Source organism: Mesoplodon mirus (genome assembly GCF_964341445.2).
Source record: "Mesoplodon mirus genome assembly, chromosome: 11".
Classification (NCBI taxonomy): domain Eukaryota; kingdom Metazoa; phylum Chordata; class Mammalia; order Artiodactyla; family Ziphiidae; genus Mesoplodon; species Mesoplodon mirus.
The window spans coordinates 34942243-35011261 of NC_138987.1; the positions used below are offsets into that span (position 1 = coordinate 34942243).

General features: G+C 55.9%; 2 protein-coding genes across 9 annotated transcripts; one reads left to right on the top strand and one right to left on the bottom strand.

Annotated features, from left to right (window-relative positions):
- The first annotated feature begins 11221 nt into the window (after positions 1–11221).
- Positions 11222–23841, top strand: KCTD17 (potassium channel tetramerization domain containing 17). Of its 7 annotated transcripts, XM_082634845.1 has the most exons (9): positions 11222–11431; positions 12617–12725; positions 15032–15123; positions 16072–16167; positions 17918–18043; positions 19421–19511; positions 19698–19775; positions 20129–20219; positions 21150–21364. In XM_082634845.1, exons 1-9 carry the CDS (start codon positions 11237–11239, stop codon positions 21217–21219), a joined length of 948 nt encoding a protein of 315 aa, XP_082490971.1. In that variant the 5' UTR covers positions 11222–11236; the 3' UTR covers positions 21220–21364. The 7 variants fall into 7 exon arrangements, with proteins under 7 accessions (XP_082490971.1, XP_082490969.1, XP_082490966.1 ...); XM_082634843.1 differs by lacking the exons at positions 19698–19775; positions 20129–20219; positions 21150–21364 and adding an exon at positions 22600–22740; XM_082634840.1 differs by lacking the exons at positions 19698–19775; positions 20129–20219 and having other exon boundaries at positions 21150–22021.
- Positions 23842–23880: 39 nt separating this feature from the next.
- On the bottom strand, positions 23881–60420 carry TMPRSS6 (transmembrane serine protease 6). Of its 2 annotated transcripts, XM_082634838.1 has the most exons (18): positions 60240–60420; positions 54640–54836; positions 49873–50006; positions 48573–48640; positions 47826–48010; positions 47522–47563; positions 44316–44520; positions 41350–41486; positions 39893–40059; positions 39480–39589; positions 31437–31582; positions 30941–31039; positions 29867–29980; positions 28437–28553; positions 27989–28157; positions 26352–26623; positions 24576–24712; positions 23881–24043 (listed from the first exon to the last, which is right to left on the bottom strand). In XM_082634838.1, the coding sequence occupies exons 2-18, from the start codon at positions 54833–54835 to the stop codon at positions 23885–23887; spliced, it is 2457 nt and encodes an 818-aa protein (XP_082490964.1). In that variant the 5' UTR covers position 54836; positions 60240–60420; the 3' UTR covers positions 23881–23884. The 2 variants fall into 2 exon arrangements, with proteins under 2 accessions (XP_082490964.1, XP_082490963.1); XM_082634837.1 differs by having other exon boundaries at positions 23954–24712.
- Between the last annotated feature and the right edge of the window lie 8599 nt (positions 60421–69019).

Genomic DNA, 69019 nt, shown 5'->3' on the forward strand with positions numbered 1-69019 from the left:
GTGTCAGCCAGTACTGGGGGGAATCCTAGAAGGAAAAAAAACCAGAGGGGGCAGTGACTTACCCAAGGTCACGTGATGGGTTCACAACAGAGCCGGAACCAGACCCCGATTTCTCAGAATTTACTCTTTCTCACCTACAGTCCCCAACACATTTCCTCTGAGGCTGAGTTGTGTCTCCCAAGACCACAGGATCTGTGGGGGACCAACAGGACAGAATCCTGGTTTTCTGAATAAGAGGTCTAAAGTAGGCCCCACCTCTCTGAGCCTCAGCTTTCTTATCTATAAAATAGGAATAATACGTACTTAAGAAGAAGGGATTTCAGACAAGGACTTGGCCAAGAGCCCCGTGCTGAGTCCCATCTTTCCAGCTCAGGGTTTCTCAACCTCAGGACGACTGACATTTGGACTGGATCATTCTTTGTTGTTGTAGGTACTGTCCTGTGCATTGGAGGATGTTTAGCAGCATTTCTGGCCTCTACCCACTAGATGCCAGCAGCACCAACCAGTTGTGAGAACCAAAAATGTCTCCAGATATGACCAGATATCCCCCGAGAGGCAAAAATCACCCCCCAGTTAAGCACCAATGCTGTAGGAGCAGTGGCCACACTTGACCACAGCAGTCAGGACCAGTGTAGACAGGGATCCCCATGTGGAGGGGAACCCTGTCTGCCCATCATAAACTCCTTCCCCTGGGGGCTGGATTTAACAGTTTAGAAACTTCCTTTTTTTCGCACTGGTTTCAGACAGACTTCATTTTCTCTGCTGGAAATGTCTCTGCCTCTTCAAGGAGCTTGGTTTGTCAGCAAACACTTGTGAGGCTCTGATCTGGCTTCTGGCTCTGTTGCCCCATGCAAGGCTGCCTGACTTTGGACGCATGGCTGAGCCTCTTTGAGCCTCAGTTTCTTCATCTTTAAAATGGGAGTAATCGTACCTTCCTTGAGCAATATGGGGGTTCAGTGAGAGAATCCATAGAAACTGTTTAGCTTGGTGGCAGGCAGAGTCAATATCAAGTGTTCTTGTTATTTTTTAAAGGGCTTTTACTTATTCAGCATGTTCAGTGCCTCCTGTACCTCCAGCATTGTGGTGGGGCGCGGGCGGAGGGCGGGGCGGGGAACGTGAGTATGAGAATTGTGTCCCTGCCCTGGAAGAGCCTCCCAGCCAGGAAGGAGAAACTGGCCCGTGGTATATTTTTAGAGAGAAAGAGCGAAATGATCTATTTTATAACAGACTCAGAGATGTTGAGTGAGTTGCCTAAGGGCACACAGCTATTTTGAGAGAGGAGCCTAACTGGAGGTAGAATTCTCAGGGTAGGAGCCTCTCCAGTGGGTTAGGAAAACCTGAGTTGGTTTTCCCAATTTCAGGATCAAAGGGAGAAGGGAGTGGAACTCAGGGTTTGGAAACACATGGCAAGCTTGTGGAAGGTGGCCAAGTGTCTCCCAGCCTCCACAAGGATACACCTTGAGCTGAGTCATGAGATTTAAGCAAGGAGATTTGGTTAGGCTCCCACCCCCCTCCCCAGACCCACCATCCTTACCCGGCTAGCAAGGCACCCCGGCTGATTTGAGCTGGGGCTTTTTCCTCCTGGGAAGGTTCTCCATGGATCTGGACAGGTTCAGAAGCGGGAGAAGGGAGATGGAGACGTGCCTTTCTAGGGTTCTCAGAGCTGTGGTTGGTTTAACTTTGCAGGAGTTGGCTAGGAAAGGCCCAGGGCCGCCCTGAGCCCTGCCCTGCCTCCTGCATGTCTGAACTCCCAGAATAATTCATTAACCACTCCCTGCAGAGTCCAGGCCACTGCCAGCGCCTGTCCCACCCGCCCCATGTGTTCCAGGCAGGAACTTGCAACATCGGACAATGGGGATGATGAAATTTTTGTCTACTTGGCAAATATTTGCTGAGCACCCCCTCTGTGTCAGAAACAGTTGGAAAATTGCCAACCTTGTCTCACCAGCTGCACTGGATTGTGTCCACTCCCTGGCTCGTTGCCTCCAGGGATCATGGCTCGAAGAAGCCCCCACCCTACACAGTGGGCTGAACAACAAAGCTATTTGGTCCTGGCACTGCTCGAGGCCCCAGAAGTTCTGCCTTCCAGACTCTTCCGGGCGGGGCCTCAGTCATCTCATCTGGAAAACGGGAGCAAACTGCCCTGTCACACACAGGGTGGGTGTGATGTCAGATAAGGGAAGGCTCTAAGGCGTTTTCTATTGTAGGTCATTCCTACTGGAAATAACCCCAACTAGTCATTATATAAGCAGCATGGAGCGTTATTATCCTTAACACATGGAGAATGAGTCATTCGGGAGAAGATGAAATTTTCAGGTTAACTGAAGCTTTATAATTTTAAGTACCCCCAAATTTAACAGAGGGTGGGACACAGTGTACTGAGGTTACATGAACTCTCTGTAGCTCTGTTTCATCACTTTGTTGTGGCGGCAGTTTGCCCCTAAGCTAAATGGCCCCCATTGCTGTGACTTTCCAGTCCTCAGATCCTTGCAACTCCAAATCATCCCTGCCAACTGTCCTTCCCAGTTACTATCTGTTCTGCAGAGTCTCCACCTGCTTCTAGGTGGGCCCACTCCCTCTGGATAATGCCCCCTATTCTAGGCCTTAAACCACTATGTTGAACCAGGGTTTCCAGCAGCCTGCTGGGCTCAGATCCCAGTGTCCGCTGCCTGCTGGGCCCCTCACGCTGGTCCTCTGTTCATGTCCCCTGTCTCAGTGTGCATGGCCACCACACAGGGGTCACCTGTGCCCAGACCCAGCAGCCAGTTCTCCAGATTTGGCCTCCCTTCCCCACAGCCAATCAACACTCAGGCCCGTGATTTCCGCCTCTATTCCCACTGCCTTGGTCTGAGTCACCGCCACCCCGCCCCCCGGCCCCGTGCCCAAGACACATAGATGCAACCTGTCCAATTGTTAATTCCAGCACACACCCTCAGGGACAGGCCCTGTACCAGGATCTGGGGCATGGAAGATAAAGACAGACTCTGAGAAGGGGAAATTGTCCTAGTGGAGAGGGGCGGACAGACAGTCCATGGCAGGTGTGGTGAGGGGTTTCAGAGATGAAACGGAACAGGAGAGGGTGGAGCCATTGGTTCTGGGTCTGAGAAGCAGCTCTGCACAGGCCAGTAGCCCCTTTCTGAATCCCCTGGACCATTCCCCCTCGCTCCATGTAGAGAAGCAGCAGGGGATAAGGTTTAACGCACAGCCTCTGGAAGCATCTGGGCCTCCACCTCCCTGACTGTGAGTGTGCTTTGATTTCCTCATCTGTAATGGAATAATCCAGTACCCACCTTACAGGATCAGGTTCATACAAGCACTGAGAACAGAGCCTGAACAGTAAGCCCTACATACATGCATTATTCATTACTAAGATTCTGTCCTACTCAGGTCGCTCCTGCCTCCCTGTGCTGGCCTGGACACCTTGAGAGTAACATATTTTATTCATGGTTCTCTTCCTGGCCCAGCACAGTGACAGGTCACGGCTTCACAGATGTTTGACGTATACATATTCATTTATTTTTTGGCCTCACCGCGTGGCATGTGGGATCTTAGTTTCCTGTGCTCCCTGCAGTGGAAGCACAGAGTCTTAACCACTGGACCTCCAGGGAAATCCCAGTTTGACATATACATAAATATCCTGGCCAGGCTAAGAAAGACCCTAATAATCCCTCTTTACCTAGCACTTTCCATGTCCAGGGAGGGTGCTAAGTGTTTTGTACTCACTTAATCCAACAACCCTGAGAAATGGGTATTATTATATCCCCTATTTTACAGGTAAGGAAGATGGTGGCTTAGAGAGGTCAGGTGACTCGCCTGAGGTCCCAGGAAGGGTAGGGCTGGGATTGGAATTCTGGATGGAATGATTTCATCATTGTGAGACAGAACTGGGGAGGGGGTCCTAGATGCGGGAGTGGGGGTTCTGTCTGGGTGGGGGGGTTTCAGAAGCCCCGTACAAGCGCACTCACACATGCACACATGCTCACACCTCTGCTCACAGGCGAGGAATAATGGAACCAGAGCCTAACTGGCTTGCCAGGCTACATGTGCACTCTGATACGTTTCTCCAGGACTCTATAAAAGATGTACTTCCCTGGCGGTCCAGTGGTTAAGACTCCGCGCTCCCAATGCAGGGGGACCAGGTTCGATCCCTGGTCAGGGGACTACATCCTGCATGCCACAACTAAGAGCCCTCATGCCGCAACTAAAGATCCCGCAGACCTCAATGTAGATCTTGTGTGCTGTAACTAAGACCCGGCGCAGCCAAATAAATAATTTTTTTAAAAGATGTACCTCCTTTCTTTAAAAAACATAGTAGCAGTTGACAGAGAAGAATGCAAGGATGCAGGCGATCACTGAGTGCTAAAAAACATGTACAATAATTAGGTGCAAGCATGTGATAAACTGCAGAATTTTGTGGCCCAGAATGAGGTGGGAGGGGCTTCCAGAAGTTCCTAGGTGAGCTGGGTTCCAGGGAGGCTTCTGGGAGCCAGTGCAATGGTGCAGCCCCCTAGGGAGGCTGGTTCCTGTCCACTCTTTCTTCTCACCTTCTTCCCCTGTCAGCCTCCACTCCCTCTCACTCCTGCCTCTTGCAGCTTTTCCCCATTTCTGAACCAAGAAAGGCTTGAAAAATCACACAGATACTAAATGAAACTGCATATGCCTTTACCTTGTGAAACAACCATCCCACTTCCAGGAATTTTCCCTGAAGATACACCTCCAACAACAGGAAAACACTTATGCATAATTGGGTTACTTGTTACAGCAGTATAGTATTTGTCATTGTAAAATATTGGAAACAATCTAAGTATACGTGTATAGGAGAATGGTTGAATAAACTCTGGTACATCCACACAATGGAGAGCTGTACAGATGTGAGAAGAGTGAGGAAGATCTCTACAAAATGATGTGGCCTGATTTCTAGGCTGTATTGTTAAGTGCAAAACAGCAATGGAAAAGATGCTACTTTTTGTGTAGGAAAGAAGGGGCAATAAGAAAATATGCATGTATCTGTAATTCCTGCAAAAAGAATACAGGAAGAATAAACCAGAAACTTTATTTAATGAGACTGACTACCTATGAGGATGGGTGGGAACAGTGTGGCACAGATGGGGAGAACACTTTCTACTTTTCTGTATATGATTTCTTGCATTGTCTTCCTTTTTTCTTTTTCTTTTCTTTTTTTTTTTTTTTTTTGCGGTACGCGGGCCTCTCACTGTTGTGGCCTCTCCCGTTGCGGAGCACAGGCTCTGGACGCGCAGGTTCAGTGGCCATGGCTCACGGGCCCAGCCGCTCCGCGGCATATGGGATCTTCCCCGACCGGGGCACGAACCCGGGTCCCAGCATTGGCAGGCGGACTCCCAACCACTGCGCCACCAGGGAAGCCCATAAGAAAGTATTTTTTAAAAAAGGATACAGGAGCCAGCTTAGAGGAGTTCCAATTGACCAACTCTTAGACTTTCAGCATCAAAATACAGAATAAAAGTAACAGTGCTAGGGCCCCCAAGGACCCGGGCAGACTGGTGCGCCCCTGCCGGTGAAGCCGAATCGCCGGCCACAGTTCCGCAGGGTCTGTGAGCCCCCGCCCGCTGGTGGAAGAGAGCAGCGCGCAGGCTGAGGGAATCCAGCCGGGCCCTGGGCTGGGAAAGCGGCACGTTCAAACCCAGCTGCACTTTTGTGCAAACTGGAGAAAGGCACACCTCCTTCCATACCCTTGGCTGCCCTTCCGCGATGCGAATGGCGCCCCCTGGAGTCTGCAGACATTACAGGCCCACAGTACGGGCTCTTAAGGGGAGTAGGGTCCGCATCTCCATTTTGGAAACGCTAAAATCGAGCACTTGGGGCAGGCTCTGTGAATATTTGTTGACAAATTAGAGGAAGTTCCAGGTAAATGCATTGTGGCATACTTGTTATCTTATAGATATTCAAGTTTGTGGACTAGTTATCTCTGAGCCCTGTCTGTAAAATGGGTATAATAATACCCATCTGGGCTGGAATACTTCTAGCCCAGGTGTGGCACATAGTAGGTGCTCAGTCATAATAGCTAACATTTACTGCATGTAATAACACTAAGAAGTATGAATAATATTATGATGTAAATATTGCAAATGGTGTAGTGAGAGTTGAAGAGGTTACATAAGTAATTAGTGAGGTCTCACAGCCAGGGAACCATGGAGCAGAGATGCAAACTCTGGACCATGGGCCTCTGAAAGCATGTTTGAATACTTCTGGCTGGTCAGGACACACTCCCTTTCACTGGATATGCTTGTTCTTCTGCTCAGGTGACCTGAAAAGGTGCCGACTCAGAACCAACAACCTCCACTCCAAGATAAGAGGCAGAGCTGTCAGCCAAGGCAGTGATAGGATTGGATTTGATGCAAAAGAAAAACCACACACAAAAAAGGAAGAGTTGAGGGCTTCCCTGGTGGTGCAGTGGTTGAGAGTCCGCCTGCCGATGCAGGGGACACGGGTTCGTGCCCCGGTCCGGGAAGATCCCACATGCCGCGGAGCGTCCGGGCCCGTGAGCCATGGCCACTGAGCCTGCGCGTCCGGAGCCTGTGCTCCACAACGGGAGAGGCCACAGCAGTGAGAGGCCCGCGTACCGCAAAAAAAAAAAAAAAAAAAAAAAAAAAAGGAAGAGTTGAGACTAATCAGAATGTTCTGACATTCTGAACGTGGGGAAGAGGAGTACCGAATCCAAAAAACCCAGCAGGGATGAATGACATCTTAGTCATGGAACTGACAGAAGATGTGAACAAAACCCTCAGATGTGGGGGACGCTGATTAGAAGATGAGAAGGTTCAAAATAGGACACAGTGACGTGCCCAGGTGAGAACTTCAGGATGCATTTTCTGTTCCTTCAGTTCTATCTGGCAGTAGAGAGTTTCCCAGGTCCGTTTAGGTCTTGGGGGTTTAGCATTAGGAAATGGCAGCCGCTCTGCTCTGGAAGCTGGGTCATTTGGGGTGGCCTTTCTCTCTGCCCCTCCCTCCGACCCCAGCAGGGAAGTGTTTGTTGGGTTGGTTCATCCCTGGCCAGTGGGAAATGGATCTTAAGGGGCAGCCTTTGGCTCAGTCTCTGATCTTTGGCCCAAACGACCATAGACAGAGTGGCAGGATTGGTTTCACGAAAGCCAGTATTCACTGAGGCTTTGCCCAGACAGTGTGCTGAGTGCTCTTCATGTGGCTTCACGTGTTAGCTTATTGAATCCTCACAGGATTCAATAGGTACTATTATTCCCAATTGAGATATGGGGAACTGAGGCTCAGAGAGGTTAAGTACTTTTCCCAAGATCACCCAGCTAGCAAGCTGCAAAGCCTGGGCTGGCATCCTTATCTGGGAGCTTTGTGCCCCTTAATCACCTCTCTGTCCGGTCTCACTTTCAAGCCCTCTTCAGAGCCATGTTAAAAAACACCCGAGAGCTGCTCTTCCCAAAAGGGGACAGCAGGGGGCAGTGCAACCAGCCGGCATTTGAAGTTCGGCTGTCCTCCAGGGTAACCAATCTCCAGAAAAAGTGTCTAAGGGATGTTTGGTTTTATCCTCTAAATGGAGAATACATGCATAAAACTATGAAGAGTACCAGTCTATGATTACAAGCAGAACAGTGTGGGATTCCATGTTTTTTCAAAACCTCTCAGACTCACCTCCCCCACACCGAAGCCCCGTCTAGGCCAGGGACCACCTCTGGCACCTTCATCTCTGTGTTTCGATGTCTGTCATCTAGTTGGTGCTCAACAGACAGTCATGGCACTGAAAGATGGTTGGTGGGAGGGAAGGTGTTGCTTCAGGTGGGAACATTTTAGATGCTTACTGAGGGGATGCTGGTGTCTAGGGATAGCTGGGGGTTTCTGAGGAAGGAGGTGGGTAAGACTGGCTCATCAAAAGCCTTCCCCTCCACTCTGGGACCAAAAGTGCTGGCCTAGCCTCCCCGACACTTTCAGGACCCCAGCCCACGATGGTGATGAGCCCTGGCACTGGGCTAAGCAGGTCTGCACTGGACCACTCATGTGAGTGCGGTTTCCTCATCTGTACCTGGTGAGATTAAGAACGCCTGTGCAAGGGTGCATCGGGACTCCATGCTGTCTTGGACTTCAGAGACAATGAGACAGGCTCGGAGGCCGGCTCTGCCCTTGGTAGCCGTTCCCAGCATCACTTAGGGAGGCCCATGGTCTTGGAGCCTCAGTCTCATCTTCCATAAGATGGAGGTGGGAACACAATCAATTGCATGGGGCTGTTGTGAGAATTATGCACGGGCTTGGCCTGGTCCAGAGTAAACCCTCCATCGGTGCCAGCTGCTGTTGCTGTTACAGAATGCTTGGGACACGGTCTCTGGCATGTTAGATGAGTAAAGGGTAGCTCCTGCTATCACCTGTCTCCCTGAGCACACCTGTTACATGGGGTGATGCGCTTAGAATAGCATCTGGCACATAGGAAGCACTGAAGCCGTGAAAAAAATACAGCGGAAGCCAGTGTGAAGGAAGAAGACAGATTCCTGTCCTAAAAACACTCCCAGCACTGGGGAGCTTTTGTTCCATTCGCCCCTCCTAAGCCAGGACCAGTGACACCTGTGATGCAGCAGCCCAGGGATGGTGTCTGTCCTCAGAATGATCACTGTGCAGTGGGGGAAACACAAGAAAACAGGATATGAGCAGGGAGGAGGAGGGGGATCTGGGCAGGTCACCCCCATTTCTCCCTCCCGGCCCCAGGTTCTCGCCCCAACCCGACTGTGCACCAACGCCAGATTAAACTTCCCCAAGTGCCACATGGATGACATGCCTCCTTAGCTTAAAAGCTCCATGCTGTCCAAGTGTGCTGCGTGGTCCATGCTCCTTGCCAGGAGAGGCAGCCCCAGGTGGGCGAGGGCTGGCCCGAGAAACCTGGGGTCTGCTCCACATCCGCTGAGTAACGCCGTGCAAGTTTTCTATGCCTCCCAGCCCCGGCTTTGTCACTTCTGCAGCAACAGGTTGGGTCAGGCAAGCCCTGGGTTCCCGCGGCTCCATGATGCTACTCTTCTGCCTTCTCCACTTTCACTCCTCATATGAACTTGTTCATTCAAACTGGCCCCCTCTTGGTCTCTGGAGTATGGCTCTTGTTCCTTGCTCTCCAGACTTTGCCCCGTCCTCTTCATCCACTGGAGCCATCCCCTGAGAGGGCCTTCCTAGGTTCCTCCCCACCCTAGGCTCGGGACAGCCCCAACTGTCCTCTCCAGTCCATGCTGCTTTCCTGAGTATCACACCTGCAAGGACAATTTTTGCTTGGCCCACAGGCACTGCAAATACAGGCTCCGACCTCCTCAACGCTGATCACTCCCCATATCTGCCTCTCCTGCTTCAGGGAAACACTGTTGGTTCAAGCCAGAAGCCAGGGCTATCCATGTGGCCCCTCCTCCTTCCTCCTTCTCCCTCCCTCCCAGTCCCTTCAACCTTCACTTCCGCCTCCCAAGTATCCACTGAAGCCGCCCACTCCCGTCTGGCCCAGTTGACAGCACCTTGGTTGGGGCTTCCCCACTTCTCACCCAGGTGGCCTCTTGGCTGGTCTCTTGGGTCTTCAAACCGTCCCCTCTGCAGCCCCCAGCGTGATCCAAGTTACATATCTGACCACATCACTCCCTGCCTACACCCCTTATGTGGAAAAGAAATATTCCCTGCTCTGGTTTTGTTTTAGCTGACAGTGCTTGAGGACTCACCAAGGGCCAGGGGTGCCGCTGACCTTCCAAGGCCAGTTCATATCCTGTAACCCATTTCATTCATTCACTCATTCATTTATTCACTATACTAAAAGCCATGGGCTATGCCAGGTGTTTTACCGACATAATTTAATCTTAACAACAATGTTCTCCAGTAGCAACTATTCTAATTTCCACTTTGCAAAAGAGAAAACCGAGGTCCAGGGAGGCAGTTGCTCAAGATCATACTTGAATTTGTGTTTAAGAGAACACGAGTCCCCAGGAGCAGAAGTCTAGCGGCTGTGACCTATTCCCTGCCGAGGGGAAAGGTTTACGGAGAAAGCAGAGCCCGAGGGGTAACAGAACCCCCCCCACCCCGCCACTGCCATGCAGGGCCAGGCTGCCCAGTGTGTGGGCCCTGTGTGTGTGACACTGAGATCACTGAGGGGAGCCTCAGATCCTCCCCCCTTAATCCAGGACCAGGACCGAAGCAGTAAGAAGGAAAGGAAGTTAGGGAGGACAGCTTCCCTTCAGCTCTTGTCCCTCCCTGGTCCCAAACCACAGGAGGAGCTGCTCCCTTCCCACATCCTGCAGGGCCCACGATAGCAGTCCCACCTCTGAGTTATCTGGCTCAGAAGGGCACCCACAGAACCAATCCCTCTTCCTCCTCCTGAATTACAGATGGGTAAACTGAGACATCTCCCAGCACTTCACCCTACAAAAACCAGGATGAAAACCCAGTTCTCCAAACATTCCAGCACCCTCCTGACTCTTCCTCCCGAGAAATCTTTCCCAAGGAGCAGGAAAGGGGCCTTGGTGGTGGAAATGCACTTGGAACCCACCTGGGTTCATGCCAGCCTGCCACTCACCAGCTGTGTGAGTCCAGCAGGTCACTTCACTTCTGTGTCCTCATCTGTAAAATGGATACAGTAACAGCGACCTCCAGTGCTGCCAAGAGCACCAATGAATAATATCGGCTTGGCCAAACAGTTTGTTTGGGTTTTCTGTAAGATGTTATGGACAAACCCGAACGAACTGTTTGGCCAACCCAATATAATGGGTGCATAAAGCATCTGGAATATAGAAGGTGCTGAGCCCACTTTTAAGCCCAACTGTGTGGTCCTCAAAGAATTTATGCAGGGAAAGGACCCAGCTCTCCTCACCCCACCACCCCCAAAGACAGAATGAAAGAATATTAGAAAACAGATACAGGTAAATGCTATAGGAATTTGGGGAGGGAGAAGTTCCTTTTCCTGTCAGCTGTTTGATAACCCAAACTGGACAAAAGGAAAACAATGTGGAGACCAAATGGGAGGATCGCTGATTTGGGGTATCACTATTTTGGGGGAACTTGACCTTCCCCAAACACAGAGTAACTTGGCCAAAGAGCTTCTTTAAGAAACTCCCGTTTGTAGGCATCCCAGGAAGGGCAAAGTAGGGTGGGGCTGGAGAAGGCGGGATAGAGGGCGTCGGCTGACCCTCACCCCTGGCCACACTCACGCGGGGCGGCGCGGACTACAACTCCCGGCATGCCCGGCGCGCGGTACATGCCCGCCTCCAGCCGCCTTGCAGGCAGGATGCAGACGCTGGGAAGAGCGATGAGGATGGAGGCCCGCGAGGCAGCGCCGCCGGCGGGGGCGGGCGGCTGGAGCAAGTGGGTGAGGCTCAACGTGGGGGGCACGGTGTTCCTGACCACCCGGCAAACGCTGTGCCGCGAGCAGAAGTCCTTCCTCAGCCGCCTGTGCCAGGGGGAAGAGCTGCAGTCTGACCGGGTGAGGCCCGCGGGGTGGGCGGCGGTCGGGGATCCTTGGCTCGCCGGAATCTGGTTGTCCAGCCTGGCCCGCCCGCGCGGCTGGAAACTCGGCTGGGTTTATTTCCGAAGAGCTGGAGGCGGGAAGAACTGGCCGGAGGAGGGGAGAAGGAAATGGATCGGAGAGTGAGGGATGTGCCCATTGCCGTGGCAACAGCACAACGCCGGGCTGCGCCCATTTGGAGTTTTTGAGCGCTGATCTGGGCTCCCAACCCAGGAGGCTGATGGATAGGGACTCTCCCCCTCCTTTGGGGCTGTGGGAAGAGGCAGACACCTAGGGCATTCTCTCCTGCCCAAACTGGACTCCTGCACCACGGAAGGAGTTACTAAGTCTGCTTCTCCCCGCCTCCCCGCTCTTTGGGGTATGGGTAGCCTTGGGGTACAGGGAGCTGGGTGGAGAAATCCCGGGGTGCCTTCTCAGCTGGGCTTCATCAGGTAGGAGCGCTGGCCTGGGGCACCATTTCTGGGTTCCCATCTCGGCTCTGCTGCAAACCTCCTGCATGACCTTGGGTCAAACCCTATCCTGCGCAGCCTCCTGTCTGTAACCCCAGCGGGCGGGCCTGGCGATGACCTCTAAGGCCCCCTCTCCCCTGTTTCCTGACCCTCTGATCCTGTGACCTTGGGCAGGTCCCCTCACCTGGTGGTGTCTCTGTTTTCTTTCTGTAGAGTTGTACTGACGCCTGCTCTGCCACTGCAGGCTGAGGGTATCCAATGAGATAGTGGCTCTTTTGGAAACTTGTAAACATCCCCAGAATGACAGGGGATCTGGTGGAGACAGTGTAGGGCTGGCTTCAGGGAATAACGTCTGAGAGGGACAATCCCTGAGCCGTACGCTGGGTCGGGTGCCACTCAGACCTCACTGGATGCTCACAATGCTCCCCAGTTATGGGAGAGAAGAGGGTGGCTCCGAGAGGCCAAATCACTGGCCCAAGGTCACACAGTCAGGAAAAGGCCGAGGCAGGATTTGAACCTAGGTGTATCTGACCCCAAAGCCTTTTTACTCCATCAGGACAATCTGTTCTGGGGAAGAGCAGACACTCCACCCCCTCCCGCCCTCCCTCTGATCCTTTACTGGGACTGAAGTGAGAGGTCAGGCAGGGGAGTGGGGCCACTCTTCTCTCACTGCCTGTGCCCCTTGCCTTTGTAGGATGAGACCGGGGCCTACCTCATCGACCGTGACCCCACCTACTTCGGGCCCATCCTCAACTTCCTCCGGCATGGCAAGCTGGTGCTGGACAAGGACATGGCTGAGGAGGGTGAGTTGGTCTGGGGGAGGCCAGGGCCCATACCCTAGCCCTGCCCTCTGCAGTCTGCCGGGGCCTCCTGTGGAGATGCAAAGCCATTTCGGCTGTCCTCAGGGGACATCTGCTTTCTTCTATGTTTCCTGCTTCTTCTCATTCCTGACAGGACTGACTCCCAAAGCCTGTGCCCAGGCTGAGCCTAGGGACTGTGCCAAGGTGACTGGCTCATGCTTCCACTGGGTGCTGCTGGGGAGGTGACAGAAACATGGAAGCAGAGGATAGAGGGAGCCAGTGAGGCTGGGCAGGGATGCCCTTTCCCCTGGCCTTCTGGGAAGCCAGTTGTGGGTGGAGATGGCCATGGGGAGAGGTGTGGCTCTCTTTGTCTGGGTGATGGGGTATCTCAGATGCCTGGTGAGGGCTCACATGGGTCCGCAGGTGGGTCGAGTGGGTGACTTCTCGCCCAGATCCGGCAGCCCCTGCAGCACAGTTGTGGGTGAAGGCAGGGGTGGGCGGAGCCTGCTCTCCAGCAGGGCTTTGGTCCCTCCCAGGCCTGGCTGGCTGAGGCCCTGTAGATGCCCACTTCCGGGCCCAGCAGACAGTGAGGAGCCATGCCTGGGAGAAAGGCTTGTTGGCAGAGCCCCTGCCAGGAGCAAGGGGTGCCAAGTCCACTTTTCCTTAGGGCACAGGGTGTGGCTCTGGGTCACCTGACCCAGCCAGGCCAGCTTGGACATGTCACTTCTTTCTGAGTCTCCACTTGTGTATATAAAGGAGGGGCGGTGATCTACATTAGGGACATGTTCTGGGAAAACAGATGTCATGAGTCCCGGGGCTTGTACCCTGGAGGTGTCTAGCACAGCCCCTCCCTCCTCACTCGGGCCCACGGTCTTCCCTCCTGACCCCTGTGGGACACAGTGATCTAGAAGCCAGGTGGCTCCCCAGAAGGCCACAGCTTCAAAATCAGGGCCCGCTGTAGGCGTCGGCTCTGTGGAGCCCCACAGCTTTTCCGGCAGCCCCTGGGGCAGCAGGTACCATGGGCGTGGCTTGGGCCCAGGAGTAGGTCCCATGGGGAGGGGAGGTAAACACTCCAGCGTCAAGGCCAACACCTGTTTACAGGTTCTGGGTTTGTCAAGCCCTGGCAGTCCTAGCACCTTTAGACAGGGCTAGAGCCCTGATCCAAGGGGCCAGGGGATCCAGGAGGAAACTGACTAGTTGTGTGACACCTGCAAAGTCACTTATCCCTCTGTGCCTCCATGCCTGCATCTGTGGAACCGGGTGACAATAGCACCCACCTTGCTGAGCTGCTGTGAGGATAAAAGGAGCTAATGCAAGTGCGCCACTTAGCATGGTGCCTGGCACTGAGGACCCGTGATGCAGAGTTAGTTGTCTGTCATCTGCAGGGCTCCATGGGGGGCATCCTGGAAGTAGCACTCACTCACTGCCTCCTCTGTATTAGGTGGGTGTGGGCGCCGGGGACATCAGACATGGGCCCTGTCCCCGGGGAGCCCAGAGTCCAGTCATGGAAAGGACAGGAAGTGTCTCTGCCCCGCAGGAGCTTAGGGGAGTCCTAAGGCCGAGGGTTGTCCCCTTCACTGGAGAGGGCACTTGCTCAGTCTCTAAGACTCTCAGTCTCCTTAACTGCATGGGGACAATAACGCCTGCTTCCTCCATGACCCTGGGGCTTGTGGTGAGCACAGGAGGGGCTTTGCAAACTGTGAAGTGTAGTGATTGGAGAGATGCACATGCACAAAGATTATGCATTTAGAAGGCAGAGGAACTTGAGTGTGAATCCCAGCTCTGCCGAGTGCCAGATGTGTGGCCTTGCACATCTGCTGCTTTGCCTGGTCCTCGGTTTCCCTGTTTGTTCAGTGGGGGTGATGAAAGTACCTACTTCTTGTGCTGAGAATTAACTGCGGTAAAGAGTGTAACATACCTGGCACGGTGCCTGGCACTTAGCGTGTGCTTCATAAATGGGAACATGTAATGGGGGGCCAGCCAAGCCCCTTCTCACTGTGGCATAGGGTCCAGTCCCAACGCGCCCACTGCCTCTGGATAGCCCCAGACTAGAGGACTGGCAGCCATCCCTGGGTCACTGTGCTCAGCACAGCAGGGATATAGGGCCACTGAATGGCAGCCTCTCACCCCTGCTACAGAGAGTGTGGGACCCAAGGAAGGAAGTGTTCCCTCTTGCCTGACCCCTGAACTCAGAGGCCCATCTCCCTTGTGTGACTGGAGCAGGGGGTGGAGGTGGAGGGGACAAGGTGAGAACGGGGCACGGGGGCAGTGGGAGTGACGGGGGTGGGGTGCTGCTCTGTCTGTGCCAGGGGTCCTGGAGGAAGCGGAGTTCTACAACATCGGCCCGCTGATCCGCATCATCAAAGACCGGATGGAGGAGAAGGATTATACCGTCACACAGGTCGGGGGGGCTGCAGGGCAGGTGGTGGCGGGGACGGGGGAGGGGGCTCAGGAGGAAGGTTGGGAGAGGCAGAGCTAGTTTTCCTCAGGGAGGCCAAGCTCTCCTGTAAGGGGAGGAGTGGTTGTCCAGCTCCCAGACTGTTCAGCAAAGCCCCAGACTGGGAGACGGACTCTGGGTTCTTTCCCTGCCTCGGCTCTGTCTGCTGTGTGACCTTGGGCCAGTCACACCCCTCTCTGGACCTTGATTTCCTCTTGTGGAATATAGAGGTGCTGAGAACTGCCCACCCTTCCCTTCCTCCCAGGCAAAATGGGGTCACTGTGGAGGTACAGGGGGCCCTGTGGGAGGCAATGTGGGATTATTACATTGTCCACTTCATGGGCTCAGGGGGTCCCCTGGAGGTCATGGCACAAGCTTCTGGAGCTGGCGTTTCTGAGCTTGGACCCTAGGCCTAAGTGGCCAGGCTGTAGGAGGAGCTGGAGAGATTCTCTGCCCACCCTGGGGGAGACGTGGAGGGTGGGAGATGGGTAGTGAGGCACCGTCTCCCAGCCCCAGGAGATTGAAGAGAGGGTGCCCCGCGTCCCCTGGAGGGCCTGCCTCAATTAGTGTCCCAGGATGTCCCCTAAGCCCCTCCTCCTTTCCCACTTGTGTCACCTGTGTTCCAATTCTGGCTCTGCTACTCTTCAGCTGGGTGACCTTGGGCAAGTAACTGACCCTCTCTGAACTTCCATGAACATCCCATAACTCCTAGGGTTTTTGGAGGGATTAAGTGAGAACATGCACGTCGAGTGCCTGGCACATAGTAGGTACTCAGATCATGGCTCCCATCTCCCCTCCCCCACTTCTGTCTTTCTTAGGGGTAGATGGTGGGGGGAGGACAGGTGCTCTTCCGGCCCCCGGGGTGCCTGGCACTCCCACAGGTGCCCTCCACATCCCCCCCTCTGCCTGCAGGTCCCACCCAAGCACGTGTACCGTGTGCTGCAGTGCCAGGAGGAGGAGCTCACGCAGATGGTCTCCACCATGTCCGACGGCTGGCGCTTCGAGCAGGTGGGCTGGGCCACACCCCCAGGCAAAGCAGGCCCCTCCCTTCCCGCAGCCCCAGCCTTGGGGTGCCCACTGCAGCCCCCGCCCGGGGTCTTAAGACAGAGTAAACAAGATTAAGAAAGGCCACACTTGGCAGCAGACTGACCAGGAAGGAGAGAGGAGGGAAGCCCCGCTGGCCGCAGGGTAGCTCCCGGGAATCATCTTTAATGGGAGTCCTCCCAGCAACCAGGTAGTGGTCTACACCGTAGTGTGTGAGTCTCTGGCCCCCAAGCAACAGCTCTGGTGCGAGGAGACAAGATCCACATAGGAGAGCGGAGGTCTCCTTGGGGCCACACCTCGTGTAACAATTCCATAGGTATAGATTCCAGGTCCCTGCAAGGGACATGCCCAGTTCCAAGCATTGCCACATTCAGGGGAGCCCAGAGCAGCGGCTTCCCATGAGGTATTTATGGTGACCTGTACTTCCTCCCAGTACCTATGCAGTTTACCACCAGGAGAGATTTTTATCATAAACGGTGTTGCCCTAGTAATGCAGCTGACGTCACACCTCTCTCAGGTTTCCAGAGGATCAGAGCCAACAAGTTAACCCAAGGTCAAATTTGCCCTTAGAGAAGGGGAAGGGTTGGGTTACCCTTTATCCATACAAGCTCCCTTGCACCTGGAGGTTGAAGAAGGCCAGGCTTCCCAGGATGGCTGGGCAGGATGGAGGAACAAGTCCAGTCCAGGAGCCAGAAGCCTGGATTCATATCTAGACCTCACCACTGACATGCTGTGTGATCTTGAGCAAGTCGTATCTCTCTGGGCCTCAGTTTCCTAATCTGTGACATGGACCAGCAGTGCTTCCTTTGCAGGACTGTTGTGTAGATTAGAAAGACCATGGATAAAGTCCCTAGCCCAGAGTAGGCCTTGAAACATTGGAGCTAGCTAGCATCCTGTGAATTATTAGAAGCATTTAAGTCTATAGGACCCCTGAGAGGACTCGGGGTCCCAGATTCAAATCCTGAATTTGAATCCACATTCAAATTCAGATTCTTCCTGGCTGTGGGACTTCACCACCTCTCCAAACCTCATCTGCCGAAGGGGCTGATTTTTCCTCTCCGTCTGCAGGATGAGGGTTCCTGGGTGCCGAATGAGACCCATCATGTGCAGGGCCTTTATCAGCCAGAAGGGGCCCTGCAGGTGTCATTATTTTAGGGACCCCAGAACAAAGGTGGGGCCACTCTTGAAAGCCTAAGGGAGTCTTTGGCAATTGCATGGGCTCTCAAAGGCTGAGCGAGCATGTCAGGGACCGCTGGCGTAAGGAACGGGCGACCTGTTCTACCTCTGCTTCCAACAGTGAACAGAATATTCTATGGAGCGCCACCAGGTCATGCCAACCCCATCCTGCAGCCTGGTTCTGGGGCTGCCTCAGCCACATCTGGGACAGAGGGAGACAGCCTGCCCATTACAGGCCTCTGCCTGCTCTTAGGACGTTGCCTGCTAGATACGGGAGAGGAACAGCAGTGATAACCCTCCTCCTCTAAGGATCAGGTCCAGCCCAGCCACGTGGGGAGGCTGGCCCTGGAAATAGACCAGAGGCATAGGTGGGGGCGGAGGGGGAGAGGACTCTGACTTTGCGCCAGAGGTGTCCTCTGGAAACCCAGGGATGGGCCTGAACAGCAAGATCAGGGCACAGTCGACAGGTGCCAGTGTCCGCCCACCCCGTCCCCTCAACCCCACCCTATTGTTTTCTCCCCCTGCTCCGCCCCTCCAGCTGGTGAGCATCGGCTCCTCCTACAACTATGGCAGCGAGGACCAGGCAGAGTTCCTGTGCGTGGTGTCCAAGGAGCTCTACAGCTCCCCGCACGGACTGAGCTCCGAGTCCAGCCGCAAAACCAAGGTGAGCCCTCTGCCCAGGCCCCTTCCCTGCCCCGACCTCGGCCTCCCTGCCTTTCCTCCCTCCCCTCGCTGCCCTCCACCTAGCCATCCGTGCTTCTTTTTCCCTCCCGCTGCACACGCCTGAACCCCTGCTCACAGCCGATGCCATCCATCCCATGCCACCCACCCACCGTCCTGCCTGCTCACGCCAGTTACCCAGGCCCAGACTTGGGGGGCAATGAGACGAGATTATCCCCAGGGCACGGCGAGGGTGGACTTAGATGCCACTTGGATGGTGGTCCCATGGTGGCCACGGGGCAGCGTAGCACAAGGGGGAGTGCACTGGACTAGGGGTCTGGGCGTGGTGTGAGCGCTCTGCGTGACCTTGGACAAGTCCCGCCCCCTCTGGGCACCTTGGTTGTGTTCTCAGAGGAGTGAGAGGGGTGGACCACCAGCTTGCAAGTTCTGGGATCCAAAGGGCCAATTTATTTCCCAGGGGCCTGGGCTGGGGCAGGGAAGCCGAATCTGTTAATCCCGCCCCTCCCGCAGGCTGCCTCCTAGGACTCAGCAGCAGAGGGGTCTGGAGGCCTTGGGGTCCGGCCCTGTGTTTCCACCCTGGCCTGTGAGGCAGCGTCAGCTGGCTGCGGGGGAGGGGGCTAATCGGAGGTCCTGCCACCCTGGACCCAGAGCTGATCGGAAGCCTGAGGGGCCTTTGGTAGGACCAGTGGGGTAGGCAGCTAGGCAGGCTGGGAAGAAGGGAGACCGTTCCTTCTAGGAGCCTGTCCCTATGTGCTGGAGACTTAGGAACTCTGCTTCCCGTCTGGCCATCTGCCTCCCTGGGCCGTGACTTCCCCTGTCCACCCCAGCCCCATTGGGGCCAGTGGCCGGCACGGCCTTGCAAGGGTGCAAGGTGAGCTTGCTGCTCCTGCCTCTCTGGGAGAGACCTCAGGACCAGGGGTGCCCGAGCCTGGTGCTGACATCTCAGATCTGCCTGGTGTCTGCCCTGGGACTTCCCTGGCCTCATTTCTGCTCTGGGTCGGTCCTCCTAAAACGAGGCCTTCCCAGGCAGCCCTCAAGGCTACCCTGGCCATACACCCACCCCCTTCCTCTGACACCCCTCCCCCAGCCTTGCTCCATGTCCCGGCTGCCATGCCGATCGGTGAGCATCCTCAGCAGGGCTCCACCCTCTGCTGGTTCCCCCAGGCCCCTCGCAGGCTTCCCCGGGGATCCGACAAGATGCCCCAGCTTCCGTGGCTGTAGCACTCCCCTCCCCGGGAGGTGCCCCTTGCCCGTCCCCTTCACGCTGAGATGGGGGCCTGCGGGGACAGCTGCCAGCGGACCCTGGCCCCCTTGTTAGCTCTGCACTCTTTCTTCCCTGGGTCTGCCGGCTGGTCCACAGTGCGCGGAGGAGCAGCTGGAGGAGCAGCAGCGGCAGGAGGTGGAGGTGGCACAGGTGCAGGTGGAGGTGGAGGCAGATACGCAGCAGAAAGGTGCAGCCAACCCCCAAGCAGAACGACCGCTGATAAAGGCCTCGCCTCCCGCCCGCTCCCTGCTGGAGCCCGCTGCGGAGCCTGGGGTCCTGGGACGGCCGGGGGGCGGGCCCTCCAGGGTTAGCTCAGCCGCGTGCCTGGCGCCTCACCTGCATAACCATCCCTTCTCTCACTTTCTCTTTGCAGCCCAGTCATCTCAGGATCCCGCTAACCTTTTCTCCCTCTCACCACCGCCTCCTCCTCCTCCTCCGCTTCCCGCCGGAGGTCCTGCCTCATCTTCATCCACCTCTTCTTCCTCCTGGATCTCATCTGCACCCTGCCTCTTCCCTCTCTGCCCCTGTCCGGGTTTTCTCTCTGCCTGCTCACACCTCCATCCCGGGGCTGCTGTGGTCCCAGCCTCCTGTGCCCTCCACCCAGGTGCCCCGGCCCCGCATCCCAGAGCATCCCGCCTGCCGCCTCTCACACCCCTTCTGGCGCCTCCCGCCTCCGGGCCCGGGGCAGAGGGGCACAGCTGCACCTCCTTGGTGCCCGCCGACCCCGCCGGGCACATCTGAGGCCGGGCCGCCCTGCTGCAGCGCCTCACCTCCTCGCCTCCTCCTCACGTTTCCTCCTTGCAGGTTCCTGTCTGCACCCCCTCAGACCTGAGGCTGCGCTTGCGGTGAGGGCTTCTCCTGGGCCCCTCGCCCGCCCCCAGAGCTGCCATGCCTGGTTTGTAGTTTGGCAGAGCTGGAGGCAGGGGCGGAAGCCAGGAGGGTGCTCATCTCTTGTTTTTTGGACTTCAGCCGAACTTCTGGCTGATTTTCTCCCCCCCCACCCAAGTCTCTCAGCCTATCTTGGCCTTGGGGATGAGGCTCTGAGATAAGACAAAAGGGGGAGGAAATTCTTTCCCACCTGCCCAGCAGCATCAGAGCCACACTGGGAAGGAGGGAAGGGAAACGGAAGCCAGGTGCCCTGACCTCATCCCTGCGCGCTCAGGAGCTTCTGCATCACAGCCTCGAGGCACTGAGTTCCCTATTTCTGCGGGGCTGGGAAGGACAGGCCACACTTGGATTCCCTTGGCCTAGGAGGAGTCAGCCGGAGCTGGCTGAGGATTGGGCTGTGGCAGAAAAAGCCCTGGCCAGGTGCTCACAAGCCCCCACTCAGTCTTATCTGCCTGCCGTCTGACCTTGGGCAAGTCACTGTCCCTCTCTGGGCCACAATTGCCTCTAAAATGGGGACGGACAGCCGCTCTCTGTGACCTTCTGCCTGAGACAGTGGTGACCAGCCTCTGGGCCTTGACCCCCTGGCCAGAGCCTTGGCAGAATGTGGCCTCCTAGGCAGCCATCCCCCGGCCCAAGGTGGGGCATGGGGCCCCCGGATGGGCGAGCTGGGTCCTCTCCCTGCTCCCCCTCCTCCTCAGCTCTGAACTCACTTTTTCTGGGCCTCAGCCCCCCTCCTTCCTCCCAGAAAGGACCTCGTGACTCACCTGACTCTTTCTCTCTCCCTCTCTCCCCACCCCTCCCTCCCTCCATTCCAATCTCCTCTCTGCCCTTCTCCTGGCCCTGCACTACCCCCTCCTCACCGACCTCACCCTCTCATCCTCCCCCCGGTGTTCTGACCACTCCCCACCCCGTCTCCCTGGCCCCTCTTATTTTCTAGCTGTTACAAGCCAGAGGCACCCGGATGTGAGGCCCCAGATCGCCTCCAGGGACTTGGGGTTCCGTTCTGAAATCCTTTATTTTTGTACCACGGGGTGGGCCCCCAGCCCGAGGCGGAGGAAGAGCTCTCCCCGCTGTCACCTCTGTCTACACCTGCGGGGCTGTGATTTGCCCCTGCCTCCGGGGGCCGGGTGGGGGCCCACTGGGACCTCGCAAGGCCTGATGTGGGCCCTGGGACCCCTGGGCAGAGCCACCTGCCGGTGGTCAAAGTGTGGCACTGTCCAGCTGTGTCTTCCAGGCCCCTACGTCCCCTCCCTCAGATCCCCAGCTGCATGGCAGATACGCTCCCCCCTAGCCCAGTCACATCACCTCCTTGAGCCTTAGTCTCCCTGTCTGTCAAATGGGTTCACGTCCTGCCCTACCTACCTCAGGTTTGTTGTGAGGTTACCGAGAGGAGCAGAGGTCCCCGAAAGCCCTCAGGGAGGGCACAGGGCGCAGACTCGGACCTGCCTGGCCCAGGATGGAGACTGAGGGATGGGTGGGCGATGAAGGGTGTGGGGTTAGCCCTGTTGGAGGAGGGGATGGGTGACTCGGCCTTCACCTTGGCTGCTCCCCACCCCCCTGCTGTCTGTGGTGCCGGTGGCACAGCACCCCGGCCAGGAGGAAGGCAGGCGTTGGTTCAGCAGGGGCAGCGGGGCCACCAGGAACTGGTGACAAGGGCAAGGGGGACACTCCTCCCTCTGCCCAAGGGAGAGTCTGGGGTGGCAGGGGCTGACAAAGGGGCCCCTCCTGCGTTTATGGCCTCCCCAGCTGGATACTTGCTTCTCAGCGGTGTCCAACACCACCGTGTAATAAAACCTGAAGAAACAGCCAGCCTGGCTGTCTCCCTCTCTTTCTCTGGGCCACGTTTGGGGACAGGGGCTAAACTTAAGGTGGTGTAGACAACCCAAAGGCAATGGGGCTTTTTCATAAAGCCCAGGGACCCTGCCCTGTTGTCACTCTCCCGTGTGTGCTGGGGGCAGGAGCATCACGGTTGAATCCCCTGTCCCGTGGCCGGACACCGAGGGTACCAGCTCTGCCTTGCTGGGTGAACTTTGGAAAATACCTTCCCCTCTCTGGGCCTCAGTTTCCTCAACAGTAAAGTGAAGGGGTGGGCCAGGTGACTTCTAAGGCCCTGCCCCCTGGAGTCACGCAGGTCTCTTCCGGCCTCCAGGCAGACCTAGATTAGCTGGGGTGCTGAGGGGTAGGGAATTGGACTTCTGGGAATCAGAATACCAGGTCCTCCCAAGCCTGGCTCCCTACGTCCCAATTCCCAGTCTCACCTCGCCATTCAGGTAACGTGCTCTCCTTCCTGGCTTCACACTGCCACCTCAGCTCCCTCCTAACCTAGCAGGAGGTCCCCTGCTAGGACCTCCTGTTCCAACTAAAAACAACTTACTGTTCCCTAACAGGCCACTGACTTTGGGGACTGTTGCCTTTGCACATGCTGTTCCTCGGCCTGGAATGCTCTTCCCCACCTTGGCCACCTTCAAACCCCAAGTCTCCTCCAGGCAGCCTTCCCGAGGTGCAGGCTACCCCAAAGCCCCTTCACCCTGGATCAGCATCCCCACCCCTCCCGAGATCAGGAGCCAAGTTCTGTGCAGCTCTGTGACCCCAGTGCGGCCCTTGGCACGTGGTAGGAGCCTGTGAGCTGCTTGCTGAATAAATGACTCAGAATGCAGAGGCAGTGCCGGAGGGGAAGTGGTAGCCTGGGAATCAGGAGATAGGGCTTCCGCTCCGGGCTCCACTCCTGACCCCTCCCTGGTGCGATCATGAGACTCTCTGCCCCTCAGCTTCCTTCCAAGCTTCCAGAAGGAGCGCATCACTTGTCCCAGCCCTCACTCTGACCTGAGGGGCACCAAACCATTGCCTTCCTGGGGTTGTTCCCAGGACCTAGGCCCCTGCCCTGGAGGCCACCGCTTCCCCCACTGACCCCCCCTTGGCCTTCTGGACGCTTAGCCAACAGGCTGAGCAGATAACAGGGGCTGCTCAGTCAAAGGCATGAGATTGGTGCCCGGGGCCCCATTCAATCCCCAGAACGGGACCTCGGGTCAGACAGCTTTATTCCACAGGGCAGCTGAGCTCACCTCCAGGTGAGAATGGGCAGTGAAGGCCAGAGGAACAGGTAGGCGTGGGAGGACCCTGGACCTGGGGCTCCCCACCCTTTGGCCTGCAGTGGCGGCTGGCCCACTTGGCTGTCTCCAGGGCTCTGAGGGCCCTTCCTGCGGGGGCACCTTCCTCCCCCACCCTCAAGTTAGGCCAAGGGCTTCAAAGGCTGGAATCTGCTGTCTGGAGAGGATGCTGGCCCAGCAGCCTCTGCGCTGGGCCGGGGGCAGGTGGGGTCCCGGCAGCCACATGATTGCTGCTCAACCCCTCCCCACCAAAGTCAGCAGCGGAGGAAGGGGAAGGAGAAGAGAGAATCAGGAGGGGACAGGCTGCATGCGAACCGCCCCCAGCCGGGCCTGGTGACCATCCCAGGCCCTCAGGGGAAGTCTTGACCACCAGCTGATGGCCCTTCTCCGTCCTTGTGTCCTCACTGGGGCAGATGTCAGGCAACAGGTTGTGGGAGAGGAGAGAGGCCACCTCCTGTCCCCACGGGGCCCTGCCACCGGCAGAATACTTGCTCCCCTGCCTGGTGGGCTCCCTGGGCTCTCTGAGTCCAAGAGGTGGGGGCCCTTGCTCTGCGGGGGCAGCGCCTCAAGTCAGCACCTGCTGGATCCAGCCAATCACACCTGTGATGCGGGTGTAGACGCCAAAATAGTTGGGCCGGCCACAGCCCAGACCCCAGCTGACCAGCCCCGCCAGGAACCAGCGGCCACTGGGCTCCTTGCACACCAGCGGGCCGCCCGAGTCACCCTGTAAGAGGGGAAGAGACAGGGCCACGTCAGGGTAGAGGCGTCCCCTTCCAGGCAAGGGTCCCGACTGCTGGGCATGTTCTGAGTGAACATCTACCTTGTGGGCATCCCCTTTGGAAGCCTCCGATAAATGGAGGGGGCCCAAACCAGCCCAGCCTGGCCTCCAGCAGGGCCTGGCTTCCGCGGAAGCGTGGACGTGTGTCCCCACGCCCTGCCCAGCCCCGCCTGCCTTCTGTGGGCTCCGTCCAGTCCTCTCTGCTGCCTCACTTGGGCAAAGTGCCTCGCGGAGGGCAAGGAGCAGCGCCGGGCTTGGGCCTCAGACCTGCCCCCCCGGGGTCTCTTCTCATCTGGGGCCTGCAACCTGGAGCAGGTCTCTCAACCTCCCGAGCCTCAGTTTCCTCATCCATAAAGTGGGAAGAGCCAAGCCCACCTTGCCGTGCGGCTGCAGCAGGCCACCGGGGGCAGAAGGCCAGGCCCCGGGTGATGTGAGCAGTGCCCTCTCTCCCCGACCTGGCCCACCCCGCAGGAGTCACCTGGCAGGCATCCTTCTTGCCCCTGCGATAGCCGGCGCACAGCATGCGGGGGGTCACCTGGTAGCGGTAGGCCTCGCTGCACAGGTCCTGCGGGATCAGCTGCACGTCCACCTTCTGCAGACCGTTGCTGGTGGGGCCTGCCCGGTGGGGCCGGGGGCAGAGGTGAGAAGAAAGGAGGTGCCCGGGGCCCCCCACTCTTCCCTCCCCACCCTTCCGTCCCCGCCCTCCACCTCTCCATCACTCTGTTCTGGCTTCTTCTCTGAGTAGCTCATGGTGACAGACCCCACCCCGACCCTGCCCAGGGCCTACCTGGACTAGGGTCCTCCTTAGGTCCTCCCCTCCCCTCCTGCTTGAGGCTTCTTGGCTGCCTCCCCTCCGCTCTGTGACAGCCCTGGGGGATTTTTCGAGAACACACATCTCACCCCTTCACTCCCCGCTAAAACTCGTCAGCATCTCTCCACTGTCCAGCCAGCACTTCTCCCTAGGAGCTTCAATCAACACTGTGCCTAGTCCCACCCGGAGATCCGGTCTGTTCAGCTGGGGTAGGCCCAGACATCCGTGCTTTTTCTCAAAGCCCTGATGCTTCGAGCAGGTCAGGAGGAGGACTCCTGGCTCCAGATCCTCACCCAGATCCACCGGCTCCCCTCTGGTGCTGGGTGTTCTCAGGGCTCCCTGGGTTGCCACCTGTGCTCTTATCAGAAATGCCTTTCCCTTTCGCTGGGACACTGCTGACCTATCCTCCAAGCCTGAGCTCAGCCCGCCCTTCCTCTGGGCTGCCACTGCCCCCTGTACCTCCCCATCCGTGTCAGCTCCCCAAAGAATGTTTCCTGTTTGTCTTTATATTCCCTTTGTCCAACTCGATGCCTGGCATATAGCAGGTGCTCATAAATGTGTCATTGAATGAATGAATGAGGAAGTGGACCAATCCTTGTTTTACACTGTTCTCTATCCTCCTCTTGGACATGTCACTTTTCCTGAGCCTCACCTGAGCCTCAGTTTCTCCGTCTTTAAATTATCCCTCAGTCCTGCCCACCTCCAGATTGTAAAGCACAGTACACATTTTTAAAGGCGCCACCACGAAGGGTGCAGGGCGTGGCTGTAGTTATGTACAGAACTGAGAGGTGGCCTCTAGGGATGGCCAGCTCCGGTCAGTGTAGGAGGGAAGGGGACAAACTCATGTTTCTGAGAGGCAGCAGCCAAACAGCAGGGGCTCTGGGGTCAGATAGTCCTGGGTTCTAGTCTCTGCTCCAACCCTCTCTGGCTGTGTGACTTTGAGTCACAGCTAAATGTCTCTGAGCCTCCGTTTCCCCATCCTTAAGATGGGGTCCGTGATAACCAATAGCTAGGGTTATTGGATGGATTAAATGAAATCATGTTCCCCTAAAATCTAACCTCCATGCGGTAAGTGCTAATAATTAAGAGCCTCCCCCCAACACAGACACATACCCCCCACCCCCCGCTGTCCAAGGAGCAGAGGGTTGGAGCTTGCCCACGGGCTGTGGGGTCCCTGGCCTGCCCCATCACTCCACACTTATCCCCTAGGATATCCTTCCACGACTTTGGTTCTCCTTAAATGCCCTTCTGGCAGGAAGGGAAGGGGAGAGGCCCACGGCCATAGTTAAAGGTTGTTTTTTTCCATGAAATCCAGCGCAGTTTAATCCCAGGACTAGCGGGCCTCTGGAGTGGAGCCCCAGGGCCCCCTGCCAGCTCACCTCCAGGCTCAGAAGCTGCATGAGGGGGACCCATCCCATCTCCCCTGCCCGCAGTCCAGCTCACCACCCTCGCGCAGGGCACCCCAGCCTGTGATCCAGCAGTGCAGGCCCGGCTCGAAGAAGTGGGAGCGCGCGGGCAGGCAGACGGGGTGCACGGAGGCCGAGCGCACCACGGGGTGGTCGAGCTGCAGCAGGGCCACGTCATAGTCGTGGCTGTCCTCCTCATGGTACGGGTGCAGGAGCAGGCGGCTCACCTTGAAGGACACCTCACCCGGCCAGCGAGCGCTCTGCCACACTTTGCCCAGGAACACGGTCCATGGCGTTGGGGACGCCATGCTGAGGGCAGGGAGGGGGACTCGCTCAGCGGCCGCCTCCCCGATCCCATCCCAGATCCCTAGGGCAGCCAGCTTCCCCCCGGGACACCAGTCTCTAACCCATCCCCGCCCTGCTCTGGAAGGCCAGGCAGCTGGTGGTACGGTGTTCAGTGTTGGCCCTGGAGCCCTCCTGCCTGGGTTCCAGCTCCAGCGTCATCCCTCCCGAGGTGTGTGTGCACCTCTCTAGGCCTCAGTCACCCCATCTGCAAAATGGGAATAGCATCATCTACTCATATGTTCCTGAGGGAATTCAATAAGACTGTGTATGTAAAAAACTTAGCACAGTGCCAGGCATTGGCAGATCATTCTCTCCTTTTTTTCTGTGCACTTTATAGATGGGGCAGCTGGGAATGCCCTGAAACTTGCTGGTCCTCAGGAAGGGGGAGGGAGTTGAGTGTGGAGGAATTGGCAGAGACTGAGCTGTGCAGACCCCTGGAGGCCAGGTCAGCATCCAGGTCTTTCTCCACCTTGTGGGCAGTGGGGAGCCAGGGATGAAGTGAAAGAAGCTGGGTAGTCAGACCGCACCCAGAAGGGCACCCGGGCACCTGGGCAGAGGATGCAAAAGGGAGCTGGGCTCTGGGCTGCCGGGGTGACCCAGGGGTGATGGTGGCAGCGTGCACAGGCAGTGGCTGAAGATTCGTCCAGACCACTGAGAGGGCTTGCTTACTGGCTGAGTATGAGGGGAGGGGGAGGAGTGCCCTGGTGGCTCCAGGCCTTTGGCTCGGACTGTGTAGACCCAGGACAGAGGAGAAGGTGTGGAGACAGAGTCCGGAACTGGCCGCGCTGGGGGCGGGTCTGGGGCACCAGACATCAGGCTAGGGGTGGAGAGGGGGTGCTGTCAGCCCACCACGGAGATGAGGAAGATGTCTGTGGGGCAGGGTGAGACGTCCCTTCTTGTGGGCTTCTCTGCCGCCCCTCTCCCACCCCAGGTCACAGACAGGCATGCCTGGAGGAGGGGGGTTCATGGTTTATGACCAGGTCAGGAAGTTCTGTTTTCTGCTGTACCCCAGTGCCTAGTACAGCCCCTGGCACATAGTAGGAGCACAATGAATATCGCTGAACTGATGAATGAGTAAATAAATGAATCACTGACCCAGCTGAAAGCAAGCTACCAAAAGTAGAGCACAGAGAGGTCGAGCAGCCTCTCCAGGGGCACAGAGTGCGCTCGTGGTGGAGCCAGGGCTGAACCCAAGTGTCGGAACAGCCAGTCTGAGGGGCTTCCCACCGCCCTCCCCTCTGTCTGCTTAGGTTTCAGACACACTGTACCCCGTCACAGCCTTCCCTACCCCACCTCTCACGGCCCACGTCCCTGTGCCGTCCCCCTCACCTGTCCTCCTGGAAGCAGTGGGCAGCTGTGATCACCCAGCGGTCAGCGATGAGGGCCCCCCCACAGATGTGTCGGCCCCGAACCTGGAGGCTGGCCTGCCAGGGCCACTCACCCTCCGAGGACTCGGCCCCGCCCACGATGCGGCCCGAGGGGCCCTGGAGGCCACAGTCTAGGGGTGGAGATGGGGACAGGGATGGACAGAGGGCGAGCGGCCGCAGAGAAACAGACACAGAGAAAAAGAGAAGGGGGAGGCGCGAAGGGAGGGCAGAGAATGAAGGGTCGAGGGAGGGAGAGAGGCGGGCAGGACCCACACCAGGGGGCAGAGGCGCGGTAGAAAGAGACAGATGGACAGACGATGAGCTCTCCCTCCAGCTCTGCAGGGTGGGAGGGCCCAGCAGGTGGAGGGGCATGCTGCCCAGCCCAGCCTGTCGGGGCCCCCAGGGCTCACCACAGTACTGCTCATCCGAGCCGTCCTTGCAGTCGGGGTGCCCGTCGCACTGTGGGTTGGGCTTCTTCACACAACTGCCATCCTCACACTGGAAGGTGAAGGTCCCGCAAGGCACCCCTGGGATAGAGGGGGTGGGGGCAGGGCTTAGAGGGTGGGTCCTTGAGCCCAAAGGAGCCTCCAACACAAGGCCAGGGAAGACAGAGCCCAGAAGAGGCCAGGAGGTGACCGGGGAGGGGTCTCTTGACTGCACTAAAGGGTTCCCTGAGGCTCCTTTAAGGTCTCCTAAAAGCCATGTCCCCTCCGCCGCCCTCGCCCCCCACGCTGGTCTGTTAAGAGAAGGCAGTGTCTCCCCACCTCAGACCTGGGCTCCTGACCGTAAGGTTATACCTACCTCCAGTTATGGTACCTGAAGGCAGACCCGTGCCCCCACTTTCAGCCCAGTGAGGCTCCCAAGAGCGCGGCTCTGCCCCTCCCTTCACACTGAGCTCCCCTCCCAGCCTGGCAGCCCTCCGGGCCCTGCCCCACCCAACCACACAACTGCCCCTCACTGCCTTCACCATGAACAGCTTTCTTCTCCACAGTCTTCGCCTGCTCGCCTTTCCTTCGCTACTTAAAATTTACCTCTCTTCAAGGCCCAGTTCAAAGCCTGCCTCTTCCAGGAAGCTTTCTCAGCCTGATCTCCTCCTCATCCTCCAGCCTTCATATGCTGGACATGATGTCCAGAAGGTCTGGGCCAGAGAGTCATCCATCATTTTTTTTTCTACTATCAGATAATCCCCAGAGGGCAGGGACCACTTTGGTGTCTTTTATTCCCATTTCTCAACTCTGCCTTGCATATCACTGGGTAGTCTGTGAGTGAAGATTGGTTGGTCAGATGGATGGACAGATGGATGAATGGATAAAACACTGGAGACTCTGACAGGAGATTGGGCAGACCAACAAATGGGTGACTTGATGGTCTGGTAAGAAGACTGACAAGCAGCTATTTGGATGGATAAATGAGTGGCTGTAAGGACCAATGGACAAACACGTAGTTAGATCCATGGATGCATGGATGGAGGATGGAACCATGGACATACAGAGAGTCAGTTGGGTAAACCAGTAAGTGAGTAGATTGATGGCTTAGTGGATAGGTAGATAGGTGGTTGGACAGGCCAATGGATGAGTGAGTGAGTGGATGTATGAATCACTGGACAGACAAGATGGTTGGGGAGACCAGAAGATGGATAGATGGATGGATGGATGGATGGATGGATGGATGGATGGATGGATGGATGGACGGACATATAGGCATACTTATAAATGGGTTGGTAAGTATTTGGACAAGAGGGCAGAAACATTTGTGGAAGAAGCATGCAGAAGGGCTGGGCTATCTGGCTGAGCCCATTCTTTGGTTTCCCTCTTAGATACCTGGTCATACCCCACCCTACCTTCCTGGCACTGCTCTTCATCACTCCCATTGAGACAGTCAGGCTGCCGGTCACAGACCCTGGACAGTGAGATGCATGTGCTGTCCTCTTGGCACTGGAATGTGGCTCTGCACACTGTATGAGGACACAGGGAGGGGACAGGTGGGAGGAAGCCAGAGGCACCAGGCTGGGACTTTGCGCTGCCTGTGACTGTGCATTGTATCCCATGTCATGATCACAAATCTCTTTCTCAACTACTTTACACCTGAGTGTCACAGCAACCCTGTGAGATACTCCATTTCATTGGTGGAAACAGAAATGGAGTGACTTTTCCAAGGTCACCTGGCTGAGCCAGAAGTTGAAGCCGGATGTTCTGGTTCCAAATATGAGGCACCTTCACGAGCATGAAGGCAGGATCAGCCCAGAGGCAGGCACACCTCCCTTCCCTCTTGCTTCTCTCCCCACATATGTAAAACTTTGATGGGATGCAGGTGGTCTGGGGAGATCAGACTGGAACAGGCTGTACTGATGGTGACTCTGGGGGCCAGAAGCCAGGATTCAGAGGCAGAGGTATTAATCCGAGAGAGCCCTGGCTTGGGGACCATCAGGACCCTGAGCCCCTTCTGCCAGGGCTGGGCAGTGGTGAGCACGACCCCAGGAAGAGTTGGCAGCTCCAGTCTGAACCCCTGCAGTGGAGGACCCCACTCAAAGGAGGCAGATAAAGGATCCTCTCCTTGGCCAACCTAGGTCTGCTGGATGCCGCTTGACAGCCTTCCCCCTTCTGGTCCTACCCTCCCTCATCTGCTCTGTTCCTTCTTGGACGGCTGTCCTGGCAGAAGGCTGGGGGTGAAGGCCTGGTGGGGAGAAGCCCTGAGCTGGGAGTCAGGACACCTGGGTCCCACCTTGTCCCTGTCACTGCCCTACTGGGTGGCCCTCACTCTGTGCTTCCACGATGCCATCTCAGCACAGCGAGGGAGCCCTACTTCCTGGATGCTGCTAATGGGAGCTGCCTGTGTGGGGCGGGTTTCGAAAGAGTGGGCTCAGCCCAGCACAGAGGTGAGGAGACAGGAGCGACGGGGTGGGCGGGCAGCTCACCGCAGTTTCTCTCATCCAGGCCGTTGGGGCAGTCTTTGACCCCATCGCAGGCAGGCACACAGAGTCCATTCACAGAGCAGAGGAACTCTCCAGGGCAGGCTGGACAGGGAAGGAGCCATTAGGACACGCGTCAGCATGAAAACACGTGCAGACACGAGGCACCCGTGTGCTCACGTGTGTACCCACACGCCTGTGTACACGGTCCATGTGGACATACATGTCCAGGCACATGCACGCAGCACACACTCGGGTAGGTATGAGTGTATATACCTCATGAACACGTATGACTGCCTTGCCCACGTGAGCACACACAAAGCTGCATATGTTCGTGCACACACGTGCGCACATGCGCATGCGCACACACACACACACACACACACACACACACACTCCTTTTGACCCGCCTCTTGGTGCTTCCAGGGACAGCTCAGAGGCAGAGAGAAGCTGCGGGGGCTTAGGGGGTCCCCGCCCCAATCCCCAGCCTGCCCACACTCACGATCTGACTGGTTGTACAAGCTGTAGTGCACCTGCACGCCGGGCCCGGTGAGGGAGATCTGGGACGTGAAGTTGATGGTGATGCCAGCGGTGGCCACCACAGGGATCCTCTCGGCGTAGGGCTGCAGGGTGCGCAGGCCACACAGCCTGGGGGTAACCAGAGACAGACTCAGGGCCACACGGTCTGGTCCAAGGTAAGGGACAGCCTGGGTCCCCGTGTACAGACAGGGCAAGGACAGGGCAGTCGGAAAGGAAGGGGGAGCCACAACCCCAGCCCACCCCCACCTCCTCTGTCTTGATTTCTCCCTTGGGTGGCCACTCACCCCCAGAGTCATCTAGAAAGCAGCCTGGCTATGTCACTCCCCTGCTCAAAAACCTTCAATGGCTCCCCATTGCCTGCAGGATAAAATTTAACATCTGGATTCTAGTTCCAGTCACCTAGGAGCTGTAAGAGCCTAGCAAGTCAGAGTCCCTCCCTGAGCCTCACTTTCCTCCCTTGTAAAACAAGGGAAATTATCATCTCTGTTGACCTGACATCTGACAAAAGGCTCCAATGTGTCAGTGGAAGCAATAGTCCTTGACTGGTCTACCCTCCATAGACTGGAAGGGATGTTCCTCCTGTGCTCGGTGTGGAGTGAGAAGGCAGCCTCGCTCCCCATTCAGGCCTTTCCCTCCCACTGAGAAGCCTCCACAGCCCTGGCGGCTTCCCTGTGACCCTCTGGGCATGAGGGAGGCACCAGTCCCGCTCCCAGGATCAGCAGTGCCATGCTGATGGGCAGCCCTTCTCCGTGTGTGGCCACACTCGGGTGGGACCACCCCTCAACTGTGGGAGCACTCTCACATCCCTGCTGGACACCCCCGTCCCCACCAATGATGCTCTTGTTCCCACAGAGCAGGTGGAATTCCCCGCAGAGAGCAGGTACGAATCCTCCCGCCTCCAGGGTGAGGGGCACGGCGCTCATCCCACACTGTGCCTGCTCACACCTGGCCTTACAGAGCAAGAGGCCATACTTTCATGGAGCAGGCGCAGCCACGCCCCCCAAGCAGAGGGACCCTCCCCAGAGAGCAGCCTGGGGTTCCCTGCCTTCCCAGGCAGGACACCCTCCACAGAACAGATGGGTCGGCCCCGTCAGCTCCTAGGAATGCCTCCCACAGGGAAGGGAGTATCCTCACAGAGCAAACAGGAATGCCTTTACAGGTGAGGGAAACACCCAGAACATGGGTGGAAAGGTCTGCAGACAGAGGTGAAAAGGCCCCCAGCAGAGAAGGTAGGAGGAAGTCAAGAGAGCAAGTGGGAGTGCCCCCAAAGCATGATGGGAACATCCCACAGCAGATGCAGCAGCCCACAGAGCTGGTCCCCTAATTCCCAGGGGCCAGAGGCTTCCTCAGAACTTCCAGAACACGGCAAGCATTTAATAGTTCAATAACAGTTGGAGACCTCATTGCATGGGGATTTTGAGGTTCTCACAGCAACTCCACCCTGTGAGGAGGAATTGTTCTCATCCCGCTCTCCAGATGAGGCTCAGGAAGGGAAGTGCTGAGCTGGACGAGAATCCAACCTCCTCAGGACCCAGGAGGCCCCACCCAGCCTGCACTGTGGGGAGGTGCACCCTGACCCTCACTGCCACATGAGCTCTAGGGGCTGAGCCCTCATGTTCCCCATGACCCCCCTCAGACCTGGCCTAAGGTTTAGTTTCCCCATACTGTTTGCCTGCAGTGACCATATTCTTGCCCCCCATACCAATAAACAGTTCTCAAAGTATGGTCTGGGGACCACTTGGGGTCCAAAGTAAAAATTATTTTTATAATAATTCTCAGGTATCATTTGCCTTTTTCACTCTCTTCTCACACAAGATAGAGTGGAATTTTCCAGAGACTATGTGATGTGTAACCCATTGAATGTGGAAGCAGGTGTGGGGATTCATTTGCCGTCTACCAGTCCAATTATTAAAGAAAGTTGCAAAAATGTAAAACAGTGATATTATTCCTCACCAAATGTTTTTAGTTTTGGAAAATATAATTAATTTTTCATAAAATATGTCCTTTATGTTAAAATGTAATGGGTTTCGGGGCTTCCCTGGTGGCGCAGTGGTTGAGAATCTGCCTGCCAATGCAGGGGACACGGGTTTGAGCCCTGGTCTGGGAAGATCCCACATGCCGCGGAGCAACTGGGCCCATGAGCCACAACTACTGAGCCTGCGCGTCTGGAGCCTGTGCTCCGCAACAGGAGAGGCCGCGACAGTGAGAGGCCCGCGCAGTGCGATGAAGAGTGGCCCCCACTCTCCGCAACTAGAGAAAGCCCTCGCACAGAAACGAAGACCCAACACAGCCAAATAAATAAATAAAATAAATTTTTTAAAAAATGTAATGGGTTTCTTATTATTTTAAAGGAACAGATAAATATTTTTAAATGTTCTCAGTTTTCATTTCTAATACTGTAAATATAGGTTAAAAATATAGTTTTTATACAAGGCATAAAAATCTCTGGGGTGCTCCATAATTTTAAAGAGTATAGAGGGGTTCTGAGACGGAAAATTTTGAGAACCACTGCTCTGCAGCCCAGGGGGACCAGAGCGGGATGAGGTGCCACCAGGGGGCGCTCCTGAACAAGCCTCGTCCTTGTCCTTTTAAAACTAAAGAAGCAAGGGGGTGTTGTTGTTTGTTTTTAAAGTAGATAAACAAATGCTATCATGGATTACTATCCCCAGAGAATTGCCCTGGGGAGTGGACAGGAGATCTGGGGGCTGGGAAATACCGGGAAGGGGGAAATGAGGAACCAGGTGCATTCCTGAACATGCTTAAGGTTCAGGGGCCTGGGGCACTGTCCCCAGACGGTTACGGGAGACTGGAGAGACGGGGAAGGAACCAGAGCCGGGTTGGAGGGCAGTGGAATGTTTCAGTTTATAAGAATTTGAGGGCTGCATGGTCACCTCAAGTCTTGGCCAGAGGCTCTAAGGCACCAGCGTCTGCCAATAGGACATTTCTCTACTGGCATCCAAGAGAGGATTCCAGTATCAGCCTGTGGCTCAGCCTGGTAAATCAGGAACCTGCTCAGCCTGGGCAGCATTTAGTTCTCACCCTGGAGGGCTGGGGCAGACAGGAGGCGGCAGAATTCCTGGGGCAAGGCTCTTCGTTAGCAGGAGCCAGAAAAGAATTCAAGGCAGAGGCTGTAATCTGGCAACTCAGGCTGAATCACTCAGCCTAAAGATGATCTATTTAGCCTATGCAGTATTAAAAACATTTTTTCCAATGTAGTTGCCAGCTAATTTCACATAACATCTTAGATTCTTGTTTCTGAAAAATAAGCCCTAGAAACACTGGCTGGAAGCGATCAGAGGCTGCCCGAATTAGGCAGGGCACGTGTGACCCAGCTATCCAGGTCCCTCCCTCCCTCCCTCTCCCCCACGCAGCCTGCCTCAAGGGACTACACACTGGCGTGGCCCCTTTGCACATCATCGTTTCTGGTTCTTGCCGCAGAGCCTTCTGAGTGAGGGTTTGCGTCCTCTGCCACCTTCCTCCCCTGTGATGTCACTTTTCTTGTGATCAGCCCAACCATTTCCACTTCACCGATGGGGACAGGCAGAGCCACTGGCTCCTCAGGCCTGCTGGAGCCGGAAAGGGGGAACCCTGTGCCACACTGACTCCCAGCCAGAGTGGGTTCTGCGAAACCCAGCAGCTGGCAGCCAGATTTCACGAGGTCAGCTCCCTCCCCTGCCACCAGGCCACTCAAAGGGCAGGAGGCCTCTGCTGGGGAGAAACTGGGGAGAAAACAGGGAGGTGGGGGGAGGGCAGAAAGGCTCAGGGGAGTGAGGTGACGTGCCCAAGGATGCCCCGCCCGTGGAGGGAACCCGGGCCAGCCTCTCCTCATCACTGTGCTGGCACCTGAGGGGTGAGACACCCTCTCCCCACACCCACCCTCTGTCGCTCCTCATCAATGGCCATTCTGGGCCCCAGGACTGTGCCTCCCCCTCCCTACAAATCCTGTGCCTGGAAATCTACACCCTTCCCCAGACCTCTTGTGTCTTTGCCACCCACACAAGCAGATTTTCCAACAAATGTTTATTCAAAGAATTTCCCAGCAACTACATAGGCTGATGGTTATCAAAAACGATCAGAACTAGAGGAAATGGTTTGTCCGGTGCTTACAGTCTGGAGGTACACCTCTGCCTTCCCTTCCACACTCAGACACGGGCAGGAGCCTGGGGGCAGGGGGCCACGAGTCTCCACTGGGGGACCCCAGACCCTTAACGAAGGTCTGAGAAGACAGGGATGGGACTTCCCAGGCTGCTCTCGGAGCTGATGAGAGGGGAGCCCCAGAAGCTGTCCGTCCCCTCAGCAGGATGCCAGTGCGTTAGTCAGGATGGCTTGGCCAAGGGAGGGAACAGCTGGCACAGCTGCTCGGAGGCTCTGTAGGAAGATTCTGCTTGAGCGTGAACACTTAGACGAGCACGCGTACGGGCATGGACGTGCGCACACAGGCCCGCACGCCGCCACACATGCTCTGGATCACACTGCCTAGCTCCACTCTGGTTTCTCTAGTTACGAGCTGGGTGACTTTGTGTGAATGCCTTTGCCTCTCTGCGCCTCAGTCCCTCATCGGTCTATGAAGGAGGCAATGCGGGGCCTGCTTCCTCACCAGGTGGCTGAGGATGAAGGAAACGGCACCTGAGCTCTGGGCCTGCCTGGTGCAGAGTCCAGAGCCAGTTACGAACTCATGGCCGGTGCCTTCTGGAGCTCCTGCCTATCCCGGCCTGTAGTAGCTGGCGTCCTCCACCCACGATCTCATTTACTCCTCCCTGGATGGGGACCTGCTTCATGCCCACTTTTCAGATGAGTTACCTGAGGCTGAGAGGGGTGAGTCCTTGCTGAATGGAAGGAGAGGAGCCAGGGTTTGAACACTGCTGTGTCTCATTCCAACAGCTAAGCTCCTTCCACCTCTCCAGCCCAACTTGGAATGACATTTCATTAGGAGCTAATAAACACAACTTATTGGAAAACATCTTTCTGATGGGTAAATAATAAAAAGTTGGGGCCCTGGACCCTGGGCAGGCCTAACCCCCTTGTTTTACAGATGAGGAAGGGGGTGTACCCAGAGTTATATGCAGAAACCAGGTAACCAGACTCCCCCAAGCACATCTTCAACCCCCCAGCAGGTGGGGGAGACTTGAGAAGAGAGAGGAGGGGGTGGGAGTTCTGGGCCTTGTCAAGCCTCACCCTCCCACCCCATCCGCCACCCAACTGCACCCTGGTCCCTCGCCACCACTTCAAAAGTGCAAAAAGACAAGGACAAGAAGCCAAGTCTTTAGTCCTCCCTAGACCTCAGTTTTCCCACCTGTACAATGGGTGAGGGTAGGGCTCGATGGTCAGCCCAGCCCACTTTCTATAGCTCAACGGTGCTTTGAGACAGTGGGGAGGGTGAGACCCCTCCAACCCCGATAGACTCTGTCACCGTGCCTGAAATGTCACCATTGCACTATCATTCCTTCTGATGAAGACTCTCCCTATCTGTGGCCCACACTTGAAACCCAAGGGTAGCTCATGAAGTCCCAGCACCCAGCGCCCACACCTTTGCCCGACCCTCCTGGCTACGTCAGGGATACAGGAAGAAGGCCCTGCAGGGGGAGCACGTTGTGGACCACCGTGTGTCCTGCAGTTCGTGGCTAGTGGTGGGCATGGGAGAGAGGCCCTGACTGAGGACCCATCTGAGTACTACTTAATCCCACTGAGCCTCGGTTCCCTTCTCTGGGAAATGGAATGATGATGCCTCTGACATCACAGGCTGTCGGGCCATGAACTGATGCCCTGTGCTGAGCACCAAGCAGGTGGAATGGGGCACCTGGTGCCAGGGCCCGGCTCCCGGCTAATGGAATAGCCATGGCGGTGTGGGGGGGTAAGTGCGGGAGCATCAGACCCAGGCCCTTCTCGCCCCTTCCTAGCCCCTCGTGGAGATATCAGATTCAGCTCTGAGGTTGAGAGGATGGCGGGAAAAAAACATTATCATCATGTGGAGAACCGTGAATCAAGGACCACTCTCAGGGTCACTCTGGGCTCCTGACACTGGGGGGTGAGCCCAGCCATCCTCAGTCTGGGCAGCCCCCAGGCAGGTGGGGAGGGGCCCTGAGGGAGCACCACAGAGGATCAAGGCAGCCAAGCCCAGAAATGCCACCCACATGCTGGGACCTGTGGGACAAGATGCCTTCTGCTCTCCAAAAAGCACCGGGCCAGAGTCACACCACTTGACATCACCCCCAAACAGCATAGGCCTGAACTCACACCCTCGGCATGTCTTCTTTTTCCTTTTAATCATGGTCCCTGATAAATTGCAAAATCCCTGGAAGGGATGATGACGAGTCAACGAGCATCATCAATCCCTGTCCCCTTTTGTCTGGCTGATGATTTTCAAAAGGATCAACCGATAAGTAAAATACAAGCCTTGGGCTTCCCTGGTGGTGCAGTGGTCAAGAATCTGCCTGCCAATGCAGGGGACACAGGTTCGAGCCCTGCTCCGGGAAGATTCCACATGCCATGGAGCAACTAAGCACGTGCGCCACAACTACTGAGCCCGAGTGCCACAACTACTGAAGCTCTCGCGCCTAGAGTCCATGCTCCGCAACAAGAGAAGCCACCCAGTGAGATGCCTGAGCACTGCAACGAAGAGTAGCCCCCGCTCGCTGCAACTACAGAAAAGCCCGCGAGCAGCAACAAAGACCCAACGCAGCCAAAAATAAAAAATAAATAAATAAATTTATATTAAAAAAAAAATACAAGCATTGGTGAACGTGGACACCAACCCCAGAATCCAAGAGTTCCAGAGTCCTAGAACTTTCCAATTTTAGTGTACTGGAATCTCGGATACTCAAAATCTTTGAAACCAAGAAATCAAGAACCTTGCATATTAGAATCTCAGCCTCTGTTAGACCCCTAGGACCTCAGGGCTGGAAGGCAAGCAGAGGCCCAATCTGCTACTAGATGTAGAATCTTCTATTCAGTATCTTTGGACCACAGGTGGGTAGGGGTCTCCCCAGATCTGCAAGGCTACTTTGAGATCCCTTCTCTTTCCCCAAGCCTCTGCCCCCCCCTGCAAAAATGGAGCCATGGGAAGGTGTCCTTCTGCTTTCCCTCCATGCCTCCCACTCCCCTCCCGCCCCGTTATCCCCTGTGCCTGACCCATCCTCTCTGCCTCTAAGGGATGCTCCCGCACAGCATTTAGACACAGAGCCCCTCCCATTGTAAATATCCCCTCCCTTGAATGCCCTAGTTCTCTCCTTCACTCCCCAGACCAGGGAAGGAGCATCTGCACTGCCTCCATTCCCTGCTTCCCTGCCCACCCAACTCCTTTGCAGCTGACAGGACCAACAGTGGCCCACAGGGTGCCAGCCGCAGTGGGCATTTCCCAGCCTTCATCCTACTGATCAAACTGCAGGCATGCTGACCAGAGGATGGCCTGGCCACGCTGTGTCCTGCCCACCTCCACAAGGGACTCAATTCTTCCTCAGGAACTTTGTCACCGGGGGGCCAAGGGCAGCACAGATAGCAAGGGCTGGCGCCCCACAGGGGGCGCGGGTGATTCAGGGTGGCCCTGGGAAGTGGTCAGGTTAGCAAGAGCGGCATGGACACTGGCTCTGCAGCTTCACAGTCGGGAAGCCGCTTGAATCTGGCCAACAGCAGGGAGCAGGATAAGGCAAGAGATGCCTCCATTTGCACTTGGGCGGGTTTAGGGAAAGACACCCCAGCACTGCTGAGTCCTGTGGCTCTGCATCGTCTCATTTAAGGATTTGGGGTGACAGCACCCAAGGAAATGAAACCATTTCACTCTAACTAGGATCAACATCCAAGGTGGCTGATGACATATGTGTGTCTGAGACTTCCGGGTGGCAAGAGGAGAGGCTGAGGCCCGGGTTGGGGGCCGGGACAGGGACTGGGTCAAGGGTGAGGCAACAGGTCTGACCTCTGCTCTCTTCGCATGATGCCCCTCTGAGGTCCCAGACTTGGGCTCCCAAGGGGGGTTACCTGCAGGGACAGGAAGGGGGTTCCGCGCAGGTACCTCCGGTTCTGGATGGTCCACTGGCCTTGGGTGCACGGCATGTCGTATTTCTGCCTCCGCAGAGTGTAAGCATCAAACCAGAGGGCCAAGCCGTAGTCCAGGGAGGGCACCTGGGACAGAGGAGCTAGTCACCAGGTGGCCCATGGGCTGCGGCCAGGTGGTGGTCCCACCTCCCAGGACAACAAAGCGGGGAAGAGGCCTGCCAACACAGAGTGCCAGCTGGGGCTGAGGTCTGTCAGTCACTCAGCAAACAGGCGTCGCCATGGCAACAGAGACATCCCACCCACCCTGGAAGGATTGGTACCCAGAGCTCAGCCTGTGGGTGCTCCAGCAGAGGCAGGACAGTGCTCCCCTACCAGTTGGGATCCCCGGAGGTCTATAGGGTGCTCTGGGCAGAGGGTAGGTGGGCTCACCGTGAAGTGCCAGGAGCAGTGGGTGCTGGGTGAGTAGTAGCTGGGGAAGTATGGCGTGCTGAGGACGCCCTGCAGCTCCAGCCGGCCTTCCAGGGTCAGATTCACCTCACAGGCTTGGCCCGGAGAACAGAAGTTACACAGGGTGCCTTGGACCCACCCCGCTGCACCTGCCAGCAGGTGGGGGGCAGCTGAAACCCATGCCCCCTACTGACACTAAAAAGTACAGTCTGATGACTGAGTGTGAATGTGTGACCTTGGGCCTCAGTTTCCTCATCTGTGAAACAGGGACAATAACAGTACATACCTCATAGTGTAGCTGAGTGGATTAAACAGATGTGGTATGTAGTAAGTGCTCAATAAATGTTCGCTACTGACATCAGCTGTGCAACCCTTCACGGTTTACTGAATGTGCTCACTGCTGTGCCAGCCTCACAGTTACGGGGGTTGGGGAGGGAGAATCGTTCCCCTTTTCAAAGATGAGGTTTGGGGAAGAGAAGCAACTTGGCTGAGGTCACACAGTGAGAGGGCGAGGCACGGGCAGCAGGTGTGTTCCCAGCTAGCACAACACCTTCCATGGAAGTCAGGGGCCCTAAAGCCCCCCATTCCCTCCCCGTAGAGCTATGTCAGAGACGCCCATGAGAACGGGCAGCTCTGGCACCTCTTTAGTTCCAGGGAGTCCCAGGGGTCACCTGTGGCCCTGGGCCACCAGCAGGAGACCAATGGGGTGGACACCAGGGGACGGAGGGGAAAGCCGGTGGGAAGAGGCAGACTGCCGGCAGAGGCGGGGAGAGGATCTTTGTGTAGCTCCTGTTTGCAACCCTCCCTTCCACTGAGCCCAGGACAGCCCAGGACAGCCAGCCATCGGGTGTGAAGGGGGGGACGTGCTCTTCCTGAGAAAGGGGGTGGAGGAGGGGGAATCCGGAAGCAGGAGGGGAGTGGGGAAGTCTCAGTGGGGCAGCCTGAGGGACCCTTTCCCAAGGAATGCTGTGAATCGCCCTCCCCTGAGCATCCTACGCCATCTCCAGGGACGACTGTGTGGTTGGCCTTTGGTGTGAGAGGGTTGTCTGGCGGACCCCACGCTCCAGGCTCAGCCAGGATGGGTACAGAGGGAAGAGGGGGCAGGGGAGGACAGAGAGAGGAGGGAAGACAGACAGTAAACTCAGGAAAGAGAGAGTCAGAAAGAGGGCAGGAGAGAGAATGAGGGGGAGATGAGGGAGGGAGGGAAAGAGGGGCAGGGGAGGGGGTGAGGGAGAAGGTGGGGGAAATGGAGCGAGAATAGAGAGAGATAAAGGGGGTCCAGGGGTGGGGGTGGGGTTGGAGAGCAGAGGCCCTTCCAGAACCTTCCCTCCCCCATCCCATCCCCAACCAGAGCAAAGAAGGTGAAGGCAAGCCCCAGGAGCACCCCTGGCTTCTGCCACTGTGCCCCTCCCATCCCCTAGGGACCCCTGACCCCTCACCCTGGAAGGCCACGGGCTGCACGGAGAGCACGAAGGGGTCATAGTAGCTGTGCAGGCCCTTCTTCCAGACCACCGCCATGATGGCGCCCGATGCCAGGACCTCCACCACGGGCTCCTGGCGACTGCAGCCATAGACCCTGGTGGGACAGAGAAAGGTGGCGAGGGGGGAGGCGGGGGTCTGAGACGGGCATCAGGGAGGGCAGCAGGTTTCCGGGAGGAGCAGAGGAGGAAGGATTGGCAGCCTATACATCTGGGTCTTCGGCTAGTCTGCTGTGTGTCCTCAGGCAGGTGTCCGACCGTCTCTGGCCCAGGGGGCTGAATGGAGGCCCTGTAAGGGTCAGGCCAGCTCCTCAGGGGAGAGAAGCCAAGAGGTTATCCAGACTTCTGGAGCTTACAATTCGACTGTGATGGCTCATTCCAGTCCCATAGCACCCCTCCACCCCCTCAGAATCCCTGTGACCCCTGAGTGCCCAGTAGGCAGACCAGACTGGCACTATACCCGCTGGCTGGCCACACCTGACCCCTGGCCCTGTTCTGGGCTGGAATAGAGAGAAGACAGGTGTGCGGTCTGGTGATCCCTTGGGCACCCCAGGATTCTACCCAGAGCTTGCCATGGGGGAGGCAGAGAGGAAATAATAGCAGTATCTTAGAATTCTAGACTCTTAGAGGAACGTCAGCCCTGAAAAGGCTTTTCAGAGATTGTCAAGGTCAACCGCTTGGTTTCCAGGTGGGGAAACACAGGATCACGAACGTGCCAAGGCCCCACCCTGGGTCCACAGCAGAGACAGACCCACACTAGGCACTGCCTGTGACGGCGCCTGGCGCCCCTGCTCTGTCCATGCCCATGGTCGGCCCATCTCAGGTGGGGTGCTCCCGGCTTCCCTCTCCCTCACTCTTTGCCAACATCTGCCAAACTTCCCCTTGCCTCCGACAGAATTCTCTGGAGCCCTTGCTAATCGGTAGACCAATTCCCAGAAAGCTAATAACCCTGCTTCCCCCGGAGGGGGCATGCCAACATCCAGCTGCAAGGTACTGCCTGGCCGGGGCGCCGGCCCTGGAGCTCTGGCCTTGACCGGTGGGAGTGGGCGGCCATGTGGGGGGCTGCAGGCACCCAGGGAAGTGCGAGAAATCCAAGCACAGCCTCAAAAACACCACCCACAGCAGCCCTGGCAACCCTGGCCGCTGTGGAGGGAAGACTGAGCAATCCCAGGAATTTCCCCAGGAGGGTCCTGGTGCCCCAGGGTCCTGGGAAGGGGCATTTCCCCTGGCCTCCGCCTGCCCAGGCACTGGTCCCTACTTCCTCGTCCTCCTGCTTTGACCACCGCTGGCTTGATCTCACTGCGGGGGGGCGGGGGGAGGGGTCCACCCTCCGGTACCAGGCCCTCCCCGCCTCCACTGCTCCTTTTCTCCAGGAGGTGGGAGGTAAAATATTCGGATTAAGAGGGACCTGAGGTCGCCTTTAATGGTTGCTTTTAATATTAGGGATTTCTTTTATTTACTTAGCAGCTGAGCCCTTGTTGTAACTAAAACAAGGTGAAAGTTGGTGGAGGCCCCACCAGCTCCCCCCACCCTCCAACCCCGCCCCCCCGTCTTCCCATTACCACCGAAGTCCCCCCTTCATGGTCTGGGGTGCAAGTCTGAGGACTTCCCCAGTCTTCTCTGACCCATCATTTTACACCTTCTCCAAGGGTCTGAGACGGAGTGAACCACTTGGTGCCACAGTGAGTAGGGACAGAGCTGAGTCGGCAGTCAGGTCCCCTCTGCAACAGCAGGATGCGGGGGGCACTTGGAGAAGCCCCAGGGAAAGCGCTGAAGCGTCCCCACCCTCATCAGGCCTGGAAATGAGCTGTGTCTGGCTTCTCTGTGCTCCCCAGAGCCCTCCAGGAACCCAGCCCACGTACATGCCAGATTGCGGTCAGCACGTGGCAGGGCGGGGAGGGCTGCAGATGAGAGCGCAGCCTCAGACCCTGGAGAGTCAGAGAGGCCCCCGGGGAGAGGGCCGGGGGAGAACCTTCACCCAGCTCACCCTTCAGGACTGCCCTTGATCTTGAACATGCAGGTCCCACCCCCCATCCCTCAAGCTGGAAGCTGGGTGCCTGAGAAAGACAGAGGAGGCAGCAGCCCGGTGCCCCGGGTGTCCCCTGACCTCCTACAGACCTACGCCCCTCTCCCACCCCGTGGGGGGGTGATCAGGCTCCTGGAGGCCAAGGCCATTTCCAGCCCCTTCATGGTCTCCCCACGGCCCACCACCTGCCCGCCTTCTGCATTCCATGTCATATCCTAAAGCCCTTCTCCTCTGCTCAAGAACGTTCTGTTAGTTCCTCACTTAGAAAGTATTAAAGTTCAGATTGCTCCTGGCATTCCATGCCCTCCGTGACTCAGCCCCAACTCGACTATATATAATGATAGTAGTAATGGATAGCAGTTACTGGATGTTAATGGATACATTTAATGTATAGTAATAATGGACAGCTTTGCTGTGTGTGAGGAGCCTGGCCCAGCAGGTCTGAGTTAAATCCTCGCAATAACCCTGCACGGTAGGCATGGCTGTGCACCCATTTTACAGGTGAGGAAACTGAGGCACAGAGAGGCAAAGTAACTTGGCTTAGGGCACACTGCTAGAAAGCAGTAGAGTATGGTTGGAAGTCTGGGGCTGCCAGACTCTGGAGCATTCTAACAAGATCACATCGCCTCCCAGAGCTGACCTTAGGGGTCATCTAGTACACCTGTTCTGTTACAAGTGGGGAAACTGAGGCTGGGGGAGGGGAAGGGGATTGCTCACAGCACATAACCATTTCCAGTCTCCTCTCACCATCTCCCTCTGGGCTGGCCTCACTCTCTACCGGATACCAAATACCAGGGCCTGGGGTCACACAGCCCCTTGTCTCAGAACACTGGGTGTGGCTTTGACCCCACACCGTCACCCCCTTCCCAGCCTTCCCCCCACTGCCCTCCCAGGGACTCACGAGGTGATAAGCCTCCTCTCGAGGGGCCCAGCCACATCATACATGGCCAGCCGGTCCCGGCAGTCAGCCAGCATCCACTCGAGCCGGAGTTTGAGCATGAGATCCTCGGGGCCCTGCAGGTGCCACAGGCAGCTGGAGGCCAGGGGGTCGGGCCCCTTCAGCCGGAGGACCTGGCCCTGGCCCACGTAGCTGTAGCGGTAGCAGCCTGGAGTGGGGAGAGGGACAGGCCCCCTGACCCCTGTTAGCTGGGAGGAGAGACCCACAGTGGGCCCAGCCCTGTCAGGTCCTCACCCAAGCAGGGGTGGGGCGGGGAGAGCAGCTGGATGGAGATCAGCCCAGATATGTTATATCCCAGCTTTCTGTTTTCCTACTGCTCCCATCCCCAGCCTCCTCAACCATGCACTCATTCATTGGTTCATTCGTTCGTTCCCTTAGCACTCACTGAGCTCTCCATGCCAGGCGAGTGCCAGAGAAAGGTCCCGTCACTTCCCGGGAGCAACAAGAGCAGCAGGGAAAGATGCAGGCACTGGGCGGAATGGCTCGGAAGTGAGGGCTCCCAGGGAAGTCCTGGGAGGTCACAGAGTGAGGAAAGGGCTGCAGGCCAGGGCGGACAGGGGACTTTGAGTCAGGAGGGCAAGTGGGAGGAGGGAGGCAGGACCCAGATCACGCCCGGGAGAGAAGCCATTTCCTCCTGCGGCCGTGGGAGCCATGGAAGGTTAGGCAGGGCTGGGACACGGTCAGGCTTGGATCACAGACTCCTCTGGCTACTGGTAGCAAAGCTGAGGAGGCCGGGAGACCAGTGGGATGGCCAAGCAATAAGGGGAGCGTGCTGAGGGCTTCACTTCAGGTGGAGAGAAGGGAGTGTGTTCCAGTGGGGCTGGGAGGCAGCCCGGGGAGAGGAAGTGAGCTCAAGCTAGTATGCTGCCATAAGTATGTGGTTTAAACCTCATCATGAGCCTGTGAAGCAGGGAGGATGGGTGCTCTGCCAGGAAGCAGAAGGATTCGGGAGTAAGCCCCGGATGTGGGGGCAGCCTGGTATGCAGGAAGTCCTGACTCTGCATGGTCATCCCGGCACCACCTCTTATCAGCTGTGTGACTCTGGGCCAGTCGCTCAGCCACCTGAGTTCTGTCAAATGGACACAGTACTAACCCCTGTCCCACCTCCTTCTCTGTGTGGTTCTGAGGACCAGGAAGGGAATGGAGGTGAATGAACAGGCTTTGCTCTGATACTGCTGCCTCTTGCTCCACCCCGTCTTCCCTGGCCATCCGGACTCCAGCTGGGGAGCCGACCTCCCCAGGGAGAGACCTCTGACATCTGCAAGGGGAAGGGTCAGGACCCCTGGGGAAAGGTGCCCCGCTGTTCCTAGGCGTTTATATTCTTTAAATCTTGCTCCAAGCTGATGCTTTGCTTTTGCCATTTTAATAATTACTTTTTTTTTGAAGCAAATTAAGTGGAGAGGGATGTGCTGGTCTCTGCTGATAATCAGAAACATCTTTGGGGAGCCTGGGAGAAAGTAAATGGAACTGCCTTCTGTGTTCTCCTCACCCGGCCTTTGCTCATGCTCTTCCCTCTGCCCAGAGTGCCCCTTCCCTGCTGGACCTGACAGATTCCTACCTATCCCCCAATCCTGAGTCTGTTGCCCCCTCCCCCATGAAGGCTTCCAGGACCCCCCGGTCAGGAGCAACTCCTTCCTCCCTCTAGAAGCACATCCCTTCCTCTGCTTTGGGTCACAGCCCCCAGGGTCCACCTCTGTCCCCAGGGCAGAACGATTCCCTTTCTGCACTGCCTCCAGGACCTCTATTCTAACCCTGGCACTTGGTGATGTGAGATTCTGTTTATGTGTCTGTCTCCCTCATGGGGCTCAGAGCTCCTCCGAGGGCAGGGGTGAGGACACGGTCAGCTGGTGTCTTCAGAGCAGGCATGGGGCCTGGCATGGACAAACTGCCCCAAAAGCCCATTTAGAGGACTTGAATTGTCATCCTTGCCCCATTAGGCATTGCGCTCCAGGAGGGCGGGGGCTCTGGACATGCACTGAACTAAGTAAGGATCATTAAAAAGCAACTGCCAGAAACTTGGGGACACGTGGACACCCAGCACAGGCAAGGGCAATGGAAAGGCCCATTCCAGACCAAGGGTCAGAGCAACATGGGCACCAATGCAGTGTTAGATGATAGACAGACGATAGATAAGCACAAGATCTGCTTCTTGTGCTCTCCTTTGGACACAAGGAGGGAACATCCTACTGGTCCCTTCATCGGTGAGTTAAATAAATCTTTGACATGTGCTCATACCTTTGTATGAGAATCATGACTTTCAGTATTTGAAAAGTGTCCTTTGACTCCATCACCTCCATTCACCAAGGAAACAAGCATGTGACCAGCCACATGGGAGGAGAGGAAGGTCAGGAAAGGTATAACCAGGATTTCAGCTCTGCCTCCCGAGGCAGTCTAGGAAGAATCTGGGAATTTTGGAACTCATGCTCAGAGCCACAGGGTACAGTAGCCTAGGTGACACACTGCACAAGTGCAGGAGTCTCCAGACTCACAGACCATAATGTGGGCAGTGCTCCCTGGTGCTGTGCAGCATGGTGGTCCTGCTGGTGCTTTGCTTCCCAGGGTTCAGTGGGAAGACTGGAGCCCCTTGGAGAAAAGCAAGGTGACTCTAGCAATGGGGCATGGGGGCGGGGTGGGAGGAGAGGGCACATTAGCCTGGCTGGCGGAGAAAGGGAAGGAAAAGTTGGAGGGAGTATCCTTGAATGTGACAGAAATATCTCCCAAAGACCAAGTTTTAAAGCCAAAGTGATTGATATACCTCGAATCGGCAAGATTATTTTCTACCGTCAGTGGAAATGGTAGATTGTGGGCAAATGGAATTCCAAGATAGAAAAGTAGGGTCACATTGATGTGCAAATAAATCTGCTACTCGCTCACACCCCCCACACGCAACACACACACACTTTTGTACAAGAGACACACACACACACACACACACACGTGTTCACATGTGCACAACACCTCCTCCCCTCCCCCCACACGCCCCCAGTCTTGCTCAGGACTCATCACTGAGGCCACCATGGTGCCCCCTGGGTAACCCCAGACCATGCCCCCTGCACCCATAGAAGCCATGTAGACCCCTGACACTCAACCAAACCAAGGAAAACACCAACTCAAAAGGAAAGTGGGGAGGAAAAACCAAAGTCGCATACCCAGCGTGGAATTCAGGGCAACTATGTCTTTCACACTGGCTTCTGTTAAAAGGAAACGAACAAACAAATAAACAGAGATCAAAAATAAATAAATAAAATGAAATACAAAATAAAAATAGAAGAGACTGTCAGAGCCAGCCTGTCTGACATTAACCCTGACTGCCCACCCTGCCCCATGCCCTGCCCCTCAGTCCTGGCTCCTGGCCACTCCGTGGGGGGCCCATCCCCAAGAGCATCCCAGCCCTGGCGGCAGCCTTCTCAGGCCTTGCCAGACCGTCCCACGTTCCCCGTCCCCAGTACTGACCCAGGATCACCAGGCCCTCGGGGTCCACCTCATACTCGGCCCTGTAGGGAGCAGGGGCCGAGCTGTTGGCCGTGGACAGCAGCTCCTTCACCAGCAGGGCCCGCACCACCTCGGGGCTCAGCATCGGCTGGCGGTGCTCGGGGATTTGGAGGATGAACCAGAAGAAACAGGTGAGCGGTCCCTCCCTGATGCGGCAGCAGTGAGAGGGGCTGGGGGCGGAGCCTGGAGTTTGGGCCCCGCCCAGCACCTTGCTCCTGATGGGAGCTGGGGGAGGACACCAACTGCGGCTCATGAGCGTTGAGCGCTTACTACTTGCCAGGCTCTGCTCTCCACTATCACTTGGAAGCCTCCTAACAACCTCTGAGGGAGGGGCTCTCAACAGCCCCATTTCACAGATGAGAAAACTGAGGCACGAGAGGTTAGGTTGTGTGCCGCGGACCCTGTCATAAGTGAATGGGACAGCTGCCTACCACTCCTCCATGTCCTCACCTGATACCCATCAGGCCGCTGCTAAGGGTGCCACAGCCACTGTCTAGGGTAATCCCTACCACACCATTGTGCCTATTCTCCAGATGAGAAAGCCAAGCTGGGTGAAGGGAGGTCACACGCAGGAAGCCAAGTTTCCTCTCCGTGCCTCAGTTTCCCCATTTTAAAACATGAAGCCATTGCCTCAGAAGCCTACAGTGTCTTTCATTCTTTGAGTCTAAGGTTCTAGCAGGGGCCGGTCGTGGGGCCCAGGTGACTCACCCAAAGGAGTAGACGGAGCTAGAGTTGTAGTAAGTACCCAGGCAGGTGCTGGCAATGAGCTCCTTGAGCTAAAAGGAGGGGAAACAAGCAGAGCCCCCTGGTGACCCTCTGTAGAAACCCCCTCCTGCCCTGGGATGCCCTTTGCCCCTCCCAGCAGCCCTGCTTGACAGAGGAGCCTACGGGGTAGAGAGGCTTGCCCGTGGTCATACGGTGGGCAGTGGCCACACCGGGAAACAAACCTCATTCCATCTTTTTACCCCTCCCCCTACACCCGGGCACTGCCCCTGACGCCTCCACATCTACCAGCTCTGACCTCAGTCAGACCACCAGTGCCCTCTCCCCCTCATCAAAAGTCACTCCTCGACTCTGAGAAGCCCCACTAGGCTCCTGAGTCCCCTCCTCAGCCCCAGCCACCAGCCACGGGAGCTCAGCTGGTTGGTCTTTGCACGTGTTCAGTGGGCAGTGCCACTGGCAGGGTGGAGCGGCAGGGCTGTGGGTTCTTACAGCACTCTGAACGGCATAGAGGTAATGTCCACTCTCTCTCCTCTCTCATTTCAACCCCACGACAGCCCTACAGACAGGCACTGTTGTTATCACTCCACTTTACACGAAAGGAAAGAGAGCCTTGGGTGGGTCTCCCAGAAGCGGGTCCTGAGGCAGGAGGTTTATTTGGAGGTGATTCCAAGGAACACCAGTGGGGAAGACAGATGGGCAGGGAGGCAGCCGTTCACGGCTGTGCAGGTACCGGCCAGAGCTGTGGCAACTGAGGTGCCATCCAACAGGGACCTCTGAGAGACTGCGGGGGCATCTTCAGAACTGCTCCCACCAAGGGCCAAGGGAGCCAGGGTATTTATCCACCTTCTCCATCTCTCACGTCTGAGGGTTGCTGCTGGGAATAACTCCTCAGCACTTCCAGCCCGCCCTTCAGGGTGCTGCTGTCCTGCGGCCTAAGAGTGGCAGGTGCTGGCCATGGGAGACCATCCCCAGTGAAGTAAGCCATTGCCCGGCAAGAGAGGGTGTGTGGGTGGGTCCGGGCAGCATCCCTGCACTGCCCTAATTTCCTAAGGTCATGCTTCTACTAAGTGGCACAATCAGGATTTAGTCCAAGTGAATTTGACCCCAGAGCCCACTAACTTTCCCACCACCCTACACCACCTCCTTTCCATTGTGCCTGGAACAGGGCTCTGATCCCAGTGAGTGTTCTGGATGGACTAACCCACTGGCTTGACGTGATCAGACCGCTCCCCTCTCCCTTCTTGTCCCCACCATCCTTCCCTCTCATCCCCACAATCCTTCCTACCATCGTCTGAGCTTTGGTGGTTTCACTGCGGAAGGCACTGGACTCCCGGCGGGCAAGGTCCTGGGAGAAGTGGCGATTGAGCACGCGGAGGCTGCCTGAGTACACCTGGCTGACCGTCACCTCTGCCTTGTACCCTACCCAGGAAGAAACCAGCAAAGTTAACCAAGGGAGCAGATGGGGACGGCTCCTGTGTCCCCCACACCTTCTTCTGCCACCCTGAACCCCCAGCTCAGCCTCCAGCATCTTGGGCCTCCAAGGCACCACCACCATCATCATCATCTTTGTCATTGTCATTCAGAGTTTGTGTAGTGACAAACTGGCCCCACAACGCCAGGGAGGAGAGAGACCCACTGACGAATGGTGTCCCAGAGGCTCCCAGGCAGAAGCTGACACAGTGATCAGTCCAGGACATAGATGCCAAGAAACCCACATGGGCCCAGAAGGTCAAGTTCTTGGTTTAGCACCTCTGTGTTGTCCAGCGGGTTGTCCAGGTTGCACCTACTATGTGGGGTACACTAATAAACCAAGACAGATGGGTCTCCCTGTGTGGAGCTGACAGTAGTGGGTAAGGTAGATGTTCCCCCAGTAACCATACAACCTGTGGGATTCATCTGCCAGCAGCATCTTGAAGAAGCACAAGGTGCTATTGAGGGGGGGACATGACAAAGAAAACTTGGGCCAGGGTGACCCTCCATCTGAGATGGGAGGAGTGGAGAGTAAACTGGGAAGAGCGGAAAGAGGGAAGTACCTTCAGGGCAGCAGGAATAGCAAAGGCCCTGCGACAGAGGGATCATGGTAAAGACCAGGGCCAAAAGCCTGTTTGGCTGGAGCAATCAGATAGGGAGAGGGGTAATAAGAGACTGAAGACATCAGCAGGGCAAGATTTTGGTCTTTCCCTAATGAGCAAGGGAAACCATGAAAGGTTTAAAATCAGGGTTGACGTCATCAGATTTCCGTTTTGCAAAGATTGTTTTGGCTGATGTGAAGACAATAGATTCACAGTCCAGGGTTTATACCCCTATTCAGTCATTTATTCGTTCATTCAATAAATATTTATTGAGAACCTGCTATGTTTAGGGACTGGCCTAGAGCACTTGGGAATATACCAGTATAACAATGAACAAAATAATAAAGAAAAAACAAACCTGTCCTTCAGAGCTTGTAGTCTAACAAGAAAGACAGACAATAAACAACAAACATAGGACAAACACGTTAGAGGTGTAAGTGGCGTAGAAATCAAGGGCTGGTGTGGGCGGCAACTTGGAGGCCAGAGAAGAGGGAGATGGTATCAACCATGTGGATGTTAATCTATGGGATGAGCATTTCAGGCAGCAGACCAGCAAGTGCAAAGGCCCTGAGGCAGGAGCTTGTCTGGATGTTTGAGGGACAGCAAGGAGAGAGCTAGGGGAGAGAAGGAGGAGGAGATGACATGGGGAAGGGGGAGGTCATGTAGGGCCTTGCAACCCTGGAAGGACTTTGATTTTTGCTCTGAGTGAGACGGGAGCCCTGGGAGGCTCTAAGCAGAGAAGTTAGATGATTTGATTTGCTTTGTAAAAGTATCCCTCTGCCTTTGTGTTGAGAACAGGCTCTAAGGAGGCAAGGGCAGAAGCAGAGAGACCTACAGGAGGCTCCTGCAGCCGTCGAGTGAGAGTGGTCCAGGGGAGACTGGGCCAGGCTGCGCAGTGAAGAGGGAGAGAAGTGATTGGAGTCAGGGTATATTTTGGGGTTAGAGAGGACCAGGTTTGCTAGTGGCAAATTGGGGCTGGGGAGTAAAAGAAAGAGAGCAGTTAGGGGAGCAACGGGAAGGATGGAATGGCCACCATCTGGGATGTTCCCTCCATTATTTTTTCAATTTTAAAGGATTTTCGTAGGTCACTATTGATGATACCCTAAAGTTATATACCATTTTCTCAACATCTCGAACTTCCAAAAATCTTATATATAAACACACATTGCCTCTGAAACATGGAAAATCAATAGTTCAATATCATTTTATATTAACAACTGGTAAACGTCAATTAAAAATGAAAGCCCCTTTAAAATATACTCAAAAGGTAGACTGACAATTCACAAGAGAGTTAACTGTCAGTGGGGTCTGAGATGCACTTAGACATCCTGGAGGAGGGGCAGGCCCTGGTGATACAGTGGCGCTCAAGGGAGAGGCCCAGACTGGAAATGAAAATTTGGGAATCTTCAGGGAATAAGGGAATGTCGGGGTCGGGGGGGGAGCAGAGAGGAGGAGTGTCCCTCCACCAGGAAAGGACATGGAGGAGAAGCCACCATGAGCTGAGGGAAAAGAAAGTGTGGGCGCCCTGGAAGCCAAGTAAGGACAATGTGTCAAGGAGGAGGCAGGGAGGCGCCCGGTCACGTGCTGCCGATGGGACAAATACTACGAGGACTGACCACCGGATTCTGCAACGTGAGGACTGGTGACCCCGACAAGCACTGTTGGAGTTTCGGGGGTGAGGGGCAGGGAGTCAGATCGGAAAGGGTGCCCGAAAGAGGCGTGGAACGGGAGGCCGAAGCGTTTTCAAACAACAGGGATTTGCTGCAAAGGGGAGCAGAGAAATGGCTGTGTGTGTGTGTGTGTGTGTGTGTGTGTGTGTGTGTGTGCAGGCACGAGAGAGATTCGGTACAGGAGCAATGAGAAGCGCTGTACAGTGACGGATGATGCCACCGGAGGAGAGAGGGGACATGGCTGGAGCCCGGCCACCACGAGGACAAAGGGAGTGGGATCTGGGCTGGGAGGACAGCTGACATTAGATGGGGCAGGGCTGGTTCACACGTGGGGATGGGCGGAGAGCACGTGGGTACAGCTGGGAGGACATCTATGGGGCTTCTCTTCGGAGTGGTTCCGTTTTCTCATTGAAGCAGGGGGCAAAGTGGGTGGAGGGTGAGGGAGGTTTGAGAAGAAAGCATAACACTGTGGCCCAGGAGAGCAGGAGAAGGAGAAGAACAGGGAGATACAGCTGGGCCGCATGAAGGGCCCCACTACAGGGCTCCAAGTGGACCAGCCCAGGGCCCCCCGGCCTTGGGAAGCTGGCCCCGCCCCCTCCTCTCCTGGGCCACCTTCTGGGTCAGGCTGCCACTGAACCAGTCATTCGCTCCTTCAGGTTTATCCTGTTCCAGTGTAATAGGCCTCTTGTCCAGCTCCCCTTCCAGACCAGACACGGCATGTCTCTGATCCATCTCCTTGCCCAGTGCCCGGTACCCGGAGCACAGCCTGGCCCAGCGCAGGAGGAATCGTTCACGTATCTCCTAAAGTGCCTCCTCTGTCCTCATCCGTCTGGGGAAGGGGTTGGCTTCCCCCAGTGGAGGCTTTGGGGCACTCACCCCCTGGGTCCTCAGCCCCACGGAGCACCCACCCCCAGGGGGGTGATTCACTCTAGGAGTGTAATCAGGAGAAATCAGACTCTGAGAAGAAAGACAATGGGCAGGTGAGTTCCTGGCCCTCCAGCCTGACTCTCTATGGTTTCCCCTGAAGACTAATTATCCCGCAGCCTAAGGAGGCCTCGGCAGCCCCGTGTTATCTGGGGCACTGACTTCCTGCCAGTGGTGAAATGCACACAGCTTCCACTCCCGGCCTGCGTTGCTCGGCTCCGAACAGAATCACAATCCATCCGGTATCACGGCAGGTGGGTCCTCATCAGACCCAGACTTCCTAACAGCTTCAACCCGGGGGTTCCAGAATACCCCCCCACCTCGACCCCCTTTAGAGCTGGGCTGAGGCTGATCTCCCCAGTGGCTGCTCCAAAATGGGTCCCCATTCCTTTCAGTGGACCTGAAATTCCACCAGGAGATGCAGTCAGTAAGAAAATGACCTAACTTTTGCAGAGGTTTAATGGGAGGTCTCTGATCACTTGGGCAAGGTGGGCTGTCCCTGCTAGGGTTCCACCGGGACGCCCTCAGCTTTCTCTGTCCTAGCACATGCCAAGCTTTATGGTGAGAGCAGAACCATCTCTACAACCTGACACAGAGCTGGCATATAGGAGGTCCTCAGTACTGAATGAATGAATAGAAGGATGGACGAATGGACCCAGAACATGGGCCAGTTGCTTCTGGGGCTCCAGGGGACTGACTGAGGGCCGTGATACCAGAGAGGGAGGGTCAAACGTCAGGACACGGGAGACGCCTGAGCCACGTGCTCTGGACGTTCTTGCCCTCCCCGCCCCCGCTGCACCCACATTCCCTCTGGGTTGAATTCCACATGTGCCCATGCTGGGGTATAACGCCATCTGCGTGCATGGACGCCCCCCTGGACCCCTGGGTTCTGTGCCCCCCTCCCCTTCATCCCCATTCATGCTGGGCCCTGGAGACCCGGAGCTGACAGAGCTATGGCCCCCACCCTAGAAGAGCTCCCAGGTGGGGCTCCAGTGAGCAGACGCACTACTTGGTGCCAGGCACCACCAGCAGCACTGGGCCTCCTCCAGCTGAGCCAGGCGGCTCCAAGCCCCAGGGGCAACCCAGGAGGGCTGCAGGCAAGGGGAGGCGATGTTTACACCCCTGCAGCTTGTCACTTTACAAGAACTGGGTACTGGGAGAGCACTCCTTCCGCAGCTGCTGGGAACTGGGGGCACTAGGCCCCAGCAAGGAACTTGCACTCCCATCTCGCGGGACAGGAACGGAGACTCTGAGAGAAGTGCCTGTCCAAGGTCGCACAGTGGTTTCTAGGCATTGCTGCGCCTGGAATCCTGATCTGTCCTGCTGTGCTCCCTCGACCACCCCAAGTCCTCCCCAGGTTACCTCTCCCAAGGGCCCCGCAGTTACCTAGGAAATACCAGAGCAGGACCCCCACTGAAGCCAACACAACCAGGGCCAGCCACAGGGGAGCCAGGCGGAGGTAGTCGCGGACTTTTCTCTTGGAGTCCTCGGGGGCCTTAAACATCCCCTCCGGCTCTGCTTCTTCGCCATCACCTCCATCACCCTGCCCGCCAGCCGCTTGGGGGGCCTCAGCCATGGGCATCCTGGCAAGGAAACAGACCTGGGTTGGAAACAGCCTGGCATTTGCAAGGGAGGCTTTACTGAACGCCAGCCTCGTACAGAAGTAAGACGGCACCCCTGCCTTTTGGAGGAGGAGGACGAGAATAATGCCAGGTAGCAGTAGTTGAAAGTGGACACTGAGCCAGCTCAGAGGAGCGAAGCACATCTCAGAGCAACTCGCCCAGATGACCAGCTGGACCTGGTCTGGCTCCAGAATCCCTACCTTTGCATCTGCGGTCAGAGGAGAGATGGAGGTTTCACTGCCTGAACCCCACCCCCCAAGGTACCCGCAGATGGAACTGGGGTGCATACATGGAGTACAAGTTTCTGTAAACCAGCTCCTCTTGCCCTCAGCTTCCCTCCCATTCGGGGGATGTTTTTTCCTTCCTCCTGTTTCTCAATAGCAAAGCTTCCACAGCATCGATTCAATCCGTTCACTTTGCCCTCCCCCAGAAGCCCTGAGCCGGCTCTGTGCTGAGCCAGGGAGTGCCTTCCAAGGAGCGCTGCCCCTCTTGTCTCCCCACTGCCCCAAAGTCTCTTAGGGGCAGAGGAAGGAGAAGGAGACAAAAACTAATATTCATTTAGTGTCTGTGCAAGACATTTTACGGATATCACCCCATTTAATCCTCTGGTCACCAGGATGTGGGGACCATTGTCCCCATGCTCTTCCTCAGCCCACTCTGTGTAGACACTTTACATGTATTATCTTGCTTAACCTCCAAAAGCCTTTCAAGGTTCTGCACCCATTGGACAGATGAGGAAACTAAGACCCAGAATGTTTTAGCAACAACTCAGTCCAGGGGTTTCCTAGCCTCATTTTCCCAATGTGATTTGAATGTCTGGCATTGACAACCAGCCCATTTTGCAGATGGAAAAACTGAAGCCCAGAGAGGCTAAGCCACTCGCCAAAGATCACACAGCAGGTAAGCGGGGGTCGAGCCCAGCTGTCTGACTCCCTTCTCTTTCCACTACTCTGGGCTACTTCCTGTAAATGAGCTGTTAATTAACAAATCATGATGAAATAATAACTGAATGCCACCCTGGTCATTGCCCCAGACCAGTGGCTGTGTCTCTAGACCCCCAGACAAGCTTCTGAGTGCTATTTGGCTTCTCTGGCAGGTTTTCCCACAGTCCAGAGAAGGTCCTTCACTTGCCCACCCACCAGCAGAGCAAGTGGGAAATTAGCCTCCTCTTACCATATCCCAAAAGGCCACTGCGGCTTTAAAATACATCCCCAGGTGTGTGTGGGTGGGTGGGCGGGGTGTCCTTTGCTTTGGGTCTTGGATTTTCACACAGAGGGTTTCTGAAAACGGGGATCTTTTGTGATGCTCAAAGGTTCTCAGTCAAGGATCTCTGGCTCCAGCCACAGGGATCTCCTGAGTGGCCCCCATGGATGCAAGGAAGGGAGGTGACTGCTGGTGATTCTCACCTGGGTATAAGACTCCCCTCCACCCCAACCAGAGGACATCTGGACATCTGTATCAGGCCCTGCTGGCTTTCATGGGGCCAGGGCCATGGATGGGAAGGGTCCTGCGATGGGTGGGGCAGCCCCTCCATCCCCACCCACTGCCTGGAGTGTCCAGGGCACCCCTGATGAAACTGGCTGTCCCTCATGAGCTGACTGGGTGGCTAGAGCCGGGAAAGCCCAGTGACGGGCCGGCTTCTGCCCTCTCACAGCCCAGGTCCACTCCCTCTGCCAGAGAGGCACATCCCTATTTTACTCTGAGTCTGGATCACCAAGGAGATACTGGGGACTCGGGGAGCACAGAGGTGATCACAGCTGACATTTATTTGAATTGTTTCCCGTGCTTTATACGCACTGTCTCATGTAAGCCTTCCACAGACCTGGGGGAGGGGGGAATAGGCTCTCTTATTATCCCCATTTTACAGATGAGAAAGTTGAGGCACAGAGAGATTGAGCAACTTGGTCGAGATCCCACAGTTGGTTAGCGGCAGAGCCATGCTGCAAACGCAAGCGGTTTGTCTCCAGAATAACGTCTTGACCACTCTGCTCTACTGCCTCACAGGGTACGAGGGGAAACTGAGGCTCAGAGAAGGTCATAGGTCCATTAGAGGAGGCACCTAGGGGAGCAGTCCCAGGTAGGAGGCTCAGTACGCCTCACCCTTCCTCTCCCCATCCCCCAAGCCAGGCTTTCTTTCACTCCATGGATTTTGCCTCCCTCATAAATGGTTCTCACATTCATCTGGGAGAACTCTGAGTATCACAGAAGATCCCATTTTGAGAAAACCCAAGATTAGACACAGCCCAAATTGGTGGGCGGGCCATACACCTGGGGTTCCCATTGCCTCCCACCTGGACTCCTGGGGCAGCCTCCAACTGCTTTCCTGCCTCCCAGATCCTCCTCCAGCCCCTCCTCCACGTTGTCACCAGAGAGCTCTCCCTGCCCACCTCCAGCCATTCACCTGCTCAGAACCCCTCAAGGTTCCCAGCCACCTCCAAACCCCTTGCCGTGGCAACCAAGACCCTCCATGGCCAGGCTGCTGCCCTCGTCCCTGGAGCTCTACCTTCCGTCACGCACATCACCCTGCAGGTCCACAAGATGCACCTTTGTACAGACACACCCTCTGCCTAAAGGACGGTGGGACCCTTAAAGGCCAGCTCCAAGGCCACCTGCCCAGCGATGGGCTCTGGGCCCTGGAGAGTAAGCCACCTCCTCCCCTAGGCAGCCCTTGGTCAGATCAACAATCTGACTGGCTTTTGGCTTCGTTTCTCTCCCCCACAAAAAAAGGCGGGCCTGTGTCTTATTCACCTCTGGATCCCCATAGAACCCAGCACAGGGCCTGCCACCTGAACAAATCCTCCGGGAAAGGGTGGATGAGTAGGAAGTAACCTTTAAAAACTGAATTAAAATGGAAAAAAATACAATTAGAAAAAATAAAAAAGAAAGAATGGGTGAGTAGAGCCCCCAGGGCTCCAGACTCCCAGTGCAGTGCTCTCTCCTACATCTTGGTGACTTCAGAGGCAAGGGCATGGAAGACGGTGCTGGTCTCTGGTGTCCTAGATTCAGTCACCAGACCCCTCCATTTATATTGAGCACCTGCTTGGTGCCAGGCTCTGTGATGGGCACGGGGGTCACACTGGTGAATATAAGAGACCTCACTCCCATCCTCTTGGGGCTGATAGCCCAGCAGGAGGTGGACAGTTGTGACAACTGACAGTTGTGAAGATGACCTGTCTCTTATTCTTATTATATAATGGTTGCCCCATTGTTTTGAGGATCTAGTCACCAGAAAAGTCTGTGCCTCTACCTTCCAACTAACCCCAGAACCCAACCTCTTCTTGACACCTCAGTGCCTCCCACCATCATCCAGGTCAATATCATCTGTCGCCTTGACTCTTAAACTAGCCAGTGGTCCGGCCACCCTCACTAGCCAGTTCCCACATGACCACCAGAGGGGTCTTCACGACGTGCCCTGCTCACAAGCCCCGCCTAGAACAGAGCCCAAAGCCCTCGTCACAGCCCACCAGGGACTCCGTGATATGGCCCTTGTGCACCTTTCTGTCCTCTCCCTCCTTCTACCGTAGCCACACCCAGCTCCTGACCGTCAACAGATGGAGTACAGGTCACCTCAGGGCCTTGGCGCTTGCTGTTCCCTCTGCCAGAAATGCTTTTCCTTCAGTCTTGCCTCATGACCTGCTCATTTACCTCTTTCAAGTCTTTGCTCAAATGTTACCTCTTCAGTGAGACCTGCCCTGACCACTCCCCTCTCTCTGCTACATTTTTCTTTATCGCTCTTTTCAAGACTAAAATAGCAGAATATGCTTCTGTGTCCTTGGTCTGTGTCCTCCCTGGCTGGAAGCTGCACCAGAGCAGGGGCTTTATTCTGTTTGCCCTGTGTGTCCTGCCCTGAGAGCAGAGAGCGGTTCCTTCCTGCTGGGCCAGGGTGCTGGGTGCACGTGTGGCCTGGCCAACTTTTTCTGCCTCCTTCTCCCCTTTCCCGCTCTTCCCTTGCTGCACCCCAGCTACACTGGACTTCTCAGTGATTGATTCTAAAAATGAAGATGGTAGAAACCTTTAACAGATCTAGGGCTCTTAGGCTGCGCTGGGTGAAGAGCATCACACAATTGCTTCTTGAACCCTGAAAGTTCTTGCTTACCATCTGCTTTCTTCCTTCTGCCTGGGCTGCCCACCTCCTGACCTGGTCCCTTCACACCTCAGCTCAGCTCTCACCTCCTCCTGGCAGCCCTCCCAGAGTGCCTCTGGAGGGGTGGCTGCTCCTCTGAAGCATCCTGGGCCACCCCCATCAATGCACAGCTCATCTTGGGGGTATTCTTTCTGTCCCCCATGTCCCCCTGAAGGTGAGTGCCTGGAGAGAGGGACTGGGTGTACCCCCAATTTCCACAGGGGCCTGAGGCTTCTCGCCTGATCCAAGAACCTGGACCCCAGCCTGGCACCTGCTCCTCAGCCCCTCCTGCCCTTCTGATCATTGGCGGGTCCTCGGTCTGCCCACAGGAGGCTGAGCTCACTGGGGCAGAGCCGTTCCTCCTCCCGCGTGCCAGCCTGTGCTGGCTGTCGCCACAGCTGAATTCCATTTCAACCTCCAGCAGCCTTGCTGTCTCTACTTAATGGCTGGGGAAACTGAGGTACAGAGAGAGAAAAGGACGTACTCGAGGTCACTCAGCCAGAGTAAGGCAGAGCAGAGTGAGGAAGAGCTGGGATTCTTATCTAGGACCTACCAGGGAGGCCGTTCGGGCCTAGAGTCAATCCCTACCATGAGCTGCTTTGACTCTGAGTCCCCAGGCGTGGGGGGAATGTGTGAAAGTCCCTTCCATACACAAACTCATAAATTCACACACAGATGTACACAGATGGGAACACGCTGAAGTACACGCACAGCTATCTGTGACATACAAACTGCTAGATGCACGCTTGCACACACACACACACACACACACAACCGCATTCAACTCTGAGCCTGCCCCCTGTATAGTGTAGTGTCAGGGGGCTCTGGGCCTGTCTCCCATACCGGAAAGCCCAGGTGGGGTACCTGCGTACGGAGGGGGCAGCTTGTCCAGCCCAGAATCAGGGTGGGGTGCTCAGACTGGCAGACCAGGCCTCTCCCCTGCCCCGTCCCTGCCCCAGAGTCCACCAGCCCCAGCTGAGCCCCAGGCGTCCCAGCACCCGGAACCTGCAGCCCCTCCACTGCCCCATGCCTGTCCGTACATCTGGCCTCCGACCCCAGCTCTATGGACCCCTCGCCTTCTGCTCACTGGGTCACTCTCTGGCCCGTGAGGCCCAGCAGACCAGGCCTCAGAGCAGGGCAGTTGGCTTAAGACCCAGGGAGCCAGGCCTGGCTCTCCGGGTAGACGCTGTCACCGGGTCATTCATAGATCCTGGTCCCCTGGCCTGGAGGTCCCCGCTTACCTTTGGGAGTGGCAGGTGGGTGTCGGGCCTGCTGCACGCAGACCTCAGAGCCTCTGTTTGTCCAGACCAAGGTCTCCCCACCCCCTACCCAGCCAGCCTGGGCTGGATCAATGGCCCACAGCCATGGCCGGGGTGTCTGGCCCTTGTCCCCTGTGGCCTGTGGCCCCAAGCTCCACGGGCCTCCCGTTGGGCTGGGGACAGCACTGTGACTGAGCATGTAAACAGGCCGGAGGCAGGAGGCAGGCAGTGCCCCGCCCCGCCTCGCCCCGCCCCGTGGGCACCCTGGAGGCTGGTGGGCAGGTGCAGGAGATCTGAGCTCTCCCCCGAGGCCTGTTGCCTGGTGACATTCCTGCCTGGTTACAGCCCCTGGTCCCCTAGAGCATGAGGTGGGGTGACCAAGGACTCGGGGCTGTGCGGGGGCCCGTGCAGGGTGGGCAGGGGCTCACGCGGGTCTCCTTACCTGGACAGGTGAGACCAGAGGAGCCAGTGGCTCCGAGAGAGGCAAGGAGGCTGGGCCCCTGTGCTCTGGGGACGGGAGGGGAGAAAAATGGAGTTGGGGTGGCTTTGGTGCTATTTTCTGTTTAGCTGGAAATTAGTTGAATTTCTACTTGATTCTAGATAGCTGTGCTGTCCATTTTGGTGGCCTCTGGCCACATGCAGCTCTTGAGCCCCTGGGATGCGGCCAGTCTGAACTGAGACGTGCCACATGGGCAAGATCTATACCAGGTTTCAAAGACTGAGTGCAAAGAATGTAATATAAGCTCAAGGAGCATTTTTTATGTTGATCACATGTTGAAATGATAACACGTTAGCTGTATAGGGTTAATAAAATATATTATTGAAATTCATTTCACCTGCTTATTTTTACATTTTTTAATGTGACTTCAAGAACATTGGATACTTCAATAAAGTTTTAAAAAAATATCACATTTGACCAAAACAGAACACTGGGATCACAAGTGTGGTATTGAACGGAGCCGCAGCAGAGATGGTGGGTTTAGACATGACCGTGCTCAAAAGCACGTGTTGGGAACCAGGGTTTTCTGGGTGTGTACAGACTGGTGGCCACCTCCAGGCAAGGGAATGGCTGGGCTCAGGCTCAGGCAGGGGGCACACTGAGAGGCTGGGTGGGGAACACCTTAGGGATTCTGGGGGGGGAAACACCTTCCCTCTCTTCTCCTACCCCTTAGCCCTGCCCAGGGCCTAACCCTGACCTGAGACCACGGACCCCAGCCCTGCCCCCACTACATCACCCCCGCCCTGGACAATTTTCCCTACTCCCTCCAGTCTCCCCTCCTCTCAGGCCCTGGCCCCGCGCCCCTGCAAACGTTCCAAGGGACGGATGCTTAGGATGGGAGCAAGGAGCATTGGGGGGCAGGTAGAGACACCCACAAGCCTTGCCTCTGTCCCCCTCCAAAGCGGCCCAGGCCCCCGGACCAGGCAGGCTGGTAGCTGGACAGTCTTTGAAAAGCAGAAGATCTTGTGCAATCATGTCCTCTGTACTTATCTGCCGCCCAGCCATCGATTGGCCACAGCCTGGGGGGGAAGGGCTGACATGGCGGCGGGCAGCAAAGGGTTAAGGGAGGCATTTGAAAGCAGGGGCAAGGGTGCCAACTCCCCAGTTGCTCAGAGAGCCGTGGGTGGAGACTGCCACTGAGACAGGCTGCCCTCTGTCAACGGGGCAACCATATGGCCTGGAGACTCTTTTCCCTGAGGCAGCGGGACACGGTCACAAACAGGGGATGAAGGCCTTTCTGCTCCCTGGGAATCTGCATTTCACACTAACACTGGGTCCCCTTGGTCTGCAGGGACAGGGGAACCACCTGGAGGCCTGGCCGGTGAGGCTTGGAGGCCACAGGGCACAGCAGGCTGACCCAGCAGGACAGGGAGAGACAGGCTTAAGCATGTGCACCACACTCGGGCGACAAGGGTCCAGCTGGGGGCTGGAGAACAGAGGACCTGGCCCGAATCTCAGTTCTTCCACCTGCTGTGACCTGGCAAGACACATCACCTCCCCAAGCTGCCATCTTGTCACCTGTGGAACAGGGATGATAAAGCTGGGTTGTGGAAGGCAGAAAGATGGAACTGGATGTGAATGGCAGGCGCTGTGCCTGGCATGCGGGAGGCCCTTAAAAAACATTAGCTGCCGTTCTTTCAATCCAAGCTTAGGGTGGAGTCAGGGGCAGGGGCAGGCAGCTACACCCTCCCTCACCCTCCAGGTCCTGGCGGGTGCTGTGAGCGGGGCTCACTATGGACCAGGCATTGTGCCCAGCACTTCTTGCATTATATCATTTACTTCTCACAACCACCCTTTTGTCGATACCATTTTTAGCCCTAATTTGCAGAAACTGAGGAGGCCCTGGTGAAATTTGAACTCATGACTCCTGGTTTATTAATCATGCAAATGTATTAAGCACTTACAAAGTGTCAGGCTGTGCTGGGTACTGGGGACAGGGACATGAAGGAGACACGTCTGACATCTGCTCAACAGAGCTGGATGTTATGGAAAAGTCCTCGGTTGGAAAGGAAGACAGTTGGACATTAGCATCCCCCTTCATAAGACATTCTGAAGATGAGTTGACACTCCAAGAGGGAGGCCAGGGGGTGGCAAGTCACAACCCTGACCTCAGCCCTGGGTGCCTCCCAGCGGGATGGGTGCCTCCCAGAGGGATGGTTGTTGCCTGCCTTCCTGGTAGTCCAGAGAAGATGCTTGTGATGTGTTGACCTCCCCCCCAATTCATATATGGAAGCCCCAGTACCTCTGGATATGACCTTATTTACAAATAGGGTTATCACACATGTAATTAGTTAAGATGAGGTCACACTGGAGAAGGGTGGGTCCCTAATGCAATATGATTCATGCCCTTATGAAAAGGGGAAATTTGGAGACAGACACACACACACAGAGAATTCCACGTGAACATGAGGGCAGAGATCAAGATTATATTTCTACTGGCCAAGGCGAGACAAAGATCGCCAGCAAACTAGCAGAAAGTAGGGAAGAGCCATGGAATGGATTCTTCCTCACAGCCCCCAGAAAGAATCAACCCTGCGAACTGCCCTGATCTTGGACTTCTCACCTCCAGAACCGTGAGACATTACATTGCCATTGTTTAAGCTGCTCAGCTTTGGGAATTTCCTAGCGGTCCAGTGGTTAGGATTCCGTGCTTCCATTGCAGGGGGCATGGGTTGGGGAACTAAGATCTCGCATGCCACGAGGCCAAAAAAGCTGCCTAGTCTGGGTATTTTGTTACACAGCCCAGGCAAACTAACACAAGGTGCTGGTAAAATGCCATGGAAACTCTGTTTGTGCTGTGTGAACACACCAAGTGCTCACAGGTGGCCACCAAAGAGGCTGAAGAGACAAATATCTGCATTTTTAGCGGTGTCTTGAGCTCAGTCATGGTGGAGGAGGCTGGGGAAGCTGAACTTGTCTGAACTCAGGAAAGCCCCGCAGAGAGCACCCCAACAGCCCAGATGCAGCTCGCGTCACAATGTGTCTCTGAAATTATCTCCCCCTGCTCTCTCCACCCCTAGACTGTGAGGCCCGTGAAGACAAAGAGGTCGTCTGTCTGGTCCCCTGCTGGATCCCAGCCTAGAACACTGCCTAGCACGCAGGACAAACAAACATTTGTTGAGTGAACAAATAACAGTTCCTGTCTACTCCATTGATAACACAGCATTTTGAGCTCTGTGCCCCCAGTTGGGCCCTTCACAGCGATGCCTCAGGTCCAGGCTTGGGAGTGTGACTAGGTGTCTCAGCAGAGGAAGAGACCAAGGTTCTGAGAGGAGAGGTTGGCTTGCCCCAGGATGCACCGCCCAGGGCGGGTGGAGCTGGTCTTTTTGATGGGAAGTGTATCGGTTTCCTAGGCTGCCGTAACAAATTACCATAAACTGGGTGGTCTAAAACAACAGGAATCTCTTCTCTCACAATTCAGGAGGGGAGGCCAAAATCAAATGTCTGTCCGTTCTCTCTCTGAGGGAAGAAAGAATCCTCCCTTGCCTCTTCCTAGCTTCTGGTTGTTGCCAGCAATCCTTGGCGTTTCTTGGCTTGGAGAAGCATCCTTCCAATCTCTGCCTTTATTGTCATGTGGCCGCTTTCCTGTGTGTCTGTGTCTCTGGGTCCAAATTTCCCTCTTCAGACATGGACACCAGTCATAGAGGATTTAGGGCCCCCTCTAATCCAGGACGACCTCATCTTCACTGGCTTACATCTGCGAAGACCGTGTGTCCAAACAAGGTCATGTTCACAGGTTCCCGGTGGACATGGGTTCTGGGGACACTGTTCAATCCAGCACAGGGGTGATGGTACTGTTCCAGGGGGATCAGGCTGGGGGACAGCGGGAGAGCTCCCCTTCTGGTCCTGCCCTGGAGAAGGTTCTCAGCCAGCTGAGACTCCTCTGAAACCCTCTGAGGAAGCACAGGGCTCACAGCCCTGGGGCTGTGGTGAGGGGTGAGGGGCGGGCTCCGGGTGCCCCTGCCAGACGCCGTCTAGACAGTGTCTGGGAAAACGAAGCTCTTCTAGGCCCCGAGACAGAGTAGTTGTTTCCTAGGACTGTCCTAACACGGTACCACCAACGGGGTGGCTGAGAACAACAGAAATTCATTCTCTCACGGTTCTGGAGGCTACAAGTCCAAGATCAAGGTGCTGGCAGGAACATGCTCTCTCCCAAGGCTCTAAGGGAGGACCTTCCTGCCTCTTCCAGCTGTGGTGGCTGCTGGCCTCCTTGGTGTTGCTTTGGGTTGTGGCCACGTAACTTCAACCTCTGCCTCCTTTACTGCATGGGCTTCTCCCTGTGTGTCTTTCTCAGTGTCTCTTCTCTTCCTGCAAGGACACTGGTCATATTGGATCAGGGCACACGCTAGTGACCTCATCTAGTCACAACGGCAAAGCTCCTTGTATCCAAATAAGGTCACATCCAGAGCTACTGGGGCTTGGGATTTCCACATATCTTTTGGGGGACACAGTTCAGCCTGTTACAGACAGGATGAGAGGGTGGGAGCCAGCTGCTTAGTGACAATGTTGTGGGCTGCTGTTCCAAAGGTCCGGGTCACCCTGAGTCCTCAAGTCACTTCCGAAGCCTGTTCTCTCTCTACACCTGAGCTCCTACCCTCCTCGCCCTTCTCCTACACAGACACAGGTGCGACCTCTGGAGACTCCGTGTGGCTGGGAGGAAAGGAAACCCCGTGAGCTGCACACACCTTTCCCGTTGTCTTGACCAAGCCTTCAGAGGCTGCCCTCCAGGGACCCTCTGTCACCTCTGTCCACTCACTTGCTCCTTCTCTAAACAGGTGTCAAGCAACTACTCATTGCCAGCCTGTGTGGGCCCCAAGGCCATGGAAACAAACAAGGCTCAGTGTCTGCCCTTGAGGGATGCAGCCCAGACCCGGGGGACACAGACAGTGGGACACACGGCAGACACTCTGTCATCACAGCAGCAGATGGAGGACAGGGTCCTCGGTAGACTTAAGGATGCTCCTTAATGCTTCAAGGAAGGAGAATCCATCAGGATGGGCTACCATCGATTCAAATGGGAGACCTCTCAGGAGTCACCGCCTCGGTGGCCTGAGTTCCCTCACCTGCAGAAGGATTCAAGGTCCTAAGGGCCTCCGGGACCCTTACAGAAGCTAAGACTCTGTGACTTTATGCTACTGCTAACCAGACACAGGGCTGGCCTCGTCCCCTAATAAGAAAAATGGTACCATTTACCCCATTTTACGGGTGAGAAAGTGGGGCTCAGAAAGCAATTGTCATTTGTTCTTGGTCACACAGCCAGGACCCCCTGACTTCATAGCCCTCTGATGTCATCCCCTCTGGGTGTGTGTCCCTCCCTCCTTGCCACCCCTCCCCTCCTGGCCCTCCCAGCCCTCCTGGGCCCTGGCCTCTGGCCTCTGTCTGCTGGGGGAGAACTCACAGGCCCCTGGCCTGCCCTCTCGCTGCTTTCCCAGCAGGCAGTCAGGGGAGTGGTTTCTGATCAGGGGTTTGAGGTTTGAGAGGCGCTGCCTCAAGCCAGGCCGCTGGGGACCCAGAATGGAAACTCTTCATGTATCATTCAGCCTGGCCTCCTCCACTGTGGGGTCCCCGCAGGAGGGGTTCCAGGCAGGGGGTTGTGGGGAACTATCCAAGGTCATGTGGCAAGGCTGCGGCATGGGTGGGGCTGGAACCCAAATCACCAGGTTCCCAGTCCTGTGCTCTTTCCTGCATTCTGTCCAAAACTAACCATTTAAAAATAAAGTCGAGGGCTTCCCTGGTGGCGCAGTGGTTGAGAATCTGCCTGCTAATGCAGGGGACACGGGTTTGAGCCCTGGTCTGGGAGGTTCCAACATGCAGCGGAGCAATTAGGCCCATGAGCCACAACTACTGAGCCTGTGCATCTGGAGCCTGTGCTCCGCAACAAGAGAGGCCGCGATAGTGAGAGGCCTGCGCACCGCGATGAAGAGTGGCCCCCGCTTGCCACAACTAGAGAAAGCCCTCGCACAGAAACGAAGACCCAACACAGCAAAAATAAATAAATAAGTTAATAAACTCCTACCCCCAACAGCTTAAAAAAAATAATAATAAAGACGAAGGGCAATATCATTACTGAACATGCATGTCCTTATGTGGAGAATTAACAAAAAGTTCCAAGGCACACAGAATTCCAATTATATATATATATATATATATATATAAAATATATATATATTTATTTATTTATTTATTTATATGTATATATTTTTCTCTGTGTGTGTGTGTGTGTATATATATATATATATATATTTTTTTTTTTTTTTTTTTTTTTTTTTTTGGCCTCAAATGTTGTTGCAGCCGGAGCTCCTCCCTACAGGCCGTTGAGTTTGAGGGTCCGGACCTTGCTCTCCAAGGAGCCCCTTTCCTGCTGCCCTTCAGAGGCAGCCCCAGCACTGGCTCCGGCCTCGGACGGTGCCTCTCTTCTCCTGATACTCCATGTCATCAGGGCAGCTGTTCGTGCTCGTGGGGCTGTGTGAGGTCCTAATGCCTGTGGCTCCGTCCCTTTGGCCGTCCACGCTGGTTTCTGATTTCTACGCGAGTCCAAGTTCTTGGAACCTCTATGTAACTGCCCCTCCCTCCCTTCCTTTCTTCTTTCCTCTCTCCCCTCACCCCTTCACAGTCTACACATTCACTCAGTGAACAGCCTGTGGCAGGTGCTGGGATGCGTGGTGGATGGGACATTGAGGATCAGGGCCGGCAAAGGCTCACAGAGTGGCTCAGAGCACAGGGGCGGGAGGATGGAGCACCCAGCCCAGTCGAGGTCAGGGGGAAGCGACCTTTTGCAATAAATCCCAGAGGATGGCTTTCCTTTCTTCCTCCTACGCAGACACATTTTGCTTGGCCTGCTTGTGTTTCAAATTTTTTTTTAAGTTAGTTGCCGATATCTAAAAGTCAGGACACTACACATAAAAAGCTGAATTTCCAGCTTCCCTTAAACGTTTCGAAGATCTGGTCGACCTCCCAACATGGCAGCCATCAGTGGTGGCTGCCCTGAGCGATTTCAGTATGACACAGACCCCACCACTCTCAACTGTCTTCACTGTATGGGTTAAAAACACAGGTACTGAAGTCAGCAGCCTGGGTTCAAGTCCTCACTGTGACTCTTATTATAAGCCACATGACCTTGAGTTACAAGTTATTGGATCTTATTGTGCCTCTGCTTCCTCATACATAAAACGAGACAATAACCATAAGTGGTGTGAAAATTGAAAGAGATAACTTACGTGGGGAACCTAGAACAGTGCCTGCACCTACTAAGTGCTCACTGCACTTTGCTGGCATCATCTTCTATACTGTTGCTATTATCTGCCCCCCTCTCCTTCTCACATCAGCATCAGCATCTGAGTTGAGATCCTAGTGGTAATGGGTTTCATTGTTAGTTTCATATTTGCATAAATCACAAGCAGCAGACTTCACTTGCTGACTTAGCTCCTGGCTGGTTGCTCTGACTGCTGCATCTGGCGCTCTCCTGCACCTACTTTTACAAGAGTCACTGGACCCTTGGCCAGGGGCACCCTCTCAAACACTGGGGTTGACCAACACCAAGCCCTGACCCAAGCAATCCCAACTCCCTCCAATCCAAATGTCTACTTTGAACAATGCCGTGCACACAGGAGGAGCTCAATGAGTTTATCAGAATGAATGGGGCATGGGTTGCCTGCTGCAGAGTGGGCTCCCAATCATGTTTCATGAGGTTTATCTAATTAGTAACTCCCCCAGGCGTTTAAAATTGAGGTGGGGATCGGGGAGGAAAATTGCAATGGCAGATTTTCTGGGTCATCTTAGCCGAGTGAGTGGGGACCCCATCCCAATCCTTCCGGAGGCCACAGAACAGACTGGTTCAGCCAGAAGGAAGCTTCAAGGTAAGACAGCTTCCCCTCGCCCACACCTTTCACCCCATTTACAGACAAAGAGACTGAGCCTCGAAGGGGACAAGTGGCTCAGAGTTGGGACAAGTGGGACAGCCTGAGTGCCCTTGGCCCTGGACTAGGCTGGTGGCAGCTCACATGGATGGATTTGAGAGGCAGGCAGAAGGCGCAGTAGCTTTCCTTCCGCCTTTCTCACACCTCCTGGAATCCCCCTGTCAGAGATTCATCCCTTTGGGCATTTGAGTACCCATAGGGAGGGTCACACTTTAAACCATTATCCCCTGAGACCTACGCAGGTGCTTGGGGGGAGATAGACACTGCAGTGGCATCCAGCTCAACCCCGCCCCAAACAGCATCACCAAGACAGCAGAGAACATCTGAGAGGCTGCCCAGCAAGCCAG

Excerpts from the sequence above, each read along its gene's own strand:
- KCTD17 (XM_082634839.1), top strand. The coding sequence starts at position 11,237 with ATGCAGACGCTGGGAAGAGCGATGAGGATGGAGGCCCGCGAGGCAGCG. Across the intron at positions 15,124-16,071 it reads AGGATTATACCGTCACACAG|GTCCCACCCAAGCACGTGTA; the intron begins GTCGGGGGGGCT and ends CTCTGCCTGCAG. Across the intron at positions 18,044-19,420 it reads AGTCCAGCCGCAAAACCAAG|TGCGCGGAGGAGCAGCTGGA; the intron begins GTGAGCCCTCTG and ends GCTGGTCCACAG.
- TMPRSS6 (XM_082634837.1), bottom strand. The coding sequence starts at position 54,835 with ATGCCCATGGCTGAGGCCCCCCAAGCGGCTGGCGGGCAGGGTGATGGA. Across the intron at positions 40,060-41,349 it reads GCAGCCCGTGGCCTTCCAGG|GTGCAGCGGGGTGGGTCCAA; the intron begins GTGAGGGGTCAG and ends ACCTGCTGGCAG. Across the intron at positions 29,981-30,940 it reads CCTGGATGAGAGAAACTGCG|TGTGCAGAGCCACATTCCAG; the intron begins GTGAGCTGCCCG and ends GTCCTCATACAG.